The sequence below is a fragment of the Lissotriton helveticus genome, chromosome 7 (genome assembly GCF_964261635.1).
Source record: "Lissotriton helveticus chromosome 7, aLisHel1.1, whole genome shotgun sequence".
In the NCBI taxonomy this organism is placed as follows: Eukaryota; Metazoa; Chordata; class Amphibia; order Caudata; family Salamandridae; genus Lissotriton; species Lissotriton helveticus.
This window is the reverse complement of record NC_136068.1, coordinates 379,305,876-379,377,964: the sequence shown is the minus strand read 5'-3', so window position 1 is coordinate 379,377,964 and position 72,089 is coordinate 379,305,876.

The window sequence follows — 72,089 nt, the reverse complement described above, 5'->3', positions numbered from 1 at the left end:
CCTTCTCCAATCTGTCTCCCCAATCTGGTCATCGGTCTCCCCCATCTGTCTCCCCATCCTTCTCCCCCATCTCTCTCCCCATATTGGCTCCCCATAATATCTCCATTACACCTACATTATATCTGTGTTTTATCAACATTTTATCTCTGCTTAATCTCCATGTTATCCCTGTATTATCCCCATTTATCTCCACCGTAGCTCCATTTTATCCCCATTTTATCTCCACTTTATCCCCACTATAGCCCCATTTTATCAGTGTTTTAACCCCACTTTATTCCCCATTTTAGCTCCACTTTAGCCCAGTTTTATCTCCATTTCTTTCATCCCCATGTTTTCTCCACTTTATCCCCATTTTAGCTCCACTTTAGCTCTATTTTATCCCCATTTTCCCTCCATTTTAGCCCCAATTTATCTCCAGTTTATCTTCATTATCTCTCTACTTTATTTACATTAAATCTCCGTCCCTTACCATCCAATCTCCATCTCTCCATCCTATCTCCAACTCCCCATCTCCATCTCCATCCCATCTCCATCTCCCCATCTCATCTCCATCTCCCCATCTCCATCCCATTTCTATAAAATGAGCATGATTATAGTCATTTTCCTGCTTCTAGGGAGCCAAAACTCCAGATTTGGCAAATGGGTAAAAGTGACTCAAAATTACCCAAATGCTCACTTTGAGGGCTTAAAACATGTTTATTCACTGTAGGAAGTGATATACACACCATAGAGGTAATTCATGTTCATGCGAGAAGGTCCGATTTTTCATGCAAAAGTATCGATGACCCGTGGCCTGAGAAAATTGCTCTGAGAGGAACAAAATGGTCCGTTTTGAAAATTTCCATCTTTCAACTAATTTTGACTTTCAGATGTGGATCATCCCTTTTGGAACTAAAATGACCATATTTATAGTCATTTTCATGCTTCTAGGGAGCCAAAACTCAAGATTTGGCGCATGGGTAAAAGTCACTTAAAATGACCCACATGCTCACTTTGTGGGCTTAAAACGTGTTTATTCACTGCAGGAAGTGATATCAACACCATTTAGAGGTAATTCATTTTTCCAACTCCCCATCTTTCTCCCCCATCTCCACCCACTCCCCATCACCCTCTCCCCATCGGTCTCTCAGTCATCTCCCTCTCCCTCATCATCTCTCCCCATCTGTCTCCCCCATCTCCACCATCTCCCCATCAGTCTCTCCCTCATCTTGCTCTCCCTCATCCCCCATCTCCCTCATCCCATGTCCCTCCTCATCTGTCTCCACCATCTCCACCCTGTCCCCATCTCCCTCTCTATCCTCTCTCCACCTGTCTCTGCCTCATCTCCCTCATCCCATGTCCTTCTCCGATCTGTCTCCCCAATATGGTCATCGGTCTCCCCCATCTGTCTCCCTATCCTTCTCCCCCATCTCTCTCCCCATATTAGCTCCCCATAATATCTCCATTATACCTACATTATATCTGTTTTATCAACATTTTATCTCTGCTTAATCTCCATGTTATCCCTGTATTATCCCCATTTATCTCCACTTTAGCTCCATTTTATCCCCACTATAGCCCCATTTATCACCATTTTATCCCCCACTTTATCCCCATTTTAGCTCCACTTTAGCCCAGTTTTATCTCCACTTTATCCCCACTATAGCCCCATTTTATCCCTGTTTTACCCCCCTTTATCCCCATTTTAGCTCCAATTTAGCCCAGTTTTATCTCCACTTTATCCCCATGTTCTCTCCACTTTATCCCTATTTTAGCTCCACTTTAGCTCCATTTTATCCCCATTTTCCCTCCATTTTATCCCTAATTTATCTCCAGTTTATCTTAATTATCTCTCTACTTTATTTACATTAAATCTCCGTCCCTTACCATCCAATCTCCATCTCCCCATCCTATCTCCAACTCCCCATCTCCATCTCCATCCCATCTCCATCTCCCCATCTCATCTCCATCTCCCCATCTCCATCCCATTTCTATAAAATGAGCATGATCTTAGTCATTTTCCTGCTTCTAGGGAGCCAAAACTCAAGATTTGGCACATGGGTAAAAGTGACTCAAAATTACCCAAATGCTCACTTTGAGGGATTAAAACATGTTTATTCACTGTAGGAAGTGATATAAACACCATAGAGGTAATTCGTGTTCATGCGAGTAGGTCCGATTTTTCATGCAAAAGTATCGATGACCTGTGGCCTGAGAAAATTGCTCTGAGAGGGACAAAATGGTCCGTTTTGAAAATTTCCATCTTTCAACTAATTTTGACTTTCAGATGTGGATCATCCCTTTTGGAACTAAAATGACCATGTTTAAAGTCATTTTAAAGCTTCTAGGGAGCCAAAACTCAATATTTGGTTCAAGGGTAAAAGTGACTTAAAATAGCTCAAATGCTCACTGTGAGGGCTTAAAATGTGTTTATTCACTGCGGCAAGTGATATAATCACCATTTAGAGGTAATTCATGTTCATGCGAGAAGGTCCGAATTTTCATGCAAAATGATCGATGACCCACGACCTGAGGAAATTGCTCTGAGATGACCAAAATGGTCCGTTTTGAAAATTTCCATCTTTCAACTAATTTTGACTTTCAGATGTGGATCATCTCTTTTGGAACTAATATGACCATATTTATAGTAATTTTCATGCTTCTAGGGAGCCAAAACTCAAGATTTGGTGCATGGGTAAAAGTCACTTAAAATTACCCACATGCTCACTTTGTGGGCTTAAAACGTGTTTATTCACTGCAGGAATTGATATCAACACCATTTAGAGGTAATTCATGTTTCTAACTCCCATCTGTCTCCCCCATCTCCACCCACTCCCCATCACCTTCTCCCCATCGGTCTCTCAGTCATCTCCCTCTCCCTCATCATCTCTCCCCATCTGTCTCCCCCATCTCCACCGTCTTCCCATCAGTCTCTCCCTCATCTTGCTCTCCCTCATCTCCCTCATCCCATGTCCCTCCTCATCTGTCTCCACCATCTCCACCCTGTCCCCATCTCCCTCTCTATCGTCTCTCCACCTGTCTCTGCCTCATCTCCCTCATCCCATGTCCTTCTCCGATCTGTCTCCCCAATCTGGTCATCGGTCTCCCCCATCTGTCTCCCCATCCTTCTCCCCCATCTCTCTCCCCATATTGGCTCCCCATAATATCTCCATTATACCTACATTATATCTGTGTTTTATCAACATTTTATCTCTGCTTAATCTCCATGTTATCCCTGTATTATCCCCATTTATCTCCACCTTAGCTCCATTTTATCCCCATTTTATCTCCACTTTATACCCACTATAGCCCCATTTTATCAGTGTTTTAACCCCACTTTATTCCCCATTTTAGCTCCACTTTAGCCCAGTTTTATCTCCATTTCTTTCATCCCCATGTTTTCTCCACTTTATCCCCATTTTAGCTCCACTTTAGCTCTATTTCATCCCCATTTTCCCTCCATTTTATCCCCAATTTATCTCCAGTTTATCTTCATTATCTCTCTACTTTATTTACATTAAATCTCCGTCCCTTACCATCCAATCTCCATCTCTCCATCCTATCTCCAACTCCCCATCTCCATCTCCATCCCATCTCCATCTCCCCATCTCATCTCCATCTCCCCATCTCCATCCCATTTCTATAAAATGAGCATGATCATAGTCATTTTCCTGCTTCTAGGGAGCCAAAACTTCAGATTTGGCAAATGGGTAAAAGTGACTCAAAATTACCCAAATGCTCACTTTGAGGGCTTAAAACATGTTTATTCACTGTAAGAAGTGATATAAACACCATAGAGGTAATTCATGTTCATGCGAGAAGGTCCGATTTTTCATGCAAAAGTATCGATGACCCGTGGCCTGAGAAAATTGCTCTGAGAGGAACAAAATGGTCCGTTTTGAAAATTTCCATCTTTCAACTAATTTTGACTTTCAGATGTGGATCATCCCTTTTGGAACTAAAATGACCATATTTATAGTCATTTTCATGCTTCTAGGGAGCCAAAACTCAAGATTTGGCGCATGGCTAAAAGTCACTTAAAATGACCCACATGCTCACTTTGTGGGCTTAAAACGTGTTTATTCACTGCAGGAAGTGATATCAACACCATTTAGAGGTAATTCATGTTTCCAACTCCCCATCTGTCTCCCCCATCTCCACCCACTCCCCATCACCCTCTCCCCATCGGTCTCTCAGTCATCTCCCTCTCCCTCATCATCTCTCCCCCATCTGTCTCCCCCATCTCCACCATCTCCCCATCAGTCTCTCCCTCATCTTGCTCTCCCTCATCCCCCATCTCCCTCATCCCATGTCCCTCCTCATCTGTCTCCACCATCTCCACCCTGTCCCCATCTCCCTCTCTATCCTCTCTCCACCTGTCTCTGCCTCATCTCCCTCATCCCATGTCCTTCTCCGATCTGTCTCCCCAATATGGTCATCGGTCTCCCCCATCTGTCTCCCTATCCTTCTCCCCCATCTCTCTCCCCATATTAGCTCCCCATAATATCTCCATTATACCTACATTATATCTGTTTTATCAACATGTTATCTCTGCTTAATCTCCATGTTATCCCTGTATTATCCCCATTTATCTCCACTTTAGCTCCATTTTATCCCCACTATAGCCCCATTTATCACCATTTTATCCCCACTTTATCCCCATTTTAGCCCAGTTTTAGCTCCATTTTATCTCCACTTTATCCCCACTATAGCCCCATTTTATCCCTGTTTTACCCCCTTTATCCCCATTTTAGCTCCAATTTAGCCCAGTTTTATCTCCACTTTATCCCCATGTTCTCTCCACTTTATCCCTATTTTAGCTCCACTTTAGCTCCATTTTATCCCCATTTTCCCTCCATTTTATCCCTAATTTATCTCCAGTTTATCTTAATTATCTCTCTACTTTATTTACATTAAATCTCCGTCCCTTACCATCCAATCTCCATCTCCTCATCCTATCTCCAACTCCCCATCTCCATCTCCATCCCATCTCCATCTCCCCATCTCATCTCCATCTCCCCATCTCCATCCCATTTCTATAAAATGAGCATGATCTTAGTCATTTTCCTGCTTCTAGGGAGCCAAAACTCAAGATTTGGCACATGGGTAAAAGTGACTCAAAATTACCCAAATGCTCACTTTGAGGGCTTAAAACATGTTTATTCACTGTAGGAAGTGATATAAACACCATAGAGGTAATTCGTGTTCATGCGAGAAGGTCCGATTTTTCATGCAAAAGTATCGATGACCCGTGGCCTGAGAAAATTGCTCTGAGAGGAACAAAATGGTCCGTTTTGAAAATTTCCATCTTTCAACTAATTTTGACTTTCAGATGTGGATCATCCCTTTTGGAACTAAAATGACCATATTTATAGTCATTTTCATGCTTCTAGGGAGCCAAAACTCAAGATTTGGCGCATGGGTAAAAGTCACTTAAAATGACCCACATGCTCACTTTGTGGGCTTAAAACGTGTTTATTCACTGCAGGAAGTGATATCAACACCATTTAGAGGTAATTCATGTTTCCAACTCCCCATCTGTCTCCCCCATCTCCACCCACTCCCCATCACCCTCTCCCCATCGGTCTCTCAGTCATCTCCCTCTCCCTCATCATCTCTCCCCCATCTGTCTCCCCCATCTCCACCATCTTCCCATCAGTCTCTCCCTCATCTTGCTCTCCCTCATCCCCCTTCTCCCTCATCCCATGTCCCTCCTCATCTGTCTCCACCATCTCCACCCTGTCCCCATCTCCCTCTCTATCCTCTCTCCACCTGTCTCTGCCTCATCTCCCTCATCTCATGTCCTCATGTCTCCCCAATCTGGTCATCGGTCTCCCCCATCTGTCTCCCCATCCTTCTCCCCCATCTCTCTCCCCATATTAGCTCCCCTTAATATCTCCATTATACCTACATTATATCTGTGTTTTATCAACATTTTATCTCTGCTTAATCTCCATGTTATCCCTGTATTATCCCCATTTATCTCCACTTCAGCTCGATTTTATCCCCATTTTATCTCCACTATAGGGCCATTTTAGCCCCATTTTAACCCCACTTTAACACCATTTTAGCCCACTTTAGCCCAGTTTTATCTCCATTTTATCCCCATGGTATCTCCACTTTATCCCCATTTTAGCTCCACTTTAGCTCCATTTTATCCTCATTTTCCCTCCATTTTATCCCCAATTTATTTCCAGTTTATCTTCATTATCTCTCTACTTTATTTACATTAAATCTCCGTCCCTTACCATCCAATCTCCATCTCCCCATCCTATCTCCAACTCCCCATCTCCATCTCCATCCCATCTCCATCTCCCCATCTCATCTCCATCTCCCCATCTCCATCCCATTTCTATAAAATGAGCATGATCTTAGTCATTTTCCTGCTTCTAGGGAGCCAAAACTGAAGATTTGGCGCATGGGTAAAAGTGACTCAAAATTAACTAAATGCTCACTTTGAGGGCTTAAAACATGTTTATTCACTGTAGGAAGTGATATAAACACCATAGAGGTAATTCGTGTTCATGCGAGAAGGTCCGATTTTTCATGCAAAAGTATCGATGACCTGTGGCCTGAGAAAATTGCTCTGAGAGGAACAAAATGGTCCGTTTTGAAAATTTCCATCTTTCAACTAATTTTGACTTTCAGATGTGGATCATCCCTTTTGGAACTAAAATGACCATGTTTAAAGTCATTTTCAAGCTTCTAGGGTGCCAAAACTCAAGATTTGGTTCAAGGGTAAAAGTGACTTAAAATAGCTCAAATGCTCACTGTGAGGGCTTAAAATGTGTTTATTCACTGCGGCAAGTGATATAATCACCATTTAGAGGTAATTCATGTTCATGCGAGAAGGTCCGAATTTTCATGCAAAATGATCGATGACCCACGACCTGAGGAAATTGCTCTGAGATGACCAAAATGGTCCGTTTTGAAAATTTCCATCTTTCAACTAATTTTGACTTTCAGATGTGGATCATCCCTTTTGGAACTAAAATTACCATATTTATAGTAATTTTCATGCTTCTAGGGAGCCAAAACTCAAGATTTGGTGCATGGGTAAAAGTCACTTAAAATTACCCACATGCTCACTTTGTGGGCTTAAAACGTGTTTATTCACTGCAGGAAGTGATATCAACCCCATTTAGAGGTAATTCATGTTTCTAACTCCCATCTGTCTCCCCCATCTCCACCCACTCCCCATCACCTTCTCCCCATCGGTCTCTCAGTCATCTCCCTCTCCCTCATCATCTCTCCCCATCTGTCTCCCCCATCTCCACCGTCTTCCCATCAGTCTCTCCCTCATCTTGCTCTCCCTCATCCCCCATCTCCCTCATCCCATGTCCCTCCTCATCTGTCTCCACCATCTCCACCCTGTCCCCATCTCCCTCTCTATCCTCTCTCCACCTGTCTCTGCCTCATCTCCCTCATCCCATGTCCTTCTCCGATCTGTCTCCCCAATCTGGTCATCGGTCTCCCCCATCTGTCTCCCCATCCTTCTCCCCCATCTCTCTCCCCATATTGGCTCCCCATAATATCTCCATTATACCTACATTATATCTGTGTTTTATCAACATTTTATCTCTGCTTAATCTCCATGTTATCCCTGTATTATCCCCATTTATCTCCACCTTAGCTCCATTTTATCCCCATTTTATCTCCACTTTATCCCCACTATAGCCCCATTTTATCAGTGTTTTAACCCCACCTTATTCCCCATTTTAGCTCCACTTTAGCCCAGTTTTATCTCCATTTCTTTCATCCCCATGTTTTCTCCACTTTATCCCCATTTTAGCTCCACTTTAGCTCTATTTTATCCCCATTTTCCCTCCATTTTATCCCCAATTTATCTCCAGTTTATCTTCATTATCTCTCTACTTTATTTACATTAAATCTCCGTCCCTTACCATCCAATCTCCATCTCTCCATCCTATCTCCAACTCCCCATCTCCATCTCCATCCCATCTCCATCTCCCCATCTCATCTCCATCTCCCCATCTCCATCCCATTTCTATAAAATGAGCATGCTCATATTAATTTTCCTGCTTCTAGGGAGCCAAAACTCCAGATTTGGCAAATGGGTAAAAGTGACTCAAAATTACCCAAATGCTCACTTTGAGGGCTTAAAACATGTTTATTCACTGTAAGAAGTGATATAAACACCATAGAGGTAATTCATGTTCATGCGAGAAGGTCCGATTTTTCATGCAAAAGTATCGATGACCCGTGGCCTGAGAAAATTGCTCTGAGAGGAACAAAATGGTCCGTTTTGAAAATTTCCATCTTTCAACTAATTTTGACTTTCAGATGTGGATCATCCCTTTTGGAACTAAAATGACCATATTTATAGTCATTTTCATGCTTCTAGGGAGCCAAAACTCAAGATTTGGCGCATGGGTAAAAGTCACTTAAAATGACCCACATGCTCACTTTGTGGGCTTAAAACGTGTTTATTCACTGCAGGAAGTGATATCAACACCATTTAGAGGTAATTCATGTTTCCAACTCCCCATCTTTCTCCCCCATCTCCACCCACTCCCCATCACCCTCTCCCCATCGGTCTCTCAGTCATCTCCCTCTCCCTCATCATCTCTCCCCCATCTGTCTCCCCCATCTCCACCATCTCCCCATCAGTCTCTCCCTCATCTTGCTCTCCCTCATCCCCCATCTCCCTCATCCCATGTCCCTCCTCATCTGTCTCCACCATCTCCACCCTGTCCCCATCTCCCTCTCTATCCTCTCTCCACCTGTTTCTGCCTCATCTCCCTCATCCCATGTCCTTCTCTGATCTGTCTCCCCAATATGGTCATCGGTCTCCCCCATCTGTCTCCCTATCCTTCTCCCCCATCTCTCTCCCCATATTAGCTCCCCATAATATCTCCATTATACCTACATTATATCTGTTTTATCAACATTTTATCTCTGCTTAATCTCCATGTTATCCCTGTATTATCCCCATTTATCTCCACTTTAGCTCCATTTTATCCCCACTATAGCCCCATTTATCACCATTTTATCCCCCACTTTATCCCCATTTTAGCTCCACTTTAGCCCAGTTTTATCTCCACTTTATCCCCACTATGGCCCCATTTTATCCCTGTTTTACCCCCCTTTATCCCAATTTTAGCTCCAATTTAGCCCAGTTTTATCTCCACTTTATCCCCATGTTCTCTCCACTTTATCCCTATTTTAGCTCCACTTTAGCTCCATTTTATCCCCATTTTCCCTCCATTTTATCCCTAATTTATCTCCAGTTTATCTTAATTATCTCTCTACTTTATTTACATTAAATCTCCGTCCCTTACCATCCAATCTCCATCTCCCCATCCTATCTCCAACTCCCCATCTCCATCTCCATCCCATCTCCATCTCCCCATCTCATCTCCATCTCCCCATCTCCATCCCATTTCTATAAAATGAGCATGATCTTAGTCATTTTCCTGCTTCTAGGGAGCCAAAACTCAAGATTTGGCACATGGGTAAAAGTGACTCAAAATTACCCAAATGCTCACTTTGAGGGCTTAAAACATGTTTATTCACTGTAGGAAGTGATATAAACACCATAGAGGTAATTCGTGTTCATGCGAGAAGGTCCGATTTTTCATGCAAAAGTATCGATGACCTGTGGCCTGAGAAAATTGCTCTGAGAGGAACAAAATGGTCCGTTTTGAAAATTTCCATCTTTCAACTAATTTTGACTTTCAGATGTGGATCATCCCTTTTGGAACTAAAATGACCATGTTTAAAGTCATTTTCAAGCTTCTAGGGAGCCAAAACTCAAGATTTGGTTCAAGGGTAAAAGTGACTTAAAATAGCTCAAATGCTCACTGTGAGGGCTTAAAATGTGTTTATTCACTGCGGCAAGTGATATAATCACCATTTAGAGGTAATTCATGTTCATGCGAGAAGGTCCGAATTTTCATGCAAAATGATCGATGACCCACGACCTGAGGAAATTGCTCTGAGATGACCAAAATGGTCCGTTTTGAAAATTTCCATCTTTCAACTAATTTTGACTTTCAGATGTGGATCATCCCTTTTGGAACTAAAATGACCATATTTATAGTAATTTTCATGCTTCTAGGGAGCCAAAACTCAAGATTTGGTGCATGGGTAAAAGTCACTTAAAATTACCCACATGCTCACTTTGTGGGCTTAAAACGTGTTTATTCACTGCAGGAATTGATATCAACACCATTTAGAGGTAATTCATGTTTCTAACTCCCATCTGTCTCCCCCATCTCCACCCACTCCCCATCACCTTCTCCCCATCGGTCTCTCAGTCATCTCCCTCTCCCTCATCATCTCTCCCCATCTGTCTCCCCCATCTCCACCGTCTTCCCATCAGTCTCTCCCTCATCTTGCTCTCCCTCATCCCCCATCTCCCTCATCCTATGTCCCTCCTCATCTGTCTCCACCATCTCCACCCTGTCCCCATCTCCCTCTCTATCGTCTCTCCACCTGTCTCTGCCTCATCTCCCTCATCCCATGTCCTTCTCCGATCTGTCTCCCCAATCTGGTCATCGGTCTCCCCCATCTGTCTCCCCATCCTTCTCCCCCATCTCTCTCCCCATATTGGCTCCCCATAATATCTCCATTATACCTACATTATATCTGTGTTTTATCAACATTTTATCTCTGCTTAATCTCCATGTTATCCCTGTATTATCCCCATTTATCTCCACCTTAGCTCCATTTTATCCCCATTTTATCTCCACTTTATACCCACTATAGCCCCATTTTATCAGTGTTTAACCCCACTTTATTCCCCATTTTAGCTCCACTTTAGCCCAGTTTTATCTCCATTTCTTTCATCCCCATGTTTTCTCCACTTTATCCCCATTTTAGCTCCACTTTAGCTCTATTTTATCCCCATTTTCCCTCCATTTTATCCCCAATTTATCTCCAGTTTATCTTCATTATCTCTCTACTTTATTTACATTAAATCTCCGTCCCTTACCATCCAATCTCCATCTCTCCATCCTATCTCCAACTCCCCATCTCCATCTCCATCCCATCTCCATCTCCCCATCTCATCTCCATCTCCCCATCTCCATCCCATTTCTATAAAATGAGCATGATCATAGTCATTTTCCTGCTTCTAGGGAGCCAAAACTTCAGATTTGGCAAATGGGTAAAAGTGACTCAAAATTATCCAAATGCTCACTTTGAGGGCTTAAAACATGTTTATTCACTGTAAGAAGTGATATAAACACCATAGAGGTAATTCATGTTCATGCGAGAAGGTCCGATTTTTCATGCAAAAGTATCGATGACCCGTGGCCTGAGAAAATTGCTCTGAGAGGAACAAAATGGTCCGTTTTGAAAATTTCCATCTTTCAACTAATTTTGACTTTCAGATGTGGATCATCCCTTTTGGAACTAAAATGACCATATTTATAGTCATTTTCATGCTTCTAGGGAGCCAAAACTCAAGATTTGGCGCATGGCTAAAAGTCACTTAAAATGACCCACATGCTCACTTTGTGGGCTTAAAACGTGTTTATTCACTGCAGGAAGTGATATCAACACCATTTAGAGGTAATTCATGTTTCCAACTCCCCATCTGTCTCCCCCATCTCCACCCACTCCCCATCACCCTCTCCCCATCGGTCTCTCAGTCATCTCCCTCTCCCTCATCATCTCTCCCCCATCTGTCTCCCCCATCTCCACCATCTCCCCATCAGTCTCTCCCTCATCTTGCTCTCCCTCATCCCCCATCTCCCTCATCCCATGTCCCTCCTCATCTGTCTCCACCATCTCCACCCTGTCCCCATCTCCCTCTCTATCCTCTCTCCACCTGTCTCTGCCTCATCTCCCTCATCCCATGTCCTTCTCCGATCTGTCTCCCCAATATGGTCATCGGTCTCCCCCATCTGTCTCCCTATCCTTCTCCCCCATCTCTCTCCCCATATTAGCTCCCCATAATATCTCCATTATACCTACATTATATCTGTTTTATCAACATTTTATCTCTGCTTAATCTCCATGTTATCCCTGTATTATCCCCATTTATCTCCAGTTTAGCTCCATTTTATCCCCACTTTATCCCCATTTTAGCCCAGTTTTAGCTCCATTTTATCTCCACTTTATCCCCACTATAGCCCCATTTTATCCCTGTTTTACCCCCTTTATCCCCATTTTAGCTCCAATTTAGCCGAGTTTTATCTCCACTTTATCCCCATGTTCTCTCCACTTTATCCCTATTTTAGCTCCACTTTAGCTCCATTTTATCCCCATTTTCCCTCCATTTTATCCCTAATTTATCTCCAGTTTATCTTAATTATCTCTCTACTTTATTTACATTAAATCTCCGTCCCTTACCATCCAATCTCCATCTCCTCATCCTATCTCCAACTCCCCATCTCCATCTCCATCCCATCTCCATCTCCCCATCTCATCTCCATCTCCCCATCTCCATCCCATTTCTATAAAATGAGCATGATCTTAGTCATTTTCCTGCTTCTAGGGAGCCAAAACTCAAGATTTGGCACATGGGTAAAAGTGACTCAAAATTACCCAAATGCTCACTTTGAGGGCTTAAAACATGTTTATTCACTGTAGGAAGTGATATAAACACCATAGAGGTAATTCGTGTTCATGCGAGAAGGTCCGATTTTTCATGCAAAAGTATCGATGACCCGTGGCCTGAGAAAATTGCTTTGAGAGGAACAAAATGGTCCGTTTTGAAAATTTCCATCTTTCAACTAATTTTGACTTTCAGATGTGGATCATCCCTTTTGGAACTAAAATGACCATATTTATAGTCATTTTCATGCTTCTAGGGAGCCAAAACTCAAGATTTGGCGCATGGGTAAAAGTCACTTAAAATGACCCACATGCTCACTTTGTGGGCTTAAAACGTGTTTATTCACTGCAGGAAGTGATATCAACACCATTTAGAGGTAATTCATGTTTCCAACTCCCCATCTGTCTCCCCCATCTCCACCCACTCCCCATCACCCTCTCCCCATCGGTCTCTCAGTCATCTCCCTCTCCCTCATCATCTCTCCCCCATCTGTCTCCCCCATCTCCACCATCTTCCCATCAGTCTCTCCCTCATCTTGCTCTCCCTCATCCCCCTTCTCCCTCATCCCATGTCCCTCCTCATCTGTCTCCACCATCTCCACCCTGTCCCCATCTCCCTCTCTATCCTCTCTCCACCTGTCTCTGCCTCATCTCCCTCATCTCATGTCCTCATGTCTCCCCAATCTGGTCATCGGTCTCCCCCATCTGTCTCCCCATCCTTCTCCCCCATCTCTCTCCCCATATTAGCTCCCCTTAATATCTCCATTATACCTACATTATATCTGTGTTTTATCAACATTTTATCTCTGCTTAATCTCCATGTTATCCCTGTATTATCCCCATTTATCTCCACTTCAGCTCGATTTTATCCCCATTTTATCTCCACTATAGGGCCATTTTAGCCCCATTTTAACCCCACTTTAACACCATTTTAGCCCACTTTAGCCCAGTTTTATCTCCATTTTATCCCCATGGTATCTCCACTTTATCCCCATTTTAGCTCCACTTTAGCTCCATTTTATCCTCATTTTCCCTCCATTTTATCCCCAATTTATTTCCAGTTTATCTTCATTATCTCTCTACTTTATTTACATTAAATCTCCGTCCCTTACCATCCAATCTCCATCTCCCCATCCTATCTCCAACTCCCCATCTCCATCTCCATCCCATCTCCATCTCCCCATCTCATCTCCATCTCCCCATCTCCATCCCATTTCTATAAAATGAGCATGATCTTAGTCATTTTCCTGCTTCTAGGGAGCCAAAACTGAAGATTTGGCGCATGGGTAAAAGTGACTCAAAATTAACTAAATGCTCACTTTGAGGGCTTAAAACATGTTTATTCACTGTAGGAAGTGATATAAACACCATAGAGGTAATTCGTGTTCATGCGAGAAGGTCCGATTTTTCATGCAAAAGTATCGATGACCTGTGGCCTGAGAAAATTGCTCTGAGAGGAACAAAATGGTCCGTTTTGAAAATTTCCATCTTTCAACTAATTTTGACTTTCAGATGTGGATCATCCCTTTTGGAACTAAAATGACCATGTTTAAAGTCATTTTCAAGCTTCTAGGGTGCCAAAACTCAAGATTTGGTTCAAGGGTAAAAGTGACTTAAAATAGCTCAAATGCTCACTGTGAGGGCTTAAAATGTGTTTATTCACTGCGGCAAGTGATATAATCACCATTTAGAGGTAATTCATGTTCATGCGAGAAGGTCCGAATTTTCATGCAAAATGATCGATGACCCACGACCTGAGGAAATTGCTCTGAGATGACCAAAATGGTCCGTTTTGAAAATTTCCATCTTTCAACTAATTTTGACTTTCAGATGTGGATCATCCCTTTTGGAACTAAAATTACCATATTTATAGTAATTTTCATGCTTCTAGGGAGCCAAAACTCAAGTTTTGGTGCATGGGTAAAAGTCACTTAAAATTACCCACATGCTCACTTTGTGGGCTTAAAACGTGTTTATTCACTGCAGGAAGTGATATCAACCCCATTTAGAGGTAATTCATGTTTCTAACTCCCATCTGTCTCCCCCATCTCCACCCACTCCCCATCACCTTCTCCCCATCGGTCTCTCAGTCATCTCCCTCTCCCTCATCATCTCTCCCCATCTGTCTCCCCCATCTCCACCGTCTTCCCATCAGTCTCTCCCTCATCTTGCTCTCCCTCATCCCCCATCTCCCTCATCCCATGTCCCTCCTCATCTGTCTCCACCATCTCCACCCTGTCCCCATCTCCCTCTCTATCCTCTCTCCACCTGTCTCTGCCTCATCTCCCTCATCCCATGTCCTTCTCCGATCTGTCTCCCCAATCTGGTCATCGGTCTCCCCCATCTGTCTCCCCATCCTTCTCCCCCATCTCTCTCCCCATATTGGCTCCCCATAATATCTCCATTATACCTACATTATATCTGTGTTTTATCAACATTTTATCTCTGCTTAATCTCCATGTTATCCCTGTATTATCCCCATTTATCTCCACCTTAGCTCCATTTTATCCCCATTTTATCTCCACTTTATCCCCACTATAGCCCCATTTTATCAGTGTTTTAACCCCACCTTATTCCCCATTTTAGCTCCACTTTAGCCCAGTTTTATCTCCATTTCTTTCATCCCCATGTTTTCTCCACTTTATCCCCATTTTAGCTCCACTTTAGCTCTATTTTATCCCCATTTTCCCTCCATTTTATCCCCAATTTATCTCCAGTTTATCTTCATTATCTCTCTACTTTATTTACATTAAATCTCCGTCCCTTACCATCCAATCTCCATCTCTCCATCCTATCTCCAACTCCCCATCTCCATCTCCATCCCATCTCCATCTCCCCATCTCATCTCCATCTCCCCATCTCCATCCCATTTCTATAAAATGAGCATGCTCATATTAATTTTCCTGCTTCTAGGGAGCCAAAACTCCAGATTTGGCAAATGGGTAAAAGTGACTCAAAATTACCCAAATGCTCACTTTGAGGGCTTAAAACATGTTTATTCACTGTAAGAAGTGATATAAACACCATAGAGGTAATTCATGTTCATGCGAGAAGGTCCGATTTTTCATGCAAAAGTATCGATGACCCGTGGCCTGAGAAAATTGCTCTGAGAGGAACAAAATGGTCCGTTTTGAAAATTTCCATCTTTCAACTAATTTTGACTTTCAGATGTGGATCATCCCTTTTGGAACTAAAATGACCATATTTATAGTCATTTTCATGCTTCTAGGGAGCCAAAACTCAAGATTTGGCGCATGGGTAAAAGTCACTTAAAATGACCCACATGCTCACTTTGTGGGCTTAAAACGTGTTTATTCACTGCAGGAAGTGATATCAACACCATTTAGAGGTAATTCATGTTTCCAACTCCCCATCTTTCTCCCCCATCTCCACCCACTCCCCATCACCCTCTCCCCATCGGTCTCTCAGTCATCTCCCTCTCCCTCATCATCTCTCCCCCATCTGTCTCCCCCATCTCCACCATCTCCCCATCAGTCTCTCCCTCATCTTGCTCTCCCTCATCCCCCATCTCCCTCATCCCATGTCCCTCCTCATCTGTCTCCACCATCTCCACCCTGTCCCCATCTCCCTCTCTATCCTCTCTCCACCTGTTTCTGCCTCATCTCCCTCATCCCATGTCCTTCTCTGATCTGTCTCCCCAATATGGTCATCGGTCTCCCCCATCTGTCTCCCTATCCTTCTCCCCCATCTCTCTCCCCATATTAGCTCCCCATAATATCTCCATTATACCTACATTATATCTGTTTTATCAACATTTTATCTCTGCTTAATCTCCATGTTATCCCTGTATTATCCCCATTTATCTCCACTTTAGCTCCATTTTATCCCCACTATAGCCCCATTTATCACCATTTTATCCCCCACTTTATCCCCATTTTAGCTCCACTTTAGCCCAGTTTTATCTCCACTTTATCCCCACTATGGCCCCATTTTATCCCTGTTTTACCCCCCTTTATCCCAATTTTAGCTCCAATTTAGCCCAGTTTTATCTCCACTTTATCCCCATGTTCTCTCCACTTTATCCCTATTTTAGCTCCACTTTAGCTCCATTTTATCCCCATTTTCCCTCCATTTTATCCCTAATTTATCTCCAGTTTATCTTAATTATCTCTCTACTTTATTTACATTAAATCTCCGTCCCTTACCATCCAATCTCCATCTCCCCATCCTATCTCCAACTCCCCATCTCCATCTCCATCCCATCTCCATCTCCCCATCTCATCTCCATCTCCCCATCTCCATCCCATTTCTATAAAATGAGCATGATCTTAGTCATTTTCCTGCTTCTAGGGAGCCAAAACTCAAGATTTGGCACATGGGTAAAAGTGACTCAAAATTACCCAAATGCTCACTTTGAGGGCTTAAAACATGTTTATTCACTGTAGGAAGTGATATAAACACCATAGAGGTAATTCGTGTTCATGCGAGAAGGTCCGATTTTTCATGCAAAAGTATCGATGACCTGTGGCCTGAGAAAATTGCTCTGAGAGGAACAAAATGGTCCGTTTTGAAAATTTCCATCTTTCAACTAATTTTGACTTTCAGATGTGGATCATCCCTTTTGGAACTAAAATGACCATGTTTAAAGTCATTTTCAAGCTTCTAGGGAGCCAAAACTCAAGATTTGGTTCAAGGGTAAAAGTGACTTAAAATAGCTCAAATGCTCACTGTGAGGGCTTAAAATGTGTTTATTCACTGCGGCAAGTGATATAATCACCATTTAGAGGTAATTCATGTTCATGCGAGAAGGTCCGAATTTTCATGCAAAATGATCGATGACCCACGACCTGAGGAAATTGCTCTGAGATGACCAAAATGGTCCGTTTTGAAAATTTCCATCTTTCAACTAATTTTGACTTTCAGATGTGGATCATCCCTTTTGGAACTAAAATGACCATATTTATAGTAATTTTCATGCTTCTAGGGAGCCAAAACTCAAGATTTGGTGCATGGGTAAAAGTCACTTAAAATTACCCACATGCTCACTTTGTGGGCTTAAAACGTGTTTATTCACTGCAGGAATTGATATCAACACCATTTAGAGGTAATTCATGTTTCTAACTCCCATCTGTCTCCCCCATCTCCACCCACTCCCCATCACCTTCTCCCCATCGGTCTCTCAGTCATCTCCCTCTCCCTCATCATCTCTCCCCATCTGTCTCCCCCATCTGTCTCCCCCATCTCCACCGTCTTCCCATCAGTCTCTCCCTCATCTTGCTCTCCCTCATCCCCCATCTCCCTCATCCCATGTCCCTCCTCATCTGTCTCCACCATCTCCACCCTGTCCCCATCTCCCTCTCTATCGTCTCTCCACCTGTCTCTGCCTCATCTCCCTCATCCCATGTCCTTCTCCGATCTGTCTCCCCAATCTGGTCATCGGTCTCCCCCATCTGTCTCCCCATCCTTCTCCCCCATCTCTCTCCCCATATTGGCTCCCCATAATATCTCCATTATACCTACATTATATCTGTGTTTTATCAACATTTTATCTCTGCTTAATCTCCATGTTATCCCTGTATTATCCCCATTTATCTCCACCTTAGCTCCATTTTATCCCCATTTTATCTCCACTTTATACCCACTATAGCCCCATTTTATCAGTGTTTAACCCCACTTTATTCCCCATTTTAGCTCCACTTTAGCCCAGTTTTATCTCCATTTCTTTCATCCCCATGTTTTCTCCACTTTATCCCCATTTTAGCTCCACTTTAGCTCTATTTTTATCCCCATTTTCCCTCCATTTTATCCCCAATTTATCTCCAGTTTATCTTCATTATCTCTCTACTTTATTTACATTAAATCTCCGTCCCTTACCATCCAATCTCCATCTCTCCATCCTATCTCCAACTCCCCATCTCCATCTCCATCCCATCTCCATCTCCCCATCTCATCTCCATCTCCCCATCTCCATCCCATTTCTATAAAATGAGCATGATCTTAGTCATTTTCCTGCTTCTAGGGAGCCAAAACTCAAGATTTGGCACATGGGTAAAAGTGACTCAAAATTACCCAAATGCTCACTTTGAGGGCTTAAAACATGTTTATTCACTGTAGGAAGTGATATAAACACCATAGAGGTAATTCGTGTTCATGCGAGAAGGTCCGATTTTTCATGCAAAAGTATCGATGACCCGTGGCCTGAGAAAATTGCTCTGAGAGGAACAAAATGGTCCGTTTTGAAAATTTCCATCTTTCAACTAATTTTGACTTTCAGATGTGGATCATCCCTTTTGGAACTAAAATGACCATATTTATAGTCATTTTCATGCTTCTAGGGAGCCAAAACTCAAGATTTGGCGCATGGGTAAAAGTCACTTAAAATGACCCACATGCTCACTTTGTGGGCTTAAAACGTGTTTATTCACTGCAGGAAGTGATATCAACACCATTTAGAGGTAATTCATGTTTCCAACTCCCCATCTGTCTCCCCCATCTCCACCCACTCCCCATCACCCTCTCCCCATCGGTCTCTCAGTCATCTCCCTCTCCCTCATCATCTCTCCCCCATCTGTCTCCCCCATCTCCACCATCTTCCCATCAGTCTCTCCCTCATCTTGCTCTCCCTCATCCCCCTTCTCCCTCATCCCATGTCCCTCCTCATCTGTCTCCACCATCTCCACCCTGTCCCCATCTCCCTCTCTATCCTCTCTCCACCTGTCTCTGCCTCATCTCCCTCATCTCATGTCCTCATGTCTCCCCAATCTGGTCATCGGTCTCCCCCATCTGTCTCCCCATCCTTCTCCCCCATCTCTCTCCCCATATTAGCTCCCCTTAATATCTCCATTATACCTACATTATATCTGTGTTTTGTCAACATTTTATCTCTGCTTAATCTCCATGTTATCCCTGTATTATCCCCATTTATCTCCACTTCAGCTCGATTTTATCCCCATTTTATCTCCACTTTATCCCCACTATAGGCCCATTTTAGCCCCACTTTAACCCCATTTTAGCCCCACTTTAGCCCAGTTTTATCTCCATTTTATCCCCATGGTATCTCCACTTTATCCCCATTTTAGCTCCACTTTAGCTCCATTTTATCCTCATTTTCCCTCCATTTTATCCCCAATTTATTTCCAGTTTATCTTCATTATCTCTCTACTTTATTTACATTAAATCTCCGTCCCTTACCATCCAATCTCCATCTCCCCATCCTATCTCCAACTCCCCATCTCCATCTCCATCCCATCTCCATCTCCCCATCTCATCTCCATCTCCCCATCTCCATCCCATTTCTATAAAATGAGCATGATCTTAGTCATTTTCCTGCTTCTAGGGAGCCAAAACTGAAGATTTGGCGCATGGGTAAAAGTGACTCAAAATTAACTAAATGCTCACTTTGAGGGCTTAAAACATGTTTATTCACTGTAGGAAGTGATATAAACACCATAGAGGTAATTCGTGTTCATGCGAGAAGGTCCGATTTTTCATGCAAAAGTATCGATGACCTGTGGCCTGAGAAAATTGCTCTGAGAGGAACAAAATGGTCCGTTTTGAAAATTTCCATCTTTCAACTAATTTTGACTTTCAGATGTGGATCATCCCTTTTGGAACTAAAATGACCATGTTTAAAGTCATTTTCAAGCTTCTAGGGTGCCAAAACTCAAGATTTGGTTCAAGGGTAAAAGTGACTTAAAATAGCTCAAATGCTCACTGTGAGGGCTTAAAATGTGTTTATTCACTGCGGCAAGTGATATAATCACCATTTAGAGGTAATTCATGTTCATGCGAGAAGGTCCGAATTTTCATGCAAAATGATCGATGACCCACGACCTGAGGAAATTGCTCTGAGATGACCAAAATGGTCCGTTTTGAAAATTTCCATCTTTCAACTAATTTTGACTTTCAGATGTGGATCATCCCTTTTGGAACTAAAATTACCATATTTATAGTAATTTTCATGCTTCTAGGGAGCCAAAACTCAAGATTTGGTGCATGGGTAAAAGTCACTTAAAATTACCCACATGCTCACTTTGTGGGCTTAAAACGTGTTTATTCACTGCAGGAAGTGATATCAACCCCATTTAGAGGTAATTCATGTTTCTAACTCCCATCTGTCTCCCCCATCTCCACCCACTCCCCATCACCTTCTCCCCATCGGTCTCTCAGTCATCTCCCTCTCCCTCATCATCTCTCCCCATCTGTCTCCACCATCTCCACCCTGTCCCCATCTCCCTCTCTATCGTCTCTCCACCTGTCTCTGCCTCATCTCCCTCATCCCATGTCCTTCTCCGATCTGTCTCCCCAATCTGGTCATCGGTCTCCCCCATCTGTCTCCCCATCCTTCTCCCCATCTCTCTCCCCATATTGGCTCCCCATAATATCTCCATTATACCTACATTATATCTGTGTTTTATCAACATTTTATCTCTGCTTACTCTCCATGTTATCCCTGTATTATCCCCATTTATCTCCACCTTAGCTCCATTTTATCCCCATTTTATCTCCACTTTATCCCCACTATAGCCCCATTTTATCAGTGTTTTAACCCCACCTTATTCCCCATTTTAGCTCCACTTTAGCCCAGTTTTATCTCCATTTCTTTCATCCCCATGTTTTCTCCACTTTATCCCCATTTTAGCTCCACTTTAGCTCTATTTTATCCCCATTTTCTCTCCATTTTATCCCCAATTTATCTCCAGTTTATCTTCATTATCTCTCTACTTTATTTACATTAAATCTCCGTCCCTTACCATCCAATCTCCATCTCTCCATCCTATCTCCAACTCCCCATCTCCATCTCCATCCCATCTCCATCTCCCCATCTCATCTCCATCTCCCCATCTCCATCCCATTTCTATAAAATGAGCATGCTCATAGTCATTTTCCTGCTTCTAGGGAGCCAAAACTCCAGATTTGGCAAATGGGTAAAAGTGACTCAAAATTACCCAAATGCTCACTTTGAGGGCTTAAAACATGTTTATTCACTGTAAGAAGTGATATAAACACCATAGAGGTAATTCATGTTCATGCGAGAAGGTCCGATTTTTCATGCAAAAGTATCGATGACCCGTGGCCTGAGAAAATTGCTCTGAGAGGAACAAAATGGTCCGTTTTGAAAATTTCCATCTTTCAACTAATTTTGACTTTCAGATGTGGATCATCCCTTTTGGAACTAAAATGACCATATTTATAGTCATTTTCATGCTTCTAGGGAGCCAAAACTCAAGATTTGGCGCATGGGTAAAAGTCACTTAAAATGACCCACATGCTCACTTTGTTGGCTTAAAATGTGTTTATTCACTGCAGGAAGTGATATCAACACCATTTAGAGGTAATTCATGTTTCCAACTCCCCATCTTTCTCCCCCATCTCCACCCACTCCCCATCACCCTCTCCCCATCGGTCTCTCAGTCATCTCCCTCTCCCTCATCATCTCTCCCCCATCTGTCTCCCCCATCTCCACCCACTCCCCATCACCCTCTCCCCATCGGTCTCTCAGTCATCTCCCTCTCCCTCATCATCTCTCCCCCATCTGTCTCCCCCATCTCCACCATCTTCCCATCAGTCTCTCCCTCATCTTGCTCTCCCTCATCCCCCTTCTCCCTCATCCCATGTCCCTCCTCATCTGTCTCCACCATCTCCACCCTGTCCCCATCTCCCTCTCTATCCTCTCTCCACCTGTCTCTGCCTCATCTCCCTCATCCCATGTCTTTCTCCGATCTGTCTCCCCAATATGGTCATCAGTCTCCATCATCTGTCTCCCCATCCTTCTCCCCCATCTCTCTCCCCATATTAGCTCCCCTTAATATCTCCATTATACCTACATTATATCTGTGTTTTATCAACATTTTATCTCTGCTTAATCTCCATGTTATCCCTGTATTATCCCCATTTATCTCCAATTTAGCTCGATTTTATCCCCTTTTTATCTCCACTTTATCCCCACTATAGGCCCATTTTAGCCCTGCTTTAACCCCACTATAACCCCATTTTAGCTCCACTTTAGCCCAGTTTTATCTCCATTTTATCCCCATGGTATCTCCACTTTATCCCAATTTTAGCTCCAGTTTAGCTCCATTTTATCCTCATTTTCCCTCCATTTTATCCCCAATTTATTTCCAGTTTATCTTCATTATCTCTCTACTTTATTTACATTAAATCTCCGTCCCTTACCATCCAATCTCCATCTCCCCATCCTATCTCCAACTCCCCATCTCCATCTCCATCCCATCTCCATCTCCCCATCTCATCTCCATCTCCCCATCTCCATCCCATTTCTATAAAATGAGCATGATCTTAGTCATTTTCCTGCTTCTAGGGAGCCAAAACTGAAGATTTGGCGCATGGGTAAAAGTGACTCAAAATTACCTAAATGCTCACTTTGAGGGCTTAATACATGTTTATTCACTGTAGGAAGTGATATAAACACCATAGAGGTAATTCGTGTTCATGCGAGAAGGTCCGATTTTTCATGCAAAAGTATCGATGACCTGTGGCCTGAGAAAATTGCTGTGAGAGGAACAAAATGGTCCGTTTTGAAAATTTCCATCTTTCAACTAATTTTGACTTTCAGATGTGGATCATCCCTTTTGGAACTAAAATGACCATGTTTAAAGTCATTTTCAAGCTTCTAGGGAGCCAAAACTCAAGATTTGGTTCAAGGGTAAAAGTGACTTAAAATAGCTCAAATGCTCACTGTGAGGGCTTAAAATGTGTTTATTCACTGCGGCAAGTGATATAATCACCATTTAGAGGTAATTCATGTTCATGCGAGAAGGTCCGAATTGTCATGCAAAATGATCGATGACCCACGACCTGAGGAAAATGCTCTGAGATGACCAAAATGGTCCGTTTTGAAAATTTCCATCTTTCAACTAATTTTGACTTTTAGATGTGGATCATCCCTTTTGGAACTAAAATGACCATATTTATAGTCATTTTCATGCTTCTAGGGAGCCAAAACTCAAGATTTGGTGCATGGGTAAAAGTCACTTAAAATGACCCACATGCTCACTTTGTGGGCTTAAAACGTGTTTATTCACTGCAGGAAGTGATATCAACACCATTTAGAGGTAATTCATGTTTCTAACTCCCATCTGTCTCCCCCATCTCCACCCACTCCCCATCACCTTCTCCCCATCGGTCTCTCAGTCATCTCCCTCTCCCTCATCATCTCTCCCCATCTGTCTCCCCCATCTCCACCGTCTCCCCATCAGTCTCTCCCTCATCTTGCTCTCCCTCATCCCCCATCTCCCTCATCCCATGTCCCTCCTCATCTGTCTCCACCATCTCCACCCTGTCCCCATCTCCCTCTCTATCCTCTCTCCACCTGTCTCTGCCTCATCTCCCACATCCCATGTCCTTCTCCGATCTGTCTCCCCAATCTGGTCATCGGTCTCCCCCATCTGTCTCCCCATCCTTCTCCCCCATCTCTCTCCCCATATTGGCTCCCCATAATATCTCCATTATACCTACATTATATCTGTGTTTTATCAACATTTTATCTCTGCTTAATCTCCATGTTATCCCTGTATTATCCCCATTTATCTCCACCTTAGCTCCATTTTATCCCCATTTTATCTCCACTTTATCCCCACTATAGCCCCATTTTATCAGTGTTTTAACCCCACTTTATTCCCCATTTTAGCTCCAATTTAGCCCAGTTTTATCTCCATTTCTTTCATCCCCATGTTTTCTCAAACTTATCCCCATTTTAGCTCCACTGTAGCTCTATTTTATCCCCATTGTCCCTCCATTTTATCCCCAATTTATCTCCAGTTTATCTTCATTATCTCTCTACTTTATTTACATTAAATCTCCGTCCCTTACCATCCAATCTCCATCTCTCCATCCTATCTCCAACTCCCCATCTCCATCTCCATCCCATCTCCATCTCCCCATCTCATCTCCTTCTCCCCATCTCCATCCCATTTCTATAAAATGAGCATGATCATAGTCATTTTCCTGCTTCTAGGGAGCCAAAACTCCAGATTTGGCAAATGGGTAAAAGTGACTCAAAATTACCCAAATGCTCACTTTGAGGGCTTAAAACATGTTTATTCACTGTAGGAAGTGATATAAACACCATAGAGGTAATTCATGTTCATGCGAGAAGGTCTGATTTTTCATGCAAAAGTATCGATGACCCGTGGCCTGAGAAAATTGCTCTGAGAGGAACAAAATGGTCCGTTTTGAAAATTTCCATCTTTCAACTAATTTTGACTTTCAGATGTGGATCATCCCTTTTGGAACTAAAATGACCATATTTATAGTCATTTTCATGCTGCTAGGGAGCCAAAACTCAAGATTTGGCGCATGGGTAAAAGTCACCTAAAATGACCACATGCTCACTTTGTGGACTTAAAACGTGTTTATTCACTGCAGGAAGTGATATCAACACCATTTACAGGTAATTCATGTTTCCAACTCCCCATCTGTCTCCCCCATCTCCACCCACTCCCCATCACCCTCTCCCCATCGGTCTCTCAGTCATCTCCCTCTCCCTCATCATCTCTCCCCATCTGTCTCCCCCATCTCCACCATCTCCCCATCAGTCTCTCCCTCATCTTGCTCTCCCTCATCCCCCATCTCCCTCATCCCATGTCCCTCCTCATCTGTCTCCACCATCTCCACCCTGTCCCCATCTCCCTCTCTATCCTCTCTCCACCTGTCTCTGCCTCATCTCCCTCATCTCATGTCCTCATGTCTCCCCAATCTGGTCATCGGTCTCCCCCATCTGTCTCCCCATCCTTCTCCCCCATCTCGCTCCCCATATTAGCTCCCCTTAATATCTCCATTATACCTACATTATATCTGTGTTTTATCAACATTTTATCTCTGCTTAATCTCCATGTTATCCCTGTATTATCCCCATTTTAGCTCGATTTTATCCCCATTTTATCTCCACTTTATCCCCACTATAGGCCAATTTTAGCCCTTTTTTAACCCCACTTTAACCCCATTTTAGCTCCACTTTAGCCCAGTTTTATCTCCATTTTATCCCCATGGTATCTCCACTTTATCCCCATTTTAGCTCCACTTTAGCTCCATTTTATTCTCATTTTCCCTCCATTTTATCCCCAATTTATTTCCAGTGTATCTTCATTATCTCTCTACTTTATTTACATTAAATCTCCGTCCCTTACCATCCAATCTCCATCTCCCCATCCTATCTCCAACTCCCCATCTCCATCTCCATCCCATCTCCATCTCCCCATCTCATCTCCATCTCCCCATCTCCATCCCATTTCTATAAAATGAGCATGATCTTAGTCATTTTCCTGCTTCTAGGGAGCCAAAACTGAAGATTTGGCGCATGGGTAAAAGTGACTCAAAATTACCTAAATGCTCACTTTGAGGGCTTAAACATGTTTATTCACTGTAGGAAGTGATATAAACACCATAGAGGTAATTTGTGTTCATGCGAGAAGGTCCGATTTTTCATGCAAAAGTATCGATGACCTGTGGCCTGAGAAAATTGCTCTGAGAGGAACAAAATGGTCCGTTTTGAAAATTTCCATCTTTCAACTAATTTTGACTTTCAGATGTGGATCATCCCTTTTGGAACTAAAATGACCATGTTTAAAGTCATTTTCAAACTTCTAGGGAGCCAAAACTCAAGATTTGATTCAAGGGTAAAAGTGACTTAAAATAGCTCAAATGCTCACTGTGAGGGCTTAAAATGTGTTTTTTCACTGCGGCAAGTGATATAATCACCATTTAGAGGTAATTCATGTTCATGCGAGAAGGTCCGAATTTTCATGCAAAATGATCGATGACCCACGACCTGAGGAAATTGCTCTGAGATGACCAAAATGGTCCGTTTTGAAAATTTCCATCTTTCAACTAATTTTGACTTTCAGATGTGGATCATCTCTTTTGGAACTAAAATGACCATATTTATAGTCATTTTCATGCTTCTAGCGAGCCAAAACTCAAGATTTGGCGCATGGGTAAAAGTCACTTAAAATGACCCACATGCTCACTTTGTGGGCTTAAAACGTGTTTATTCACTGCAGGAAGTGATATCAACACCATTTAGAGGTAATTCATGTTTCCAACTCCCCATCTGTCTCCCCCATCTCCACCCACTCCCCATCACCCTTTCCCCATCAGTCTCTCAGTCATCTCCCTCTCCCTCATCATCTCTCCCCCATCTGTCTCCCCCATCTCCACCGTCTCCCCATCAGTCTCTCCCTCATCTTGCTCTCCCTCATCCCCCATCTCCCTCATCCCATGTCCCTCCTCATCTGTCTCCACCATCTCCACCCTGTCCCCATCTCCCTCTCTATCCTCTCTCCACCTGTCTCTGCCTCATCTCCCTCATCCCATGTCCTCCTCCGATCTGTCTCCCCAATATGGTCATCGGTCTCCCCCATCTGTCTCCCTATCCTTCTCCCCCATCTCTCTCCCCATATTAGCTCCCCATAATATCTCCATTATACCTCCATTATATCTGTTTTATCAACATTTTATCTCTGCTTAATCTCCATGTTATCCCTGTATTATCCCCATTTATCTCCACTTTAGCTCCATTTTATCCCAACTATAGCCCATTTATCCCCATTTTATCCCAACTTTATCCCCATTTTAGCTCCACTTTAGCCCCGTTTTATCTCTATTTTATCTCCACTTTATCCCCACGATAGCCCCATTTTATCCCTGTTTTTACCCCCTTTATCCCCATTTTAGCTCCACTTTAGCCCAGTTTTATCTCCACTTTATCCCCATGTTCTCTCCACTTTATCCCTATTTTAGCTCCACTTTAGCTCCATTTTATCCCCATTTTCCTTCCATTTTATCCCTAATTTATCTCCAGTTTATCTTAATTATCTCTCTACTTTATTTACATTAAATCTCCGTCCCTTACCATCCAATCTCCATCTCCCCATCCTATCTCCAACTCCCCATCTCCATCTCCATCCCATCTCCATCTCCCCATCTCATCTCCATCTCCCCATCTCCATCCCATTTCTATAAAATGAGCATGATCTTAGTCATTTTCCTGCTTCTAGGGAGCCAAAACTCAAGATTTGGCACATGGGTAAAAGTGACTCAAAATTACCCAAATGCTCACTTTGAGAGCTTAAAACATGTTTATTCACTGTAGGAAGTGATATAAACACCATAGAGGTAATTCGTGTTCATGCGAGAAGGTCCGATTTTTCATGCAAAAGTATCGATGACCTGTGGCCTGAGAAAATTGCTCTGAGAGGAACAAAATGGTCCGTTTTGAAAATTTCCATCTTTCAACTAATTTTGACTTTCAGATGTGGATCATCCCTTCTGGAACTAAAATGACCATGTTTAAAGTCATTTTCAAGCTTCTAGGGAGCCAAAACTCAAGATTTGGTTCAAGGGTAAAAGTGACTTAAAATAGCTCAAATGCTCACTGTGAGGGCTTAAAATGTGTTTATTCACTGCGGCAAGTGATATAATCACCATTTAGAGGTAATTCATGTTCATGCGAGAAGGTCCGAATTGTCATGCAAAATGATCGATGACCCACGACCTGAGGAAAATGCTCTGAGATGACCAAAATGGTCCGTTTTGAAAATTTCCATTTTTCAACTAATTTTGACTTTCAGATGTGGATCATCCCTTTTGGAACTAAAATGACCATATTTATAGTCATTTTCATGCTTCTAGGGAGCCAAAACTCAAGATTTGGTGCATGGGTAAAAGTCACTTAAAATGACCCACATGCTCACTTTGTGGGCTTAAAACGTGTTTATTCACTGCAGGAAGTGATATCAACACCATTTAGAGGTAATTCATGTTTCTAACTCCCATCTGTCTCCCCCATCTCCACCCACTCCCCATCACCTTCTCCCCATCGGTCTCTCAGTCATCTCCCTCTCCCTCATCATCTCTCCCCATCTGTCTCCCCCATCTCCACCGTCTCCCCATCAGTCTCTCCCTCATCTTGCTCTCCCTCATCCCCCATCTCCCTCATCCCATGTCCCTCCTCATCTGTCTCCACCATCTCCACCCTGTCCCCATCTCCCTCTCTATCCTCTCTCCACCTGTCTCTGCCTCATCTCCCTCATCTCATGTCCTCATGTCTCCCCAATCTGGTCATCGGTCTCCCCCATCTGTCTCCCCATCCTTCTCCCCCATCTCTCTCCCCATATTAGCTCCCCTTAATATCTCCATTATACCTACATTATATCTGTGTTTTATCAACATTTTATCTCTGCTTAATCTCCATGTTATCCCTGTATTATCCCCATTTATCTCCACTTTAGCTCGATTTTATCCCCATTTTATCTCCACTTTATCCCCACTATAGGCCCATTTTAGACCCGTTTTAACCCCACTTTAACCCCATTTTAGCTCCACTTTAGCCCAGTTTTATCTCCAATTTATCCCCATGGTATCTCCACTTTATCCCCATTTTAGCTCCACTTTAGCTCCATTGTATCCTCATTTTCCCTCCATTTTATCCCCAATTTATTTCCAGTTTATCTTCATTATCTCTCTACTTTATTTACATTAAATCTCTGTCCCTTACCATCCAATCTCCATCTCCCCATCCTATCTCCAACTCCCCATCTCCATCTCCATCCCATCTCCATCTCCCCATCTCATCTCCATCTCCCCATCTCCATCCCATTTCTATAAAATGAGCATGATCTTAGTCATTTTCCTGCTTCTAGGGAGCCAAAACTGAAGATTTGGCGCATGGGTAAAAGTGACTCAAAATTAACTAAATGCTCACTTTGAGGGCTTAAAACATGTTTATTCACTGTAGGAAGTGATATAAACACCATAGAGGTAATTCGTGTTCATGCGAGAAGGTCCGATTTTTCATGCAAAAGTATCGATGACCTGTGGCCTGAGAAAATTGCTCTGAGAGGAACAAAATGGTCCGTTTTGAAAATTTCCATCTTTCAACTAATTTTGACTTTCAGATGTGGATCATCCCTTTTGGAACTAAAATGACCATGTTTAAAGTCATTTTCAAGCTTCTAGGGAGCCAAAACTCAAGATTTGGTTCAAGGGTAAAAGTGACTTAAAATAGCTCAAATGCTCACTGTGAGGGCTTAAAATGTGTTTATTCACTGCGGCAAGTGATATAATCACCATTTAGAGGTAATTCATGTTCATGCGAGAAGGTCCGAATTGTCATGCAAAATGATCGATGACCCACGACCTGAGGAAAATGCTCTGAGATGACCAAAATGGTCCGTTTTGAAAATTTCCATCTTTCAACTAATTTTGACTTTCAGATGTGGATCATCCCTTTTGGAACTAAAATGACCATATTTATAGTCATTTTCATGCTTCTAGGGAGCCAAAACTCAAGATTTGGTGCATGGGTAAAAGTCACTTAAAATGACCCACATGCTCACTTTGTGGGCTTAAAACGTGTTTATTCACTGCAGGAAGTGATATCAACACCATTTAGAGGTAATTCATGTTTCTAACTCCCATCTGTCTCCCCCATCTCCACCCACTCCCCATCACCTTCTCCCCATCGGTCTCTCAGTCATCTCCCTCTCCCTCATCATCTCTCCCCATCTGTCTCCCCCATCTCCACCGTCTCCCCATCAGTCTCTCCCTCATCTTGCTCTCCCTCATCCCCCATCTCCCTCATCCCATGTCCCTCCTCATCTGTCTCCACCATCTCCACCCTGTCCCCATCTCCCTCTCTATCCTCTCTCCACCTGTCTCTGCCTCATCTCCCTCATCTCATGTCCTCATGTCTCCCCAATCTGGTCATCGGTCTCCCCCATCTGTCTCCCCATCCTTCTCCCCCATCTCTCTCCCCATATTAGCTCCCCTTAATATCTCCATTATACCTACATTATATCTGTGTTTTATCAACATTTTATCTCTGCTTAATCTCCATGTTATCCCTGTATTATCCCCATTTATCTCCACTTTAGCCCGATTTTATCCCCATTTTATCTCCACTTTATCCCCACTATAGGGCCATTTTAGCCCCGTTTTAACCCCACTTTAACCCCATTTTAGCTCCACTTTAGCCCAGTTTTATCTCCAATTTATCCCCATGGTATCTCCACTTTATCCCCATTTTAGCTCCACTTTAGCTCCATTGTATCCTCATTTTCCCTCCATTTTATCCCCAATTTATTTCCAGTTTATCTTCATTATCTCTCTACTTTATTTACATTAAATCTCTGTCCCTTACCATCCAATCTCCATCTCCCCATCCTATCTCCAACTCCCCATCTCCATCTCCATCCCATCTCCATCTCCCCATCTCATCTCCCCATCTCCATCCCATTTCTATAAAATGAGCATGATCTTAGTCATTTTCCTGCTTCTAGGGAGCCAAAACTGAAGATTTGGCGCATGGGTAAAAGTGACTCAAAATTAACTAAATGCTCACTTTGAGGGCTTAAAACATGTTTATTCACTGTAGGAAGTGATATAAACACCATAGAGGTAATTCGTGTTCATGCGAGAAGGTCCGATTTTTCATGCAAAAGTATCGATGACCTGTGGCCTGAGAAAATTGCTCTGAGAGGAACAAAATGGTCCGTTTTGAAAATTTCCATCTTTCAACTAATTTTGACTTTCAGATGTGGATCATCCCTTTTGGAACTAAAATGACCATGTTTAAAGTCATTTTCAAGCTTCTAGGGAGCCAAAACTCAAGATTTGGTTCAAGGGTAAAAGTGACTTAAAATAGCTCAAATGCTCACTGTGAGGGCTTAAAATGTGTTTATTCACTGCGGCAAGTGATATAATCACCATTTAGAGGTAATTCATGTTCATGCGAGAAGATCCGAATTTTCATGCAAAATGATCGATGACCCACGACCTGAGGAAATTGCTCTGAGATGACCAAAATGGTCCGTTTTGAAAATTTCCATCTTTCAACTAATTTTGACTTTCAGATGTGGATCATCCCTTTTGGAACTAAAATTACCATATTTATAGTAATTTTCATGCTTCTAGGGAGCCAAAACTCAAGATTTGGTGCATGGGTAAAAGTCACTTAAAATTACCCACATGCTCACTTTGTGGGCTTAAAACGTGTTTATTCACTGCAGGAATTGATATCAACACCATTTAGAGGTAATTCATGTTTCTAACTCCCATCTGTCTCCCCCATCTCCACCCACTCCCCATCACCTTCTCCCCATCGGTCTCTCAGTCATCTCCCTCTCCCAAATCATCTCTCCCCATCTGTCTCCCCCATCTCCACCGTCTTCCCATCAGTCTCTCCCTCATCTTGCTCTCCCTCATCCCCCATCTCCCTCATCCCATGTCCCTCCTCATCTGTCTCCACCATCTCCACCCTGTCCCCATCTCCCTCTCTATCGTCTCTCCACCTGTCTCTGCCTCATCTCCCTCATCCCATGTCCTTCTCCGATCTGTCTCCCCAATCTGGTCATCGGTCTCCCCCATCTGTCTCCCCATCCTTCTCCCCCATCTCTCTCCCCATATTGGCTCCCCATAATATCTCCATTATACCTACATTATATCTGTGTTTTATCAACATTTTATCTCTGCTTAATCTCATGTTATCCCTGTATTATCCCCATTTATCTCCACCTTAGCTCCATTTTATCCCCATTTTATCTCCACTTTATACCCACTATAGCCCCATTTTATCAGTGTTTTAACCCCACTTTATTCCCCATTTTAGCTCCACTTTAGCCCAGTTTTATCTCCATTTCTTTCATCCCCATGTTTTCTCCACTTTATCCCCATTTTAGCTCCACTTTAGCTCTATTTCATCCCCATTTTCCCTCCATTTTATCCCCAATTTATCTCCAGTTTATCTTCATTATCTCTCTACTTTATTTACATTAAATCTCCGTCCCTTACCATCCAATCTCCATCTCTCTATCCTATCTCCAACTCCCCATCTCCATCTCCATCCCATCTCCATCTCCCCATCTCATCTCCATCTCCCCATCTCCATCCCATTTCTATAAAATGAGCATGATCATAGTCATTTTCCTGCTTCTAGGGAGCCAAAACTCCAGATTTGGCAAATGGGTAAAAGTGACTCAAAATTACCCAAATGCTCACTTTGAGGGCTTAAAACATGTTTATTCACTGTAAGAAGTGATATAAACACCAGAGAGGTAATTCATGTTCATGCGAGAAGGTCCGATTTTTCATGCAAAAGTATCGATGACCCGTGGCCTGAGAAAATTGCTCTGAGAGGAACAAAATGGTCCGTTTTGAAAATTTCCATCTTTCAACTAATTTTGACTTTCAGATGTGGATCATCCCTTTTGGAACTAAAATGACCATATTTATAGTCATTTTCATGCTTCTAGGGAGCCAAAACTCAAGATTTGGCGCATGGCTAAAAGTCACTTAAAATGACCCACATGCTCACTTTGTGGGCTTAAAACGTGTTTATTCACTGCAGGAAGTGATATCAACACCATTTAGAGGTAATTCATGTTTCCAACTCCCCATCTGTCTCCCCCATCTCCACCCACTCCCCATCACCCTCTCCCCATCGGTCTCTCAGTCATCTCCCTCTCCCTCATCATCTCTCCCCCATCTGTCTCCCCCATCTCCACCATCTCCCCATCAGTCTCTCCCTCATCTTGCTCTCCCTCATCCCCCATCTCCCTCATCCCATGTCCCTCCTCATCTGTCTCCACCATCTCCACCCTGTCCCCATCTCCCTCTCTATCCTCTCTCCACCTGTCTTTGCCTCATCTCCCTCATCCCATGTCCTTCTCCGATCTGTCTCCCCAATATGGTCATCGGTCTCCCCCATCTGTCTCCCTATCCTTCTCCCCCATCTCTCTCCCCATATTAGCTCCCCATAATATCTCCATTATACCTACATTATATCTGTTTTATCAACATTTTATCTCTGCTTAATCTCCATGTTATCCCTGTATTATCCCCATTTATCTCCACTTTAGCTCCATTTTATCCCCACTATAGCCCCATTTATCACCATTTTAGCCCCACTTTATCCCCATTTTAGCCCAGTTTTATCTCCATTTTATCTCCACTTTATCCCCACTATAGCCCCATTTTATCCCTGTTTTACCCCCCTTTATCCCCATTTTAGCTCCAATTTAGCCCAGTTTTATCTCCACTTTATCCCCATGTTCTCTCCACTTTATCCCTATTTTAGCTCCACTTTAGCTCCATTTTATCCCCATTTTCCCTCCATTTTATCCCTAATTTATCTCCAGTTTATCTTAATTATCTCTCTACTTTATTTACATTAAATCTCCGTCCCTTACCATCCAATCTCCATCTCCCCATCCTATCTCCAACTCCCCATCTCCATCTCCATCCCATCTCCATCTCCCCATCTCATCTCCATCTCCCCATCTCCATCCCATTTCTATAAAATGAGCATGATCTTAGTCATTTTCCTGCTTCTAGGGAGCCAAAACTCAAGATTTGGCAAATGGGTAAAAGTGACTCAAAATTACCCAAATGCTCACTTTGAGGGCTTAAAACATGTTTATTCACTGTAGGAAGTGATATAAACACCATAGAGGTAATTCGTGTTCATGCGAGAAGGTCCGATTTTTCATGCAAAGTATCGATGACCTGTGGCCTGAGAAAATTGCTCTGAGAGGAACAAAATGGTCCGTTTTGAAAATTTCCATCTTTCAACTAATTTTGACTTTCAGATGTGGATCATCCCTTCTGGAACTAAAATGACCATGTTTAAAGTCATTTTCAAGCTTCTAGGGAGCCAAAACTCAAGATTTGGTTCAAGGGTAAAAGTGACTTAAAATAGCTCAAATGCTCACTGTGAGGGCTTAAAATGTGTTTATTCACTGCGGCAAGTGATATAATCACCATTTAGAGGTAATTCATGTTCATGCGAGAATGTCCGAATTGTCATGCAAAATGATCGATGACCCACGACCTGAGGAAAATGCTCTGAGATGACCAAAATGGTCCGTTTTGAAAATTTCCATCTTTCAACTAATTTTGACTTTAAGATGTGGATCATCCCTTTTGGAACTAAAATGACCATATTTATAGTCATTTTCATGCTTCTAGGGAGCCAAAACTCAAGAATTGGTGCATGGGTAAAAGTCACTTAAAATGACCCACATGCTCACTTTGTGGGCTTAAAACGTGTTTATTCACTGCAGGAAGTGATATCAACACCTTTTAGAGGTAATTCATGTTTCTAACTCCCATCTGTCTCCCCCATCTCCACCCACTCCCCATCACCTCCTCCCCATCGGTCTCTCAGTCATCTCCCTCTCCCTCATCATCTCTCCCCATCTGTCTCCCCCATCTCCACCGTCTCCCCATCAGTCTCTCCCTCATCTTGCTCTCCCTCATCCCCCATCTCCCTCATCCCATGTCCCTCCTCATCTGTCTCCACCATCTCCACCCTGTCCCCATCTCCCTCTCTATCCTCTCTCCACCTGTCTCTGCCTCATCTCCCTCATCCCATGTCCTTCTCCGATCTGTCTCCCCAATCTGGTCATCGGTCTCCCCCATCTGTCTCCCCATCCTTCTCCCCCATCTCTCTCCCCATATTGGCTCCCCATAATATCTCCATTATACCTACATTATATCTGTGTTTTATCAACATTTTATCTCTGCTTAAACTCCATGTTATCCCTGTATTATCCCCATTTATCTCCACCTTAGCTCCATTTTATCCCCATTTTATCTCCACTTTATCCCCACTATAGCCCCATTTTATCAGTGTTTTAACCCCACTTTATTCCCCATTTTAGCTCCAATTTAGCCCAGTTTTATCTCCATTTCTTTCATCCCCATGTTTTCTCAAACGTATCCCCATTTTAGCTCCACTGTAGCTCTATTTTATCCCCATTTTCCCTCCATTTTATCCCCAATTTATCTCCAGTTTATCTTCATTATCTCTCTACTTTATTTACATTAAATCTCCGTCCCTTACCATCCAATCTCCATCTCCCCATCCTATCTCCAACTCCCCATCTCCATCTCCATCCCATCTCCATCTCCCCATCTCATCTCCATCTCCCCATCTCCATCCCATTTCTATAAAATGAGCATGATCTTAGTCATTTTCCTGCTTCTAGGGAGCCAAAACTCAAGATTTGGCACATGGGTAAAAGTGACTCAAAATTACCCAAATGCTCACTTTGAGGGCTTAAAACATGTTTATTCACTGTAGGAAGTGATATAAACACCATAGAGGTAATTCGTGTTCATGCGAGAAGGTCCGATTTTTCATGCAAAAGTATCGATGACCTGTGGCCTGAGAAAATTGCTCTGAGAGGAACAAAATGGTCCGTTTTGAAAATTTCCATCTTTCAACTAATTTTGACTTTCAGATGTGGATCATCCCTTCTGGAACTAAAATGACCATGTTTAAAGTCATTTTCAAGCTTCTAGGGAGCCAAAACTCAAGATTTGGTTCAAGGGTAAAAGTGACTTAAAATAGCTCAAATGCTCACTGTGAGGGCTTAAAATGTGTTTATTCACTGCGGCAAGTGATATAATCACCATTTAGAGGTAATTCATGTTCATGCGAGAAGGTCCGAATTGTCATGCAAAATGATCGATGACCCACGACCTGAGGAAAATGCTCTGAGATGAGCAAAATGGTCCGTTTTGAAAATTTCCATCTTTCAACTAATTTTGACTTTCAGATGTGGATCATCCCTTTTGGAACTAAAATGACCATATTTATAGTCATTTTCATGCTTCTAGGGAGCCAAAACTCAAGATTTGGTGCATGGGTAAAAGTCACTTAAAATGACCCACATGCTCACGTTGTGGGCTTAAAACGTGTTTATTCACTGCAGGAAGTGATATCAACACCATTTAGAGGTAATTCATGTTTCTAACTCCCATCTGTCTCCCCCATCTCCACCCACTCCCCATCACCTTCTCCCCATCGGTCTCTCAGTCACCTCCCTCTCCCTCATCATCTCTCCCCATCTGTCTCCCCCATCTCCACCGTCTCCCCATCAGTCTCTCCCTCATCTTGCTCTCCCTCATCCCCCATCTCCCTCATCCCATGTCCCTCCTCATCTGTCTCCACCATCTCCACCCTGTCCCCATCTCCCTCTCTATCCTCTCTCCACCTGTCTCTGCCTCATCTCCCTCATCCCATGTCCTTCTCCGATCTGTCTCCCCAATCTGGTCATCGGTCTCCCCCATCTGTCTCCCCATCCTTCTCCCCCATCTCTCTCCCCATATTAGCTCCCCTTAATATCTCCATTATACCTACATTATATCTGTGTTTTATCAACATTTTATCTCTGCTTAATCTCCATGTTATCCCTGTATTATCCCCATTTATCTCCACTTTAGCTCGATTTTATCCCCATTTTATCTCCACTTTATCCCCACTATAGGCCCAGTTTAGACCCGTTTTAACCCCACTTTAGCTCCACTTTAGCCAAGTTTTATCTCCATTTTATCCCTATGGTATCTCCACTTTATCCCCATTTTAGCTCCACTTTAGCTCCATTTTATCCTCATTTTCCCTCCATTTTATCCCCAATTTATTTCCAGTTTATCTTCATTATCTCTCTACTTTATTTACATTAAATCTCCGTCCCTTACCATCCAATCTCCATCTCACCATCCTATCTCCAACTCCCCATCTCCATCTCCATCCCATCTCCATCTCCCCATCTCATCTCCATCTCCCCATCTCCATCCCATTTCTATAAAATGAGCATGATCTTAGTCATTTTCCTGCTTCTAGGGAACCAAAACTGAAGATTTGGCGCATGGGTAAAAGTGACTCAAAATTAACTAAATGCTCACTTTGAGGGCTTAAAACATGTTTATTCACTGTAGGAAGTGATATAAACACCATAGAGGTAATTCGTGTTCATGCGAGAAGGTCCGATTTTTCATGCAAAAGTATCGATGACCTGTGGTCTGAGAAAATTGCTCAGAGAGGAACAAAATGGTCCGTGTTGAAAATTTCCATCTTTCAACTAATTTTGACTTTCAGATGTGGATCATCCCTTTTGGAACTAAAATGACCATGTTTAAAGTCATTTTCAAGCTTCTAGGGAGCCAAAACTCAAGATTTGGTTCAAGGGTAAAAGTGACTTAAAATAGCTCAAATGCTCACTGTGAGGGCTTAAAATGTGTTTATTCACTGCGGCAAGTGATATAATCACCATTTAGAGGTAATTCATGTTCATGCGAGAAGGTCCGAATTTTCATGCAAAATGATCGATGACCCACGACCTGAGGAAATTGCTCTGAGATGACCAAAATGGTCCGTTTTGAAAATTTCCATCTTTCAACTAATTTTGACTTTCAGATGTGGATCATCCCTTTTGGAACTAAAATTACCATATTTATAGTAATTTTCATGCTTCTAGGGAGCCAAAACTCAAGATTTGGTGCATGGGTAAAAGTCACTTAAAATTACCCACATGCTCACTTTGTGGGCTTAAAACGTGTTTATTCACTGCAGGAAGTGATATCAACACCATTTAGAGGTAATTCATGTTTCTAACTCCCATCTGTCTCCCCCATCTCCACCCACTCCCCATCACCTTCTCCCCATCGGTCTCTCAGTCATCTCCCTCTCCCTCATCATCTCTCCCCATCTGTCTCCCCCATCTCCACCGTCTTCCCATCAGTCTCTCCCTCATCTTGCTCTCCCTCATCCCCCATCTCCCTCATCCCATGTCCCTCCTCATCTGTCTCCACCATCTCCACCCTGTCCCCATCTCCCTCTCTATCGTCTCTCCACCTGTCTCTGCCTCATCTCCCTCATCCCATGTCCTTCTCCGATCTGTCTCCCCAATCTGGTCATCGGTCTCCCCCATCTGTCTCCCCATCCTTCTCCCCCATCTCTCTCCCCATATTGGCTCCCCATAATATCTCCATTATACCTACATTATATCTGTGTTTTATCAACATTTTATCTCTGCTTAATCTCTATGTTATCCCTGTATTATCCCCATTTATCTCCACCTTAGCTCCATTTTATCCCCATTTTATCTCCACTTTATACCCACTATAGCCCCATTTTATCAGTGTTTTAACCCCACTTTATTCCCCATTTTAGCTCCACTTTAGCCCAGTTTTATCTCCATTCCTTTCATCCCCATGTTTTCTCCACTTTACCCCCATTTTAGCTCCACTTTAGCTCTATTTTATCCCCATTTTCCCTCCATTTTATCCCCAATTTATCTCCAGTTTATCTTCATTATCTCTCTACTTTATTTACATTAAATCTCCGTCCCTTACCATCCAATCTCCATCTCTCCATCCTATCTCCAACTCCCCATCTCCATCTCCATCCCATCTCCATCTCCCCATCTCATCTCCATCTCCCCATCTCCATCCCATTTCTATAAAATGAGCATGATCATAGTCATTTTCCTGCTTCTAGGGAGCCAAAACTCCAGATTTGGCAAATGGGTAAAAGTGACTCAAAATTACCCAAATGCTCACTTTGAGGGCTTAAAACATGTTTATTCACTGTAAGAAGTGATATAAACACCATAGAGGTAATTCATGTTCATGCGAGAAGGTCCGATTTTTCATGCAAAAGTATCGATGACCCGTGGCCTGAGAAAATTGCTCTGAGAGGAACAAAATGGTCAGTTTTGAAAATTTCCATCTTTCAACTAATTTTGACTTTCAGATGTGGATCATCCCTTTTGGAACTAAAATGACCATATTTATAGTCATTTTCATGCTTCTAGGGAGCCAAAACTCAAGATTTGGCGCATGGGTAAAAGTCACTTAAAATGACCCACATGCTCACTTTGTGGGCTTAAAACGTGTTTATTCACTGCAGGAAGTGATATCAACACCATTTAGAGGTAATTCATGTTTCCAACTCCCCATCTTTCTCCCCCATCTCCACCCACTCCCCATCACCCTCTCCCCATCGGTCTCTCAGTCATCTCCCTCTCCCTCATCATCTCTCCCCCATCTGTCTCCCCCATCTCCACCATCTCCCCATCAGTCTCTCCCTCATCTTGCTCTCCCTCATCCCCCATCTCCCTCATCCCATGTCCCTCCTCATCTGTCTCCACCATCTCCACCCTGTCCCCATCTCCCTCTCTATCCTCTCTCCACCTGTCTCTGCCTCATCTCCCTCATCCCATGTCCTTCTCCGATCTGTCTCCCCAATATGGTCATCGGTCTCCCCCATCTGTCTACCTATCCTTCTCCCCCATCTCTCTCCCCATATTAGCTCCCCTTAATATCTCCATTATACCTACATTATATCTGTTTTATCAACATTTTATCTCTGCTTAATCTCCATGTTATCCCTGTATTATCCCCATTTATCTCCACTTTAGCTCCATTTTATCCCCACTATAGCCCCATTATCACCATTTTATCCCCACTTTATCCCCATTTTAGCGCCACTTTAGCCCAGTTTTATCTCCATTTTATCTCCACTTTATCCCCACTATAGCCCCATTTTATCCCTGTTTTACCCCCTTTATCCCCATTTTAGCTCCAATTTAGCCCAGTTTTATCTCCACTTTATCCCCATGTTCTCTCCACTTTATCCCTATTTTAGCTCTACTTTAGCTCCATTTTATCCCCATTTTCCCTCCATTTTATCCCTAATTTATCTCCAGTTTATCTTAATTATCTCTCTACTTTATTTACATTAAATCTCCGTCCCTTACCATCCAATCTCCATCTCCCCATCCTATCTCCAACTCCCCATCTCCATCTCCATCCCATCTCCATCTCCCCATCTCATCTCCATCTCCCCATCTCCATTCAATTTCTATAAAATGAGCATGATCTTAGTCATTTTCCTGCTTCTAGGGAGCCAAAACTCAAGATTTGGCACATGGGTAAAAGTGACTCAAAATTACCCAAATGCTCACTTTGAGGGCTTAAAACATGTTTATTCACTGTAGGAAGTGATATAAACACCATAGAGGTAATTCGTGTTCATGCGAGAAGGTCCGATTTTTCATGCAAAGTATCGATGACCTGTGGCCTGAGAAAATTGCTCTGAGAGGAACAAAATGGTCCGTTTTGAAAATTTCCATCTTTCAACTAATTTTGACTTTCAGATGTGGATCATCCCTTCTGGAACTAAAATGACCATGTTTAAAGTCATTTTCAAGCTTCTAGGGAGCCAAAACTCAAGATTTGGTTCAAGGGAAAAAGTGACTTAAAATAGCTCAAATGCTCACTGTGAGGGCTTAAAATGTGTTTATTCACTGCGGCAAGTGATATAATCACCATTTAGAGGTAATTCATGTTCATGCGAGAAGGTCCGAATTGTCATGCAAAATGATCGATGACCCACGACCTGAGGAAAATGCTCTGAGATGACCAAAATGGTCCGTTTTGAATATTTCCATCTTTCAACTAATTTTGACTTTCAGATGTGGATCATCCCTTTTGGAACTAAAATGACCATATTTATAGTCATTTTCATGCTTCTAGGGAGCCAAAACTCAAGATTTGGCGCATGGGTAAAAGTCACTTAAAATGACCCACATGCTCACTTTGTGGGCTTAAAACGTGTTTATTCACTGCAGGAAGTGATATCAACACCATTTAGAGGTAATTCATGTTTCTAACTCCCATCTGTCTCCCCCATCTCCACCCACTCCCCATCACCTTCTCCCCATCGGTCTCTCAGTCATCTCCCTATCCCTCATCATCTCTCCCCATCTGTCTCCCCCATCTCCACCGTCTCCCCATCAGTCTCTCCCTCATCTTGCTCTCCCTCATCCCCCATCTCCCTCATCCCATGTCCCTCCTCATCTGTCTCCACCATCTCCACCCTGTCCCCATCTCCCTCTCTATCCTCTCTCCACCTGTCTCTGCCTCATCTCCCTCATCCCATGTCCTTCTCCGATCTGTCTCCCCAATCTGGTCATCGGTCTCCCCCATCTGTCTCCCCATCCTTCTCCCCCATCTCTCTCCCCATATTGGCTCCCCATAATATCTTCATTATACCTACATTATATCTGTGTTTTATCAACATTTTATCTCTGCTTAATCTCCATGTTATCCCTGTATTATCCCCATTTATCTCCACCTTAGTTCAATTTTATCCCCATTTTATCTCCACTTTATCCCCACTATAGCCCCATTTTATCAGTGTTTTAACCCCACTTTATTCCCCATTTTAGCTCCACTTTAGCCCAGTTTTATCTCCATTTCTTTCATCCCCATGTTTTCTCCACTTTATCCCCATTTTAGCTCCACTTTAGCTCTATTTTATCCCCATTTTCCCTCCATTTTAGCCCCAATTTATTTCCAGTTTATCTTCATTATCTCTCTACTTTATTTACATTAAATCTCCGTCCCTTACCATCCAATCTCCATCTCCCCATCCTATCTCCAACTCCCCATCTCCATCTCCATCCCATCTCCATCTCCCCATCTCATCTCCATCTCCCCATCTCCATCCCATTTCTATAAAATGAGCATGATCTTAGTCATTTTCCTGCTTCTAGGGAGCCAAAACTGAAGATTTGGCGCATGGGTAAAAGTGACTCAAAATTACCTAAATGCTCACTTTGAGGGCTTAAAACATGTTTATTCACTGTAGGAAGTGATATAAACACCATAGAGGTAATTCGTGTTCATGCGAGAAGGTCCGATTTTTCATGCAAAAGTATCGATGACCTGTGGCCTGAGAAAATTGCTCTGAGAGGAACAAAATGGTCCGTTTTGAAAATTTCCATCTTTCAACTAATTTTGACTTTCAGATGTGGATCATCCCTTCTGGAACTAAAATGACCATGTTTAAAGTCATTTTCAAGCTTCTAGGGAGCCAAAACTCAAGATTTGGTTCAAGGGTAAAAGTGACTTAAAATAGCTCAAATGCTCACTGTGAGGGCTTAAAATGTGTTTATTCACTGCGGCAAGTGATATAATCACCATTTAGAGGTAATTCATGTTCATGCGAGAAGGTCCGAATTGTCATGCAAAATGATCGATGACCCACAACCTGAGGAAAATGCTCTGAGATGACCAAAATGGTCCGTTTTGAAAAATTCAATCTTTCAACTAATTTTGACTTTCAGATGTGGATCATCCCTTTTGGAACTAAAATGACCATATTTATAGTCATTTTCATGCTTCTAGGGAGCCAAAACTCAAGATTTGGTGCATGGGTAAAAGTCACTTAAAATGACCCACATGCTCACTTTGTGGGCTTAAAACGTGTTTATTCACTGCAGGAAGTAATATCAACACCATTTAGAGGTAATTCATGTTTCTAACTCCCATCTGTCTCCCCCATCTCCACCCACTCCCCATCACCTTCTCCCCATCGGTCTCTCAGTCATCTCCCTCTCCCTCATCATCTCTCCCCATCTGTCTCCCCCATCTCCACCGTCTCCCCATCAGTCTCTCCCTCATCTTGCTCTCCCTCATTCCCCATCTCCCTCATCCCATGTCCCTCCTCATTTGTCTCCACCATCTCCACCCTGTCCCCATCTCCCTCTCTATCCTCTCTCCACCTGTCTCTGCCTCATCTCCCTCATCCCATGTCCTTCTCCGATCTGTCTCCCCAATCTGGTCATCGATCTCCCCCATCTGTCTCCCCATCCTTCTCTTCCATCTCTCTCCCCATATTGGCTCCCCATAATATCTCCATTATACCTGCATTATATCTGTGTTTTATCAACATTTTATCTCTGCTTAATCTCCATGTTATCCCTGTATTATCCCCATTTATCTCCACCTTAGCTCCATTTTATCCCCATTTTATCTCCACTTTATCCCCACTATAGCCCCATTTTATCAGTGTTTTAACCCCACTTTATTCCCCATTTTAGCTCCACTTTAGCCCAGTTTTATCTCCATTTCTTTCATCCCCATGTTTTCTCCACTTTATCCCCATTTTAGCTCCACTTTAGCTCTATTTTATCCCCATTTTCCCTCCATTTTAGCCCCAATTTATGTCCAGTTTATCTTCATTATCTCTCTACTTTATTTACATTAAATCTCCGTCCCTTACCATCCAATCTCCATCTCTCCATCCTATCTCCAACTCCCCATCTCCATCTCCATCCCATCTCCATCTCCCCATCTCATCTCCATCTCCCCATCTCCATCCCATTTCTATAAAATGAGCATGATTATAGTCATTTTCCTGCTTCTAGGGAGCCAAAACTCCAGATTTGGCAAATGGGTAAAAGTGACTCAAAATTACCCAAATGCTCACTTTGAGGGCTTAAAACATGTTTATTCACTGTAGGAAGTGATATAAACACCATAGAGGTAATTCATGTTCATGCGAGAAGGTCCGATTTTTCATGCAAAAGTATCGATGACCCGTGGCCTGAGAAAATTGCTCTGAGAGGAACAAAATGGTCCGTTTTGAAAATTTCCATCTTTCAACTAATTTTGACTTTCAGATGTGGATCATCCCTTTTGGAACTAAAATGACCATATTTATAGTCATTTTCATGCTTCTAGGGAGCCAAAACTCAAGATTTGGCGCATGGGTAAAAGTCACTTAAAATGACCCACATGCTCACTTTGTGGGCTTAAAACGTGTTTATTCACTGCAGGAAGTGATATCAACACCATTTAGAGGTAATTCATGTTTCCAACTCCCCATCTGTCTCCCCCATCTCCTCCCACTCCCCATCACCCTCTCCCCATCGGTCTCTCAGTCATCTCCCTCTCCCTCATCATCTCTCCCCCATCTGTCTCCCCCATCTCCACCATCTCCCCATCAGTCTCTCCCTCATCTTGCTCTCCCTCATCCCCCATCTCCCTCATCCCATGTCCCTCCTCATCTGTCTCCACCATCTCCACCCTGTCCCCATCTCCCTCTCTATCCTCTCTCCACCTGTCTCTGCCTCATCTCCCTCATCTCATGTCCTCATGTCTCCCCAATCTGGTCATCGGTCTCCCCCATCTGTCTCCCCATCCTTCTCCCCCATCTCTCTCCCCATATTAGCTCCCCTTAATATCTCCATTATACCTACATTATATCTGTGTTTTATCAACATTTTATCTCTGGTTAATCTCCATGTTATCCCTGTATTATCCCCATTTATCTCCACTTTAGCTCAATTTTATCCCCATTTTATCTCCACTTTATCCCCACTATAGGCCCATTTTATCCCCGTTTTAACCCCACTTTAACCCCATTTTAGCTCTACTTTAGCCCAGTTTTATCTCCATTTTATCCCCATGGTATCTCCACTTTATCCCCATTTTAGCTCCACTTTAGCTCCATTTTATCCTCATTTTCCCTCCATTTTATCCCCAATTTATTTCCAGTTTATCTTCATTATCTCTCTACTTTATTTACATTAAATCTCCGTCCCTTACCATCCAATCTCCATCTCCCCATCCTATCTCCAACTCTCCATCTCCATCTCCATCCCATCCCCATCTCCCCATCTCATCTCCATCTCCCCATCTCCATCCCATTTCTATAAAATGAGCATGATCTTAGTCATTTTCCTGCTTCTAGGGAGCCAAAACTGAAGATTTGGCGCATGGGTAAAAGTGGCTCAAAATTACCTAAATGCTCCCTTTGAGGGCTTAAAACATGTTTATTCACTGTAGGAAGTGATATAAACACCATAGAGGTAATTCGTGTTCATGCGAGAAGGTCCGATTTTTCATGCAAAAGTATCGATGACCTGTGGCCTGAGAAAATTGCTCTGAGAGGAACAAAATGGTCCCTTTTGAAAATTTCCATCTTTCAACTAATTTTGACTTTCAGATGTGGATCATCCCTTCTGGAACTAAAATGACCATGTTTAAAGTCATTTTCAAGCTTCTAGGGAGCCAAAACTCAAGATTTGGTTCAAGGGTAAAAGTGACTTAAAATAGCTCAAATGCTCACTGTGAGGGCTTAAAATGTGTTTATTCACTGCGGCAAGTGATATAATCACCATTTAGAGGTAATTCATGTTCATGCGAGAAGGTCCGAATTGTCATGCAAAATGATCGATGACCCACGACCTGAGGAAAATGCTCTGAGATGACCAAAATGGTCCGTTTTGAAAATGTCCATCTTTCAACTAATTTTGACTTTCAGATGTGGATCATCCCTTTTGGAACTAAAATGACCATATTTATAGTCATTTTCATGCTTCTAGGGAGCCAAAACTCAAGATTTGGTGCATGGGTAAAAGTCACTTAAAATGACCCACATGCTCACTTTGTGGGCTTAAAACGTGTTTATTCACTGCAGGAAGTGATATCAACACCATTTAGAGGTAATTCATGTTTCTAACTCCCATCTGTCTCCCCCATCTCCACCCACTCCCCATCACCTTCTCCCCATCGGTCTCTCAGTCATCTCCCTCTCCCTCATCATCTCTCCCCATCTGTCTCCCCCATCTCCACCGTCTCCCCATCAGTCTCTCCCTCATCTTGCTCTCCCTCATCCCCCATCTCCCTCATCCCATGTCCCTCCTCATCTGTCTCCACCATCTCCACCCTGTCCCCATCTCCCTCTCTATCCTCTCTCCACCTGTCTCTGCCTCATCTCCCTCATCCCATGTCCTTCTCCGATCTGTCTCCCCAATCTGGTCATCGGTCTCCCCCATCTGTCTCCCCATCCTTCTCCCCCATCTCTCTCCCCATATTGGCTCCCCATAATATCTCCATTATACCTACATTATATCTGTGTTTTATCAACATTTTATCTCTGCTTAATCTCTATGTTATCCCTGTATTATCCCCATTTATCTCCACCTTAGCTCCATTTTATCCCCATTTTATCTCCACTTTATACCCACTATAGCCCCATTTTATCAGTGTTTTAACCCCACTTTATTCCCCATTTTAGCTCCACTTTAGCCCAGTTTTATCTCCATTCCTTTCATCCCCATGTTTTCTCCACTTTACCCCCATTTTAGCTCCACTTTAGCTCTATTTTATCCCCATTTTCCCTCCATTTTATCCCCAATTTATCTCCAGTTTATCTTCATTATCTCTCTACTTTATTTACATTAAATCTCCGTCCCTTACCATCCAATCTCCATCTCTCCATCCTATCTCCAACTCCCCATCTCCATCTCCATCCCATCTCCATCTCCCCATCTCATCTCCATCTCCCCATCTCCATCCCATTTCTATAAAATGAGCATGATCATAGTCATTTTCCTGCTTCTAGGGAGCCAAAACTCCAGATTTGGCAAATGGGTAAAAGTGACTCAAAATTACCCAAATGCTCACTTTGAGGGCTTAAAACATGTTTATTCACTGTAAGAAGTGATATAAACACCATAGAGGTAATTCATGTTCATGCGAGAAGGTCCGATTTTTCATGCAAAAGTATCGATGACCCGTGGCTTGAGAAAATTGCTCTGAGAGGAACAAAATGGTCAGTTTTGAAAATTTCCATCTTTCAACTAATTTTGACTTTCAGATGTGGATCATCCCTTTTGGAACTAAAATGACCATATTTATAGTCATTTTCATGCTTCTAGGGAGCCAAAACTCAAGATTTGGCGCATGGGTAAAAGTCACTTAAAATGACCCACATGCTCACTTTGTGGGCTTAAAACGTGTTTATTCACTGCAGGAAGTGATATCAACACCATTTAGAGGTAATTCATGTTTCCAACTCCCCATCTTTCTCCCCCATCTCCACCCACTCCCCATCACCCTCTCCCCATCGGTCTCTCAGTCATCTCCCTCTCCCTCATCATCTCTCCCCCATCTGTCTCCCCCATCTCCACCATCTCCCCATCAGTCTCTCCCTCATCTTGCTCTCCCTCATCCCCCATCTCCCTCATCCCATGTCCCTCCTCATCTGTCTCCACCATCTCCACCCTGTCCCCATCTCCCTCTCTATCCTCTCTCCACCTGTCTCTGCCTCATCTCCCTCATCCCATGTCCTTCTCCGATCTGTCTCCCCAATATGGTCATCGGTCTCCCCCATCTGTCTCCCTATCCTTCTCCCCCATCTCTCTCCCCATATTAGCTCCCCTTAATATCTCCATTATACCTACATTATATCTGTTTTATCAACATTTTATCTCTGCTTAATCTCCATGTTATCCCTGTATTATCCCCATTTATCTCCACTTTAGCTCCATTTTATCCCCACTATAGCCCCATTATCACCATTTTATCCCCACTTTATCCCCATTTTAGCTCCACTTTAGCCCAGTTTTATCTCCATTTTATCTCCACTTTATCCCCACTATAGCCCCATTTTATCCCTGTTTTACCCCCTTTATCCCCATTTTAGCTCCAATTTAGCCCAGTTTTATCTCCACTTTATCCCCATGTTCTCTCCACTTTATCCCTATTTTAGCTCTACTTTAGCTCCATTTTATCCCCATTTTCCCTCCATTTTATCCCTAATTTATCTCCAGTTTATCTTAATTATCTCTCTACTTTATTTACATTAAATCTCCGTCCCTTACCATCCAATCTCCATCTCCCCATCCTATCTCCAACTCCCCATCTCCATCTCCATCCCATCTCCATCTCCCCATCTCATCTCCATCTCCCCATCTCCATCCCATTTCTATAAAATGAGCATGATCTTAGTCATTTTCCTGCTTCTAGGGAGCCAAAACTGAAGATTTGGCGCATGGGTAAAAGTGACTCAAAATTACCTAAATGCTCACTTTGAGGGCTTAAAACATGTTTATTCACTGTAGGAAGTGATATAAACACCATAGAGGTAATTCGTGTTCATGCGAGAAGGTCCGATTTTTCATGCAAAAGTATCGATGACCTGTGGCCTGAGAAAATTGCTCTGAGAGGAACAAAATGGTCCGTTTTGAAAATTTCCATCTTTCAACTAATTTTGACTTTCAGATGTGGATCATCCCTTCTGGAACTAAAATGACCATGTTTAAAGTCATTTTCAAGCTTCTAGGGAGCCAAAACTCAAGATTTGGTTCAAGGGTAAAAGTGACTTAAAATAGCTCAAATGCTCACTGTGAGGGCTTAAAATGTGTTTATTCACTGCGGCAAGTGATATAATCACCATTTAGAGGTAATTCATGTTCATGCGAGAAGGTCCGAATTGTCATGCAAAATGATCGATGACCCACAACCTGAGGAAAATGCTCTGAGATGACCAAAATGGTCCGTTTTGAAAAATTCAATCTTTCAACTAATTTTGACTTTCAGATGTGGATCATCCCTTTTGGAACTAAAATGACCATATTTATAGTCATTTTCATGCTTCTAGGGAGCCAAAACTCAAGATTTGGTGCATGGGTAAAAGTCACTTAAAATGACCCACATGCTCACTTTGTGGGCTTAAAACGTGTTTATTCACTGCAGGAAGTAATATCAACACCATTTAGAGGTAATTCATGTTTCTAACTCCCATCTGTCTCCCCCATCTCCACCCACTCCCCATCACCTTCTCCCCATCGGTCTCTCAGTCATCTCCCTCTCCCTCATCATCTCTCCCCATCTGTCTCCCCCATCTCCACCGTCTCCCCATCAGTCTCTCCCTCATCTTGCTCTCCCTCATTCCCCATCTCCCTCATCCCATGTCCCTCCTCATTTGTCTCCACCATCTCCACCCTGTCCCCATCTCCCTCTCTATCCTCTCTCCACCTGTCTCTGCCTCATCTCCCTCATCCCATGTCCTTCTCCGATCTGTCTCCCCAATCTGGTCATCGATCTCCCCCATCTGTCTCCCCATCCTTCTCTTCCATCTCTCTCCCCATATTGGCTCCCCATAATATCTCCATTATACCTGCATTATATCTGTGTTTTATCAACATTTTATCTCTGCTTAATCTCCATGTTATCCCTGTATTATCCCCATTTATCTCCACCTTAGCTCCATTTTATCCCCATTTTATCTCCACTTTATCCCCACTATAGCCCCATTTTATCAGTGTTTTAACCCCACTTTATTCCCCATTTTAGCTCCACTTTAGCCCAGTTTTATCTCCATTTCTTTCATCCCCATGTTTTCTCCACTTTATCCCCATTTTAGCTCCACTTTAGCTCTATTTTATCCCCATTTTCCCTCCATTTTAGCCCCAATTTATGTCCAGTTTATCTTCATTATCTCTCTACTTTATTTACATTAAATCTCCGTCCCTTACCATCCAATCTCCATCTCTCCATCCTATCTCCAACTCCCCATCTCCATCTCCATCCCATCTCCATCTCCCCATCTCATCTCCATCTCCCCATCTCCATCCCATTTCTATAAAATGAGCATGATTATAGTCATTTTCCTGCTTCTAGGGAGCCAAAACTCCAGATTTGGCAAATGGGTAAAAGTGACTCAAAATTACCCAAATGCTCACTTTGAGGGCTTAAAACATGTTTATTCACTGTAGGAAGTGATATAAACACCATAGAGGTAATTCATGTTCATGCGAGAAGGTCCGATTTTTCATGCAAAAGTATCGATGACCCGTGGCCTGAGAAAATTGCTCTGAGAGGAACAAAATGGTCCGTTTTGAAAATTTCCATCTTTCAACTAATTTTGACTTTCAGATGTGGATCATCCCTTTTGGAACTAAAATGACCATATTTATAGTCATTTTCATGCTTCTAGGGAGCCAAAACTCAAGATTTGGCGCATGGGTAAAAGTCACTTAAAATGACCCACATGCTCACTTTGTGGGCTTAAAACGTGTTTATTCACTGCAGGAAGTGATATCAACACCATTTAGAGGTAATTCATGTTTCCAACTCCCCATCTGTCTCCCCCATCTCCTCCCACTCCCCATCACCCTCTCCCCATCGGTCTCTCAGTCATCTCCCTCTCCCTCATCATCTCTCCCCCATCTGTCTCCCCCATCTCCACCATCTCCCCATCAGTCTCTCCCTCATCTTGCTCTCCCTCATCCCCCATCTCCCTCATCCCATGTCCCTCCTCATCTGTCTCCACCATCTCCACCCTGTCCCCATCTCCCTCTCTATCCTCTCTCCACCTGTCTCTGCCTCATCTCCCTCATCTCATGTCCTCATGTCTCCCCAATCTGGTCATCGGTCTCCCCCATCTGTCTCCCCATCCTTCTCCCCCATCTCTCTCCCCATATTAGCTCCCCTTAATATCTCCATTATACCTACATTATATCTGTGTTTTATCAACATTTTATCTCTGGTTAATCTCCATGTTATCCCTGTATTATCCCCATTTATCTCCACTTTAGCTCAATTTTATCCCCATTTTATCTCCACTTTATCCCCACTATAGGCCCATTTTATCCCCGTTTTAACCCCACTTTAACCCCATTTTAGCTCTACTTTAGCCCAGTTTTATCTCCATTTTATCCCCATGATATCTCCACTTTATCCCCATTTTAGCTCCACTTTAGCTCCATTTTATCCTCATTTTCCCTCCATTTTATCCCCAATTTATTTCCAGTTTATCTTCATTATCTCTCTACTTTATTTACATTAAATCTCCGTCCCTTACCATCCAATCTCCATCTCCCCATCCTATCTCCAACTCTCCATCTCCATCTCCATCCCATCCCCATCTCCCCATCTCATCTCCATCTCCCCATCTCCATCCCATTTCTATAAAATGAGCATGATCTTAGTCATTTTCCTGCTTCTAGGGAGCCAAAACTGAAGATTTGGCGCATGGGTAAAAGTGGCTCAAAATTACCTAAATGCTCCCTTTGAGGGCTTAAAACATGTTTATTCACTGTAGGAAGTGATATAAACACCATAGAGGTAATTCGTGTTCATGCGAGAAGGTCCGATTTTTCATGCAAAAGTATCGATGACCTGTGGCCTGAGAAAATTGCTCTGAGAGGAACAAAATGGTCCCTTTTGAAAATTTCCATCTTTCAACTAATTTTGACTTTCAGATGTGGATCATCCCTTCTGGAACTAAAATGACCATGTTTAAAGTCATTTTCAAGCTTCTAGGGAGCCAAAACTCAAGATTTGGTTCAAGGGTAAAAGTGACTTAAAATAGCTCAAATGCTCACTGTGAGGGCTTAAAATGTGTTTATTCACTGCGGCAAGTGATATAATCACCATTTAGAGGTAATTCATGTTCATGCGAGAAGGTCCGAATTGTCATGCAAAATGATCGATGACCCACGACCTGAGGAAAATGCTCTGAGATGACCAAAATGGTCCGTTTTGAAAATGTCCATCTTTCAACTAATTTTGACTTTCAGATGTGGATCATCCCTTTTGGAACTAAAATGACCATATTTATAGTCATTTTCATGCTTCTAGGGAGCCAAAACTCAAGATTTGGTGCATGGGTAAAAGTCACTTAAAATGACCCACATGCTCACTTTGTGGGCTTAAAACGTGTTTATTCACTGCAGGAAGTGATATCAACACCATTTAGAGGTAATTCATGTTTCTAACTCCCATCTGTCTCCCCCATCTCCACCCACTCCCCATCACCTTCTCCCCATCGGTCTCTCAGTCATCTCCCTCTCCCTCATCATCTCTCCCCATCTGTCTCCCCCATCTCCACCGTCTCCCCATCAGTCTCTCCCTCATCTTGCTCTCCCTCATCCCCCATCTCCCTCATCCCATGTCCCTCCTCATCTGTCTCCACCATCTCCACCCTGTCCCCATCTCCCTCTCTATCCTCTCTCCACCTGTCTCTGCCTCATCTCCCTCATCCCATGTCCTTCTCCGATCGGTCTCCCCAATCTGGTCATCGGTCTCCCCATCTGTCTCCCCATCCTTCTCCCCCATCTCTCTCCCCATATTGGCTCCCCATAATATCTCCATTATACCTACATTATATCTGTGTTTTATCAACATTTTATCTCTGCTTAATCTCCATGTTATCCCTGTATTATCCCCATTTATCTCCACCTTAGCTCCATTTTATCCCCATTTTATCTCCACTTTATCCCCACTATAGCCCCATTTTATCAGTGTTTTAACCCCACTTTATTCCCCATTTTAGCTCCACTTTAGCCCAGTTTTATCTCCATTTCTTTCATCCCCATGTTTTCTCCACTTTATCCCCATTTTAGCTCCACTGTAGCTCTATTTTATCCCCATTTTCCCTCCATTTTATCCCCAATTTATCTCCAGTTTATCTTCATTATCTCTCTACTTTATTTACATTAAATCTCCGTCCCTTACCACCCAATCTCCATCTCTCCATCCTATCTCCAACTCCCCATCTCCATCTCCATCCCATCTCCATCTCCCCATCTCATCTCCTTCTCCCCATCTCCATCCCATTTCTATAAAATGAGCATGATCATAGTCATTTTCCTGCTTCTAGGGAGCCAAAACTCCAGATTTGGCAAATGGGTAAAAGTGACTCAAAATTACCCAAATGCTTACTTTGAGGGCTTAAAACATGTTTATTTACTGTAGGAAGTGATATAAACACCATAGAGGTAATTCATGTTCATGCGAGAAGGTCCGATTTTTCATGCAAAAGTATCGATGACCCGTGGCCTGAGAAAATTGCTCTGAGAGGAACAAAATGGTCCGTTTTGAAAATTTCCATCATTCAACTAATTTTGACTTTCAGATGTGGATCATCCCTTTTGGAACTAAAATGACCATATTTATAGTCATTTTCATGCTTCTAGGGAGCCAAAACTCAGGATTTGGCGCATGGGTAAAAGTCACTTAAAATGACCCACATGCTCACTTTGTGGGCTTAAAACGTGTTTATTCACTGCAGGAAGTGATATCAACACCATTTAGAGGTAATTCATGTTTCCAACTCCCCATCTGTCTCCCCCATCTCCACCCACTCCCCATCACCCTCTCCCCATCGGTCTCTCAGTCATCTCCCTCTCCCTCATCATCTCTCCCCATCTGTCTCCCCCATCTCCACCATCTCCCCATCAGTCTCTCCCTCATCTTGCTCTCCCTCATCCCCCATCTCCCTCATCCCATGTCCCTCCTCATCTGTCTCCACCATCTCCACCCTGTCCCCATCTCCCTCTCTATCCTCTCTCCACCTGTCTCTGCCTCATCTCCCTCATCTCATGTCCTCATGTCTCCCCAATCTGGTCATCGGTCTCCCCCATCTGTCTCCCCATCCTTCTCCCCCATCTCTCTCCCCATATTAGCTCCCCTTAATATCTCCATTATACCTACATTATATCTGTGTTTTATCAACATTTTATCTCTGCTTAATCTCCATGTTATCCCTGTATTATCCCCATTTATCTCCACTTTAGCTCGATTTTATCCCCATTTTATCTCCACTTTATCCCCACTATAGGCCCATTTTAGCCCTGTTTTAACCCCCACTTTAACCCCATTTTAGCTCCACTTTAGCCCAGTTTTATCTCCATTTTATCCCCATGGTATCTCCACTTTATCCCCATTTTAGCTCCACTTTAGCTCCATTTTATCCTCATTTTCCCTCCATTTTATCCCCAATTTATTTCCAGTTTATCTTCATTATCTCTCTACTTTATTTACATTAAATCTCCGTCCCTTACCATCCAATCTCCATCTCCCCATCCTATCTCCAACTCCCCATCTCCATCTCCATCCCATCTCCATCTCCCCATCTCATCTCCATCTCCCCATCTCCATCCCATTTCTATAAAATGAGCATGATCTTAGTCATTTTCCTGTTTCTAGGGAGCCAAAACTGAAGATTTGGCGCATGGGTAAAAGTGACTCAAAATTACCTAAATGCTCACTTTGAGGGCTTAAAACATGTTTATTCACTGTAGGAAGTGATATAAACACCATAGAGGTAATTCGTGTTCATGCGAGAAGGTCCGATTTTTCATGCAAAAGTATCGATGACCTGTGGCCTGAGAAAATTGCTCTGAGAGGAACAAAATGGTCCGTTTTGAAAATTTCCATCTTTCAACTAATTTTGACTTTCAGATGTGGATCATCCCTTTTGGAACTAAAATGACCATGTTTAAAGTCATTTTCAAACTTCTAGGGAGCCAAAACTCAAGATTTGGTTCAAGGGTAAAAGTGACTTAAAATAGCTCAAATGCTCACTGTGAGGGCTTAAAATGTGTTTATTCACTGCGGCAAGTGATATAATCACCATTTAGAGGTAATTCATGTTCATGCGAGAAGGTCCGAATTTTCATGCAAAATGATCGATGACCCACGACCTGAGGAAATTGCTCTGAGATGACCAAAATGGTCCGTTTTGAAAATTTCCATCTTTCAACTAATTTTGACTTTCAGATGTGGATCATCTCTTTTGGAACTAAAATGACCATATTTATAGTCATTTTCATGCTTCTAGGGAGCCAAAACTCAAGATTTGGCGCATGGGTAAAGGTCACTTAAAATGACCCACATGCTCACTTTGTGGGCTTAAAACGTGTTTATTCACTGCAGGAAGTGATATCAACACCATTTAGAGGTAATTCATGTTTCCAACTCCCCATCTGTCTCCCCCATCTCCACCCACTCCCCATCACCCTTTCCCCATCAGTCTCTCAGTCATCTCCCTCTCCCTCATCATCTCTCCCCCATCTGTCTCCCCCATCTCCACCGTCTCCCCATCAGTCTCTCCCTCATCTTGCTCTCCCTCATCCCCCATCTCCCTCATCCCATGTCCCTCCTCATCTGTCTCCACCATCTCCACCCTGTCCCCATCTCCCTCTCTATCCTCTCTCCACCTGTCTCTGCCTCATCTCCCTCATCCCATGTCCTTCTCCGATCTGTCTCCCCAATATGGTCATCGGTCTCCCCCATCTGTCTCCCTATCCTTCTCCCCCATCTCTCTCCCCATATTAGCTCCCCATAATATCTCCATTATACCTACATTATATCTGTTTTATCAACATTTTATCTCTGCTTAATCTCCATGTTATCCCTGTATTATCCCCATTTATCTCCACTTTAGCTCAATTTTATCCCCATTTTATCTCCACTTTATCCCCACTATAGCCCCATTTTATCAGTGTTTTAACCCCACTTTATTCCCCATTTTAGCTCCACTTTAGCCCAGTTTTATCTCCATTTCTTTCATCCCCATGTTTTCTCCACTTTATCCCCATTTTAGCTCCACTTTAGCTCTATTTTATCCCCATTTTCCCTCCATTTTAGCCCCAATTTATCTCCAGTTTATCTTCATTATCTCTCTACTTTATTTACATTAAATCTCCGTCCCTTACCATCCAATCTCCATCTCTCCATCCTATCTCCAACTCCCCATCTCCATCTCCATCCCATCTCCATCTCCCCATCTAATCTCCATCTCCCCATCTCCATCCCATTTCTATAAAATGAGCATGATTATAGTCATTTTCCTGCTTCTAGGGAGCCAAAACTCCAGATTTGGCAAATGGGTAAAAGTGACTCAAAATTACCCAAATGCTCACTTTGAGGGCTTAAAACATGTTTATTCACTGTAGGAAGTGATATAAACACCATAGAGGTAATTCGTGTTCATGCGAGAAGGTCCGATTTTTCATGCAAAGTATCGATGACCTGTGGCCTGAGAAAATTGCTCTGAGAGGAACAAAATGGTCCGTTTTGAAAATTTCCATCTTTCAACTAATTTTGACTTTCAGATGTGGATCATCCCTTTTGGAACTAAAATGACCATATTTATAGTCATTTTCATGCTTCTAGGGAGCCAAAACTCAAGATTTGGCGCATGGGTAAAAGTCACTTAAAATGACCCACATGCTCACTTTGTGGGCTTAAAACGTGTTTATTCACTGCAGGAAGTGATATCAACATTATTTAGAGATAATTCATGTTTCCAACTCCCCATCTGTCTCCCCCATCTCCACCCACTCCCCATCACCCTCTCCCCATCGGTCTCTCAGTCATCTCCCTCTCCCTCATCATCTCTCCCCCATCTGTCTCCCCCATCTCCACCATCTCCCCATCAGTCTCTCCCTCATCTTGCTCTCCCTCATCCCCCATCTCCCTCATCCCATGTCCCTCCTCATCTGTCTCCACCATCTCCACCCTGTCCCCATCTCCCTCTCTATCCTCTCTCCACCTGTCTCTGCCTCATCTCCCTCATCTCATGTCCTCATGTCTCCCCAATCTGGTCATCGGTCTCCCCCATCTGTCTCCCCATCCTTCTCCCCCATCTCTCTCCCCATATTAGCTCCCCTTAATATCTCCATTATACCTACATTATATCTGTGTTTTATCAACATTTTATCTCTGGTTAATCTCCATGTTATCCCTGTATTATCCCCATTTATCTCCACTTTAGCTCAATTTTATCCCCATTTTATCTCCACTTTATCCCCACTATAGGCCCATTTTATCCCCGTTTTAACCCCACTTTAACCCCATTTTAGCTCTACTTTAGCCCAGTTTTATCTCCATTTTATCCCCATGGTATCTCCACTTTATCCCCATTTTAGCTCCACTTTAGCTCCATTTTATCCTCATTTTCCCTCCATTTTATCCCCAATTTATTTCCAGTTTATCTTCATTATCTCTCTACTTTATTTACATTAAATCTCCGTCCCTTACCATCCAATCTCCATCTCCCCATCCTATCTCCAACTCTCCATCTCCATCTCCATCCCATCTCCATCTCCCCATCTCATCTCCATCTCCCCATCTCCATCCCATTTCTATAAAATGAGCATGATCTTAGTCATTTTCCTGCTTCTAGGGAGCCAAAACTGAAGATTTGGCGCATGGGTAAAAGTGGCTCAAAATTACCTAAATGCTCCCTTTGAGGGCTTAAAACATGTTTATTCACTGTAGGAAGTGATATAAACACCATAGAGGTAATTCGTGTTCATGCGAGAAGGTCCGATTTTTCATGCAAAAGTATCGATGACCTGTGGCCTGAGAAAATTGCTCTGAGAGGAACACAATGGTCCCTTTTGAAAATTTCCATCTTTCAACTAATTTTGACTTTCAGATGTGGATCATCCCTTCTGGAACTAAAATGACCATGTTTAAAGTCATTTTCAAGCTTCTAGGGAGCCAAAACTCAAGATTTGGTTCAAGGGTAAAAGTGACTTAAAATAGCTCAAATGCTCACTGTGAGGGCTTAAAATGTGTTTATTCACTGCGGCAAGTGATATAATCACCATTTAGAGGTAATTCATGTTCATGCGAGAAGGTCCGAATTGTCATGCAAAATGATCGATGACCCACGACCTGAGGAAAATGCTCTGAGATGACCAAAATGGTCCGTTTTGAAAATGTCCATCTTTCAACTAATTTTGACTTTCAGATGTGGATCATCCCTTTTGGAACTAAAATGACCATATTTATAGTCATTTTCATGCTTCTAGGGAGCCAAAACTCAAGATTTGGTGCATGGGTAAAAGTCACTTAAAATGACCCACATGCTCACTTTGTGGGCTTAAAACGTGTTTATTCACTGCAGGAAGTGATATCAACACCATTTAGAGGTAATTCATGTTTCTAACTCCCATCTGTCTCCCCCATCTCCACCCACTCCCCATCACCTTCTCCCCATCGGTCTCTCAGTCATCTCCCTCTCCCTCATCATCTCTCCCCATCTGTCTCCCCCATCTCCACCGTCTCCCCATCAGTCTCTCCCTCATCTTGCTCTCCCTCATCCCCCATCTCCCTCATCCCATGTCCCTCCTCATCTGTCTCCACCATCTCCACCCTGTCCCCATCTCCCTCTCTATCCTCTCTCCACCTGTCTCTGCCTCATCTCCCTCATCCCATGTCCTTCTCCGATCTGTTTCCCCAATCTGGTCATCGGTCTCCCCATCTGTCTCCCCATCCTTCTCCCCCATCTCTCTCCCCATATTGGCTCCCCATAATATCTCCATTATACCTACATTATATCTGTGTTTTATCAACATTTTATCTCTGCTTAATCTCCATGTTATCCCTGTATTATCCCCATTTATCTCCACCTTAGCTCCATTTTATCCCCATTTTATCTCCACTTTATCCCCACTATAGCCCCATTTTATCAGTGTTTTAACCCCACTTTATTCCCCATTTTAGCTCCACTTTAGCCCAGTTTTATCTCCATTTCTTTCATCCCCATGTTTTCTCCACTTTATCCCCATTTTAGCTCCACTGTAGCTCTATTTTATCCCCATTTTCCCTCCATTTTATCCCCAATTTATCTCCAGTTTATCTTCATTATCTCTCTACTTTATTTACATTAAATCTCCGTCCCTTACCACCCAATCTCCATCTCTCCATCCTATCTCCAACTCCCCATCTCCATCTCCATCCCATCTCCATCTCCCCATCTCATCTCCTTCTCCCCATCTCCATCCCATTTCTATAAAATGAGCATGATCATAGTCATTTTCCTGCTTCTAGGGAGCCAAAACTCCAGATTTGGCAAATGGGTAAAAGTGACTCAAAATTACCCAAATGCTCACTTTGAGGGCTTAAAACATGTTTATTTACTGTAGGAAGTGATATAAACACCATAGAGGTAATTCATGTTCATGCGAGAAGGTCCGATTTTTCATGCAAAAGTATCGATGACCCGTGGCCTGAGAAAATTGCTCTGAGAGGAACAAAATGGTCCGTTTTGAAAATTTCCATCATTCAACTAATTTTGACTTTCAGATGTGGATCATCCCTTTTGGAACTAAAATGACCATATTTATAGTCATTTTCATGCTTCTAGGGAGCCAAAACTCAGGATTTGGCGCATGGGTAAAAGTCACTTAAAATGACCCACATGCTCACTTTGTGGGCTTAAAACGTGTTTATTCACTGCAGGAAGTGATATCAACACCATTTAGAGGTAATTCATGTTTCCAACTCCCCATCTGTCTCCCCCATCTCCACCCACTCCCCATCACCCTCTCCCCATCGGTCTCTCAGTCATCTCCCTCTCCCTCATCATCTCTCCCCATCTGTCTCCCCCATCTCCACCATCTCCCCATCAGTCTCTCCCTCATCTTGCTCTCCCTCATCCCCCATCTCCCTCATCCCATGTCCCTCCTCATCTGTCTCCACCATCTCCACCCTGTCCCCATCTCCCTCTCTATCCTCTCTCCACCTGTCTCTGCCTCATCTCCCTCATCTCATGTCCTCATGTCTCCCCAATCTGGTCATCGGTCTCCCCCATCTGTCTCCCCATCCTTCTCCCCCATCTCTCTCCCCATATTAGCTCCCCTTAATATCTCCATTATACCTACATTATATCTGTGTTTTATCAACATTTTATCTCTGCTTAATCTCCATGTTATCCCTGTATTATCCCCATTTATCTCCACTTTAGCTCGATTTTATCCCCATTTTATTTCCACTTTATCCCCACTATAGGCCCATTTTAGCCCTGTTTTAACCCCCACTTTAACCCCATTTTAGCTCCACTTTAGCCCAGTTTTATCTCCATTTTATCCCCATGGTATCTCCACTTTATCCCCATTTTAGCTCCACTTTAGCTCCATTTTATCCTCATTTTCCCTCCATTTTATCCCCAATTTATTTCCAGTTTATCTTCATTATCTCTCTACTTTATTTACATTAAATCTCCGTCCCTTACCATCCAATCTCCATCTCCCCATCCTATCTCCAACTCCCCATCTCCATCTCCATCCCATCTCCATCTCCCCATCTCATCTCCATCTCCCCATCTCCATCCCATTTCTATAAAATGAGCATGATCTTAGTCATTTTCCTGCTTCTAGGGAGCCAAAACTGAAGATTTGGCGCATGGGTAAAAGTGACTCAAAATTACCTAAATGCTCACTTTGAGGGCTTAAAACATGTTTATTCACTGTAGGAAGTGATATAAATACCATAGAGGTAATTCGTGTTCATGCGAGAAGGTCCGATTTTTCATGCAAAAGTATCGATGACCTGTGGCCTGAGAAAATTGCTCTGAGAGGAACAAAATGGTCCGTTTTGAAAATTTCCATCTTTCAACTAATTTTGACTTTCAGATGTGGATCATCCCTTTTGGAACTAAAATGACCATGTTTAAAGTCATTTTCAAACTTCTAGGGAGCCAAAACTCAAGATTTGGTTCAAGGGTAAAAGTGACTTAAAATAGCTCAAATGCTCACTGTGAGGGCTTAAAATGTGTTTATTCACTGCGGCAAGTGATATAATCACCATTTAGAGGTAATTCATGTTCATGCGAGAAGGTCCGAAATTTCATGCAAAATGATCGATGACCCACGACCTGAGGAAATTGCTCTGAGATGACCAAAATGGTCCGTTTTGAAAATTTCCATCTTTCAACTAATTTTGACTTTCAGATGTGGATCATCTCTTTTGGAACTAAAATGACCATATTTATAGTCATTTTCATGCTTCTAGGGAGCCAAAACTCAAGATTTGGCGCATGGGTAAAGGTCACTTAAAATGACCCACATGCTCACTTTGTGGGCTTAAAACGTGTTTATTCACTGCAGGAAGTGATATCAACACCATTTAGAGGTAATTCATGTTTCCAACTCCCCATCTGTCTCCCCCATCTCCACCCACTCCCCATCACCCTTTCCCCATCAGTCTCTCAGTCATCTCCCTCTCCCTCATCATCTCTCCCCCATCTGTCTCCCCCATCTCCACCGTCTCCCCATCAGTCTCTCCCTCATCTTGCTCTCCCTCATCCCCCATCTCCCTCATCCCATGTCCCTCCTCATCTGTCTCCACCATCTCCACCCTGTCCCCATCTCCCTCTCTATCCTCTCTCCACCTGTCTCTGCCTCATCTCCCTCATCCCATGTCCTTCTCCGATCTGTCTCCCCAATATGGTCATCGGTCTCCCCCATCTGTCTCCCTATCCTTCTCCCCCATCTCTCTCCCCATATTAGCTCCCCATAATATCTCCATTATACCTACATTATATCTGTTTTATCAACATTTTATCTCTGCTTAATCTCCATGTTATCCCTGTATTATCCCCATTTATCTCCACTTTAGCTCAATTTTATCCCCATTTTATCTCCACTTTATCCCCACTATAGCCCCATTTTATCAGTGTTTTAACCCCACTTTATTCCCCATTTTAGCTCCACTTTAGCCCAGTTTTATCTCCATTTCTTTCATCCCCATGTTTTCTCCACTTTATCCCCATTTTAGCTCCACTTTAGCGCTATTTTATCCCCATTTTCCCTCCATTTTAGCCCCAATTTATCTCCAGTTTATCTTCATTATCTCTCTACTTTATTTACATTAAATCTCCGTCCCTTACCATCCAATCTCCATCTCTCCATCCTATCTCCAACTCCCCATCTCCATCTCCATCCCATCTCCATCTCCCCATCTCATCTCCATCTCCCCATCTCCATCCCATTTCTATAAAATGAGCATGATTATAGTCATTTTCCTGCTTCTAGGGAGCCAAAACTCCAGATTTGGCAAATGGGTAAAAGTGACTCAAAATTACCCAAATGCTCACTTTGAGGGCTTAAAACATGTTTATTCACTGTAGGAAGTGATATAAACACCATAGAGGTAATTCGTGTTCATGCGAGAAGGTCCGATTTTTCATGTAAAGTATCGATGACCTGTGGCCTGAGAAAATTGCTCTGAGAGGAACAAAATGGTCCGTTTTGAAAATTTCCATCTTTCAACTAATTTTGACTTTCAGATGTGGATCATCCCTTCTGGAACTAAAATGACCATGTTTAAAGTCATTTTCAAGCTTCTAGGGAGCCAAAACTCAAGATTTGGTTCAAGGGTAAAAGTGACTTAAAATAGCTCAAATGCTCACTGTGAGGGCTTAAAATGTGTTTATTCACTGCGGCAAGTGATATAAACACCATAGAGGTAATTCATGTTCATGCGAGAAGGTCCGATTTTTCATGCAAAAGTATCGATGACCCGTGGCCTGAGAAAATTGCTCTGAGAGGAACAAAATGGTCCGTTTTGAAAATTTCCATCTTTCAACTAATTTTGACTTTCAGATGTGGATCATCCCTTTTGGAACTAAAATGACCATATTTATAGTCATTTTCATGCTTCTAGGGAGCCAAAACTCAAGATTTGGCGCATGGGTAAAAGTCACTTAAAATGACCCACATGCTCACTTTGTGGGCTTAAAACGTGTTTATTCACTGCAGGAAGTGATATCAACACCATTTAGAGGTAATTCATGTTTCCAACTCCCCATCTGTCTCCCCCATCTCCACCCACTCCCCATCACCCTCTCCCCATCGGTCTCTCAGTCATCTCCCTCTCCCTCATCATCTCTCCCCCATCTGTCTCCCCCATCTCCACCATCTCCCCATCAGTCTCTCCCTCATCTTGCTCTCCCTCATCCCCCATCTCCCTCATCCCATGTCCCTCCTCATCTGTCTCCACCATCTCCACCCTGTCCCCATCTCCCTCTCTATCCTCTCTCCACCTGTCTCTGCCTCATCTCCCTCATCTCATGTCCTCATGTCTCCTCAATCTGGTCATCGGTCTCCCCCATCTGTCTCCCCATCCTTCTCCCCCATCTCTCTCCCCATATTAGCTCCCCTTAATATCTCCATTATACCTACATTATATCTGTGTTTTATCAACATTTTATCTCTGGTTAATCTCCATGTTATCCCTGTATTATCCCCATTTATCTCCACTTTAGCTCGATTTTATCCCCATTTTATCTCCACTTTATCCCCATTATAGGCCCATTTTATCCCCATTTTAACCCCACTTTAACCCCATTTTAGCTCTACTTTAGCCCAGTTTTATCTCCATTTTATCCCCATGGTATCTCCACTTTATCCCCATTTTAGCTCCACTTTAGCTCCATTTTATCCTCATTTTCCCTCCATTTTATCCCCAATTAATTTCCAGTTTATCTTCATTATCTCTCTACTTTATTTACATTAAATCTCCGTCCCTTACCATCCAATCTCCATCTCCCCATCCTATCTCCAACTCTCCATCTCCATCTCCATCCCATCTCCATCTCCCCATCTCATCTCCATCTCCCCATCTCCATCCCATTTCTATAAAATGAGCATGATCTTAGTCATTTTCCTGCTTCTAGGGAGCCAAAACTGAAGATTTGGCGCATGGGTAAAAGTGGCTCAAAATTACCTAAATGCTCCCTTTGAGGGCTTAAAACATGTTTATTCACTGTAGGAAGTGATATAAACACCATAGAGGTAATTCGTGTTCATGCGAGAAGGTCCGATTTTTCATGCAAAAGTATCGATGACCTGTGGCCTGAGAAAATTGCTCTGAGAGGAACAAAATGGTCCCTTTTGAAAATTTCCATCTTTCAACTAATTTTGACTTTCAGATGTGGATCATCCCTTTTGGAACTAAAATGACCATGTTTAAAGTCATTTTCAAGCTTCTAGGGAGCCAAAACTCAAGATTTGGTTCAAGGGTAAAAGTGACTTAAAATAGCTCAAATGCTCACTGTGAGGGCTTAAAATGTGTTTATTCACTGCGGCAAGTGATATAATCACCATTTAGAGGTAATTCATGTTCATGCGAGAAGGTCCGAATTTTCATGCAAAATGATCGATGACCCACGACCTGAGGAAATTGCTCTGAGATGACCAAAATGGTCCGTTTTGAAAATTTCCATCTTTCAACAAATTTTGACTTTCAGATGTGGATCATCCCTTTTGGAACTAAAATGACCATATTTATAGTAATTTTCATGCTTCTAGGGAGCCAAAACTCAAGATTTGGTGCATGGGTAAAAGTCACTTAAAATGACCCACATGCTCACTTTGTGGGCTTAAAACGTGTTTATTCACTGCAGGAAGTGATATCAACACCATTTAGAGGTAATTCATGTTTCTAACTCCCATCTGTCTCCCCCATCTCCACCCACTCCCCATCACCTTCTCCCCATCGGTCTCTCAGTCATCTCCCTCTCCCTCATCATCTCTCCCCATCTGTCTCCCCCATCTCCACCGTCTTCCCATCAGTCTCTCCCTCATCTTGCTCTCCCTCATCCCCCATCTCCCTCATCCCATGTCCCTCCTCATCTGTCTCCACCATCTCCACCCTGTCCCCATCTCCCTCTCTATCCTCTCTCCACCTGTCTCTGCCTCATCTCCCTCATCTCATGTCCTCATGTCTCCCCAATCTGGTCATCGGTCTCCCCCATCTGTCTCCCCATCCTTCTCCCCCATCTCTCTCCCCATATTAGCTCCCCTTAATATCTCCATTATACCTACATTATATCTGTGTTTTATCAACATTTTATCTCTGCTTAATCTCCATGTTATCCCTGTATTATCCCCATTTATCTCCACTTTAGCTCGATTTTATCCCCATTTTATTTCCACTTTATCCCCACTATAGGCCCATTTTAGCCCTGTTTTAACCCCCACTTTAACCCCATTTTAGCTCCACTTTAGCCCAGTTTTATCTCCATTTTATCCCCATGGTATCTCCACTTTATCCCCATTTTAGCTCCACTTTAGCTCCATTTTATCCTCATTTTCCCTCCATTTTATCCCCAATTTATTTCCAGTTTATCTTCATTATCTCTCTACTTTATTTACATTAAATCTCCGTCCCTTACCATCCAATCTCCATCTCCCCATCCTATCTCCAACTCCTCATCTCCATCTCCATCCCATCTCCATCTCCCCATCTCATCTCCATCTCCCCATCTCCATCCCATTTCTATAAAATGAGCATGATCTTAGTCATTTTCCTGCTTCTAGGGAGCCAAAACTGAAGATTTGGCGCATGGGTAAAAGTGACTCAAAATTACCTAAATGCTCACTTTGAGGGCTTAAAACATGTTTATTCACTGTAGGAAGTGATATAAACACCATAGAGGTAATTCGTGTTCATGCGAGAAGGTTCGATTTTTCATGCAAAAGTATCGATGACCTGTGGCCTGAGAAAATTGCTCTGAGAGGAACAAAATGGTCCGTTTTGAAAATTTCCATCTTTCAACTAATTTTGACTTTCAGATGTGGATCATCCCTTTTGGAACTAAAATGACCATGTTTAAAGTCATTTTCAAACTTCTAGGGAGCCAAAACTCAAGATTTGGTTCAAGGGTAAAAGTGACTTAAAATAGCTCAAATGCTCACTGTGAGGGCTTAAAATGTGTTTATTCACTGCGGCAAGTGATATAATCACCATTTAGAGGTAATTCATGTTCATGCGAGAAGGTCCGAAATTTCATGCAAAATGATCGATGACCCACGACCTGAGGAAATTGCTCTGAGATGACCAAAATGGTCCGTTTTGAAAATTTCCATCTTTCAACTAATTTTGACTTTCAGATGTGGATCATCTCTTTTGGAACTAAAATGACCATATTTATAGTCATTTTCATGCTTCTAGGGAGCCAAAACTCAAGATTTGGCGCATGGGTAAAGGTCACTTAAAATGACCCACATGCTCACTTTGTGGGCTTAAAACGTGTTTATTCACTGCAGGAAGTGATATCAACACCATTTAGAGGTAATTCATGTTTCCAACTCCCCATCTGTCTCCCCCATCTCCACCCACTCCCCATCACCCTTTCCCCATCAGTCTCTCAGTCATCTCCCTCTCCCTCATCATCTCTCCCCCATCTGTCTCCCCCATCTCCACCGTCTCCCCATCAGTCTCTCCCTCATCTTGCTCTCCCTCATCCCCCATCTCCCTCATCCCATGTCCCTCCTCATCTGTCTCCACCATCTCCACCCTGTCCCCATCTCCCTCTCTATCCTCTCTCCACCTGTCTCTGCCTCATCTCCCTCATCCCATGTCCTTCTCCGATCTGTCTCCCCAATATGGTCATCGGTCTCCCCCATCTGTCTCCCTATCCTTCTCCCCCATCTCTCTCCCCATATTAGCTCCCCATAATATCTCCATTATACCTACATTATATCTGTTTTATCAACATTTTATCTCTGCTTAATCTCCATGTTATCCCTGTATTATCCCCATTTATCTCCACTTTAGCTCAATTTTATCCCCATTTTATCTCCACTTTATCCCCACTATAGCCCCATTTTATCAGTGTTTTAACCCCACTTTATTCCCCATTTTAGCTCCACTTTAGCCCAGTTTTATCTCCATTTCTTTCATCCCCATGTTTTCTCCACTTTATCCCCATTTTAGCTCCACTTTAGCGCTATTTTATCCCCATTTTCCCTCCATTTTAGCCCCAATTTATCTCCAGTTTATCTTCATTATCTCTCTACTTTATTTACATTAAATCTCCGTCCCTTACCATCCAATCTCCATCTCTCCATCCTATCTCCAACTCCCCATCTCCATCTCCATCCCATCTCCATCTCCCCATCTCATCTCCATCTCCCCATCTCCATCCCATTTCTATAAAATGAGCATGATTATAGTCATTTTCCTGCTTCTAGGGAGCCAAAACTCCAGATTTGGCAAATGGGTAAAAGTGACTCAAAATTACCCAAATGCTCACTTTGAGGGCTTAAAACATGTTTATTCACTGTAGGAAGTGATATAAACACCATAGAGGTAATTCGTGTTCATGCGAGAAGGTCCGATTTTTCATGCAAAGTATCGATGACCTGTGGCCTGAGAAAATTGCTCTGAGAGGAACAAAATGGTCCGTTTTGAAAATTTCCATCTTTCAACTAATTTTGACTTTCAGATGTGGATCATCCCTTCTGGAACTAAAATGACCATGTTTAAAGTCATTTTCAAGCTTCTAGGGAGCCAAAACTCAAGATTTGGTTCAAGGGTAAAAGTGACTTAAAATAGCTCAAATGCTCACTGTGAGGGCTTAAAATGTGTTTATTCACTGCGGCAAGTGATATAAACACCATAGAGGTAATTCATGTTCATGCGAGAAGGTCCGATTTTTCATGCAAAAGTATCGATGACCCGTGGCCTGAGAAAATTGCTCTGAGAGGAACAAAATGGTCCGTTTTGAAAATTTCCATCTTTCAACTAATTTTGACTTTCAGATGTGGATCATCCCTTTTGGAACTAAAATGACCATATTTATAGTCATTTTCATGCTTCTAGGGAGCCAAAACTCAAGATTTGGCGCATGGGTAAAAGTCACTTAAAATGACCCACATGCTCACTTTGTGGGCTTAAAACGTGTTTATTCACTGCAGGAAGTGATATCAACACCATTTAGAGGTAATTCATGTTTCCAACTCCCCATCTGTCTCCCCCATCTCCACCCACTCCCCATCACCCTCTCCCCATCGGTCTCTCAGTCATCTCCCTCTCCCTCATCATCTCTCCCCCATCTGTCTCCCCCATCTCCACCATCTCCCCATCAGTCTCTCCCTCATCTTGCTCTCCCTCATCCCCCATCTCCCTCATCCCATGTCCCTCCTCATCTGTCTCCACCATCTCCACCCTGTCCCCATCTCCCTCTCTATCCTCTCTCCACCTGTCTCTGCCTCATCTCCCTCATCTCATGTCCTCATGTCTCCTCAATCTGGTCATCGGTCTCCCCCATCTGTCTCCCCATCCTTCTCCCCCATCTCTCTCCCCATATTAGCTCCCCTTAATATCTCCATTATACCTACATTATATCTGTGTTTTATCAACATTTTATCTCTGGTTAATCTCCATGTTATCCCTGTATTATCCCCATTTATCTCCACTTTAGCTCGATTTTATCCCCATTTTATCTCCACTTTATCCCCACTATAGGCCCATTTTATCCCCATTTTAACCCCACTTTAACCCCATTTTAGCTCTACTTTAGCCCAGTTTTATCTCCATTTTATCCCCATGGTATCTCCACTTTATCCCCATTTTAGCTCCACTTTAGCTCCATTTTATCCTCATTTTCCCTCCATTTTATCCCCAATTAATTTCCAGTTTATCTTCATTATCTCTCTACTTTATTTACATTAAATCTCCGTCCCTTACCATCCAATCTCCATCTCCCCATCCTATCTCCAACTCTCCATCTCCATCTCCATCCCATCTCCATCTCCCCATCTCATCTCCATCTCCCCATCTCCATCCCATTTCTATAAAATGAGCATGATCTTAGTCATTTTCCTGCTTCTAGGGAGCCAAAACTGAAGATTTGGCGCATGGGTAAAAGTGGCTCAAAATTACCTAAATGCTCCCTTTGAGGGCTTAAAACATGTTTATTCACTGTAGGAAGTGATATAAACACCATAGAGGTAATTCGTGTTCATGCGAGAAGGTCCGATTTTTCATGCAAAAGTATCGATGACCTGTGGCCTGAGAAAATTGCTCTGAGAGGAACAAAATGGTCCCTTTTGAAAATTTCCATCTTTCAACTAATTTTGACTTTCAGATGTGGATCATCCCTTTTGGAACTAAAATGACCATGTTTAAAGTCATTTTCAAGCTTCTAGGGAGCCAAAACTCAAGATTTGGTTCAAGGGTAAAAGTGACTTAAAATAGCTCAAATGCTCACTGTGAGGGCTTAAAATGTGTTTATTCACTGCGGCAAGTGATATAATCACCATTTAGAGGTAATTCATGTTCATGCGAGAAGGTCCGAATTTTCATGCAAAATGATCGATGACCCACGACCTGAGGAAATTGCTCTGAGATGACCAAAATGGTCCGTTTTGAAAATTTCCATCTTTCAACAAATTTTGACTTTCAGATGTGGATCATCCCTTTTGGAACTAAAATGACCATATTTATAGTAATTTTCATGCTTCTAGGGAGCCAAAACTCAAGATTTGGTGCATGGGTAAAAGTCACTTAAAATGACCCACATGCTCACTTTGTGGGCTTAAAACGTGTTTATTCACTGCAGGAAGTGATATCAACACCATTTAGAGGTAATTCATGTTTCTAACTCCCATCTGTCTCCCCCATCTCCACCCACTCCCCATCACCTTCTCCCCATCGGTCTCTCAGTCATCTCCCTCTCCCTCATCATCTCTCCCCATCTGTCTCCCCCATCTCCACCGTCTTCCCATCAGTCTCTCCCTCATCTTGCTCTCCCTCATCCCCCATCTCCCTCATCCCATGTCCCTCCTCATCTGTCTCCACCATCTCCACCCTGTCCCCATCTCCCTCTCTATCCTCTCTCCACCTGTCTCTGCCTCATCTCCCTCATCCCATGTCCTTCTCCGATCTGTCTCCCCAATCTGGTCATCGGTCTCCCCCATCTGTCTCCCCATCCTTCTCCCCCATCTCTCTCCCCATATTGGCACCCCATAATATCTCCATTATACCTGTGTTTTATCAACATTTTATCTCTGCTTAATCTCCATGTTATCCCTGTATTATCCCCATTTATCTCCACCTTAGCTCCATTTTATCCCCATTTTATCTCCACTTTATCCCCACTATTGCCCCATTTTATCAGTGTTTTAACCCCACTTTATTCCCCATTTTAGCTCCACTTTAGCCCAGTTTTATCTCCATTTCTTTCATCCCCATGTTTTCTCCACTTTATCCCCATTTTAGCTCCACTTTAGCTCTATTTTATCCCCATTTCCCTCCATTTTATCCCCAATTTAGCTCCAGTTTATCTTCATTATCTCTCTACTTTATTTACATTAAATCTCCGTCCCTTACCATCCAATCTCCATCTCTCCATCCTATCTCCAACTCCCCATCTCCATCTCCATCCCATCTCCATCTCCCCATCTCATCTCCATCTCCCCATCTCCATCCCATTTCTATAAAATGAGCATGATCATAGTCATTTTCCTGCTTCTAGGGAGCCAAAACTCCAGATTTGGCAAATGGGTAAAAGTGACTCAAAATTACCCAAATGCTCACTTTGAGGGCTTAAAACATGTTTATTCACTGTAAGAAGTGATATAAACACCATAGAGGTAATTCATGTTCATGCGAGAAGGTCCGATTTTTCATGCAAAAGTATCGATGACCCAAGGCCTGAGAAAATTGCTCTGAGAGGAACAAAATGGTCCGTTTTGAAAATTTCCATCTTTCAACTAATTTTGACTTTCAGATGTGGATCATCCCTTTTGGAACTAAAATGACCATATTTATAATCATTTTCATGCTTCTAGGGAGCCAAAACTCAAGATTTGGCGCATGGGTAAAAGTCACTTAAAATGACCCACATGCTCACTTTGTGGGCTTAAAACTTGTTTATTCACTGCAGGAAGTGATATCAACACCATTTAGAGGTAATTCATGTTTCCAACTCCCCATCTGTCTCCCCCATCTCCACCCACTCCCCATCACCCTCTCCCCATCGGTCTCTCAGTCATCTCCCTCTCCCTCATCATCTCTCCCCCATCTGTCTCCCCATCTCCACCATCTCCCCATCAGTCTCTCCCTCATCTTGCTCTCCCTCATCCCCCATCTCCCTCATCCCATGTCCCTCCTCATCTGTCTCCACCATCTCCACCCTGTCCCCATCTCCCTCTCTATCCTCTCTCCACCTGTCTCTGCCTCATCTCCCTCATCTCATGTCCTCATGTCTCCCCAATCTGGTCATCGGTCTCCCCCATCTGTCTCCCCATCCTTCTCCACCATCTCTCTCCCCATATTAGCTCCCCTTAATATCTCCATTATACCTACATTATATCTGTGTTTTATCAACATTTTATCTCTGCTTAATCTCCATGTTATCCCTGTATTATCCCCATTTATCTGCACTTTAGCTCGATTTTATCCCCATTTTATCTCCACTTTATCCCCACTATAGGCCATTTTTATCCCTGTTTTAACCCCACTTTAACCCCATTTTAGCTCCACTTTAGCCCAGTTTTATCTCCATTTTATCCCCATGGTATCTCCACTTTATCCCCATTTTAGCTCCACGTTAGCTCCATTTTATCCTAATTTTCCCTCCATTTTATCCCCAATTTATTTCCAGTTTATCTTCATTATCTCTCTACTTTATTTACATTAAATCTCCGTCCCTTACAATCCAATCTCCATCTCCCCATCCTATCTCCAACTCCCCATCTCCATCTCCATCCCATCTCCATCGCCCCATCTCATCTCCATCTCCCCATCTCCATCCCATTTCTATAAAATGAGCATGATCTTAGTCATTTTCCTGCTTCTAGGGAGCCAAAACTGAAGATTTGGCGCATGGGTAAAAGTGACTCAAAATTACCTAAATGCTCACTTTGAGGGCTTAAAACATGTTTATTCACTGTAGGAAGTGATATAAACACCATAGAGGTAATTCGTGTTCATGCGAGAAGGTCCGATTTTTCATGCAAAAGTATCGATGACCTGTGGCCTGAGAAAATTGCTCTGAGAGGAACAAAATGGTCCGTTTTGAAAATTTCCATCTTTCAACTAATTTTGACTTTCAGATGTGGATCATCCCTTTTGGAACTAAAATGACCATGTTTAAAGTCATTTTCAAGCTTCTAGGGAGCCAAAACTCAATATTTGGTTCAAGGGTAAAAGTGACTTAAAATAGCTCAAATGCTCACTGTGAGGGCTTAAAATGTGTTTATTCACTGCGGCAAGTGATATAATCACCATTTAGAGGTAATTCATGTTCATGCGAGAAGGTCCGAATTTTCATGCAAAATGATCGATGACCCACGACCTGAGGAAATTGCTCTGAGATGACCAAAATGGTCCGTTTTGAAAATTTCCATCTTTCAACTAATTTTGACTTTCAGATGTGGATCATCTCTTTTGGAACTAAAATGACCATATTTATAGTCATTTTCATGCTTCTAGGGAGCCAAAACTCAAGATTTGGCGCATGGGTAAAGGTCACTTAAAATGACCCACATGCTCACTTTGTGGGCTTAAAACGTGTTTATTCACTGCAGGAAGTGATATCAACACCATTTAGAGGTAATTCATGTTTCCAACTCCCCATCTGTCTCCCCCATCTCCACCCACTCCCCATCACCTTCTCCCCATCGGTCTCTCAGTCATCTCCCTCTCCCTCATCATCTCTCCCCATCTGTCTCCCCCATCTCCACCGTCTCCCCATCAGTCTCTCCCTCATCCCCCATCTCCCTCATCCCATGTCCCTCCTCATCTGTCTCCACCATCTCCACCCTGTCCCCATCTCCCTCTCTATCCTCTCTCCACCTGTCTCTGCCTCATCTCCCTCATCCCATGTCCTTCTCCGATCTGTCTCCCCAATATGGTCATCGGTCTCC